The sequence below is a fragment of the Magnolia sinica genome, chromosome 4, assembly GCF_029962835.1.
Source record: "Magnolia sinica isolate HGM2019 chromosome 4, MsV1, whole genome shotgun sequence".
NCBI lineage: Eukaryota > Viridiplantae > Streptophyta > Magnoliopsida > Magnoliales > Magnoliaceae > Magnolia > Magnolia sinica.
The window spans coordinates 20473316-20545404 of record NC_080576.1 but is presented as its reverse complement, the minus strand read 5'-3'; the positions used below and the strand labels follow the sequence as shown (position 1 = coordinate 20545404).

At 39.8% G+C, this 72089-nt stretch overlaps 2 protein-coding genes across 2 annotated transcripts; one reads left to right on the top strand and one right to left on the bottom strand.

Moving 5' to 3' along the window:
• The first annotated feature begins 14542 nt into the window (after positions 1 to 14542).
• Positions 14543 to 26465, top strand: LOC131242710 (2-C-methyl-D-erythritol 4-phosphate cytidylyltransferase, chloroplastic). The gene is made up of 12 exons (XM_058241533.1): positions 14543 to 14880; positions 14958 to 15043; positions 15147 to 15218; positions 18690 to 18745; positions 18834 to 18913; positions 21312 to 21394; positions 22219 to 22296; positions 22950 to 23018; positions 23492 to 23560; positions 23669 to 23715; positions 25430 to 25520; positions 26106 to 26465. The coding sequence occupies exons 1-12, from the start codon at positions 14730 to 14732 to the stop codon at positions 26187 to 26189; spliced, it is 966 nt and encodes a 321-aa protein (XP_058097516.1). The 5' UTR covers positions 14543 to 14729; the 3' UTR covers positions 26190 to 26465.
• A 1296-nt stretch (positions 26466 to 27761) lies between these two features.
• LOC131242709 (protein STICHEL) lies at positions 27762 to 64652 on the bottom strand. Its single transcript, XM_058241532.1, has 7 exons — positions 64447 to 64652; positions 47252 to 49408; positions 45937 to 46156; positions 30586 to 31089; positions 28802 to 29621; positions 28211 to 28280; positions 27762 to 28109 (listed from the first exon to the last, which is right to left on the bottom strand). Exons 2-7 carry the CDS (start codon positions 49232 to 49234, stop codon positions 28008 to 28010), a joined length of 3699 nt encoding a protein of 1232 aa, XP_058097515.1. The 5' UTR covers positions 49235 to 49408; positions 64447 to 64652; the 3' UTR covers positions 27762 to 28007.
• Between the last annotated feature and the right edge of the window lie 7437 nt (positions 64653 to 72089).

The following is a 72089-nucleotide window of genomic DNA, read 5'->3' as shown; positions in this document are numbered from 1 at the left end:
CGGATCGAACCCATTTGGGCGGGGCCGTAGATCGACCCAACCTAATGCCAGGTTAACCCTCAATGCTACTAGAACTGCACAAGTTCCATCCCTAAATGGGGCTGGAATTACATGGCTGCAAAGGCTCACACCCGAATTTTGAACTTGTTATTTGCACTACCGGCAAATGGTTGTTTGAAAAAGAATTGGCATAGGCTGTGGGAGAATTTGCTTGTTTTGGATGGCTTGGATGCAATCCCACCAATTTTTTGCTGGACAATTTGCTTTCAACTTAACTTTTTGAGCCATCCATTTTCCTAAAAGTGATTCAATAAATAACATAACCTGTACAGTAAGTCATCAGCAAAAGACAAGACGTGCACTTGGTCATGGATCACATGGTTCATGCACGGCTTGTATCGATCTGCACGTGTGCTACATTGGACATCAGAGACAAGAAAGAGATGCAGTTAAGGTTAAGCAGCATCTTTGACTCTTACTGGAAACTTAATACCACGGTTCCGTCCGTGGGGTTCACGCAGGCCACGAAAATCTAGTACGTACCTAACGAGTAGGGCTCACCAAGATTTCAAATTCAAAGACTGTCTACCTCACACGTGTATTATCATTCCATGAACCTTATATAATTTTTCTCAACAAATATATATTTTTAGTTTGTCCATTATCATTATTTTAACAAAAATTATTATTCCAATAAATCAAAATATCATTTTGATAACAAAGCTTGTTTTAATTTATATACCATAAAATGGTTATTTTTTATAGACAAGCATGACACGCATTTTACCCGTGTGAATGTGACACGAGTAAGACCGTCTATCTTCAACAATCCCTTACGTGATACATTCAACTTTCTAGTGGCCCACACATATCACTTGTGCTAATGCTCAAAATAAATGTCACATCTATCACATGTACAATATGCTAGTTAAAGTGACAACTTAGTAAAGGGAACACCATTTATGTTTGGTGTTGGCGAGGACTCAAGATTATTTAGTGTAGCCCACACCACTGACCTTAGTGATGTATTGACATGGTAAAGTTTTATGAGCCCCACCATGATATCTATGATGTTAGAGTTGTACATGAATTAAACTGAGCCGAGCTTAGCACAGCCAGGCTCAACTCAACCCTAAGCCAACCCTAGCTTGAACTTAGCTCGGCTAGTCAACAGCTCGAGCCAACTTGAGCTAAGTTTGAGCCCGTGCAACATTTTGTAGCACATAGATTACATCTTCAATATTTCCACAAGTCGAATGCAAATCAACAAGAACACTTTGAACAGATAAATTATCAAAAAATTGACTCTTTTCAATACACCCTTGAATATGTTTCTCACTTTTAATAACAGTAAACCTGTACTTGCTCGTAAAAGACTCCCATAACTAAATTGCTTAGTCTTAAAACCTTACCAGCGCATCACCAAGAAGAGTTCTAAAGCTTCTCTTGAATAACTATTTCGATAATGCTCCAATATGAAGGCAGTCCAAGAAACAACACTTCATTGAAGCATTTCATTAAACACTCAATGAGCAGCCTCAAGATCAAAATAACCAAGTCAACAAGCCAATTCGAACTGAGTCGATTCAAGTCAGGGTTCGAGACGAGTCGAGTCGAGCTCAGGTAAGCTCAAATTTGGCTTGAAATTTGTTCGATTTCTAAAATCCAACTTGACTCAGCTCGAACTCAATTTTAGGCCGAAGCAAGTCAAGTCAAGTGAGCTAACCAAGCTAACTCGACTTGTGTACAACTCTGTGTTGTATCCACATCATCCATCCATTTTGATAGGTCATTTTAGGGAATTAGCCTAAAAATGCAGTAGATCCAAGGCTCAAATGGAGGACACCAAATAAAGTAGTGGGAACAATGATGTCCATTGTTGAAACTTCCTAAAGTCAGTCGTGATGTTTAATCCCCACTTTTATTTCTGGTGTGGTCCATTTGAGCTTTGGATCTACCTCTATCTTGAGTTCATGCCCTGAAATGATTGACAAAATGGTTGAATGGCATAAATATAACACACATCACAATGGGGCCCATGGTACTTTGCCACATTGACACCACACCATCCAAGTCATGTTGGTAAATGGGGGCTAAGTGTAGGACTGCAACTTGGGTTCTGTTTGGGTTAGATTATAGTCAGAAAACTCCAACCGGATCTAAAATTGGGTTGGATTTGGGCTGACCAAATTCAGCTCAAGGCCGTAATAATAACATGTATTTGGACCAAGTTAGGTTGGGTTAGGTTAGGATTGAGTATAGAGGAATTAGGATCAGGTAGGGGTGTACATCGAGTCAAACCGACTCGGCTTGGCCACTAGCTGACCTCAACTAGACTCGGCTCGGCCACTAGCTGACCTCAGCTCAACTCGGCTCGGCCACTAGCTGACCTCAGTTCGAACTCGACTCGGCTTGGTCCTCGAGCTTGACTGGCTAGCTCGGCTCAGTTCAGTTAATAGCTCGGGCAAGCTCGAGCTGAGTTCGAGCCAAGATCAAGCCGAGTTCGCCATTAAGGCATTTTCATAAACACCTGGACCGCACCTTCAAAATTTCACTGTATTTGAGATAGCAGCAATGGTTTTACAAGTATTTTATTAAACACCTTCTAAGTAACATAAAAATCGAGAAAAAAAAAAAAGGGTGTTGGTTTCATATACATACCTTCCTTGCCACTGGCTACACTTCTTTGAGTCATTTCATCAAACACTTGGTGAGCAACATCAATATCAAAGCGACCAAGTCATCGAACTAGTTCAATTCGAGCTGGGTTCAATCTGAGTCGAGTCGAGCTGGGGCCAACTCGAACTCATTTTCGAGCTAAAAAAATCAGCTTGACTCAGCTTGAACTCAACTTCAAACTGAGTTGAATCGAGCTTTTTCAAGTTGAGTCGAGTGAGCTAACTAAGCTAGCTTAGTTCGTGTACACCCCTAGGATTAGGTTCGGCTTAGGAACCCCATATGATGTAGAGCGGGTCACGGACATTTTCATGTCCAAGATGGACCAGTTCATGTCCAAGATGGACCAGAGAAGGCCCGATTAGAGGCAGAAGTCATCAAGACTGTTAGAACCTTAAAACAAGCATATCTCGCAAACTGGAATGAGTTACTCGACGTACCATATATGATTTTGGGGTAATACAAGCTACTTTAGCCAACCAACCTTACTGCCAAGCTATCCATGCCAAATTTGCGAGATTCCATCATATCGACGGCCGAATTCCATGTTTAGTTCCGTTTTTACTATAAATAGTAAATTTTAGATTAATTATACCTCTTCATTCGTTGGGCTTTAGGAGTTGTGTCCAACACGAAAAGTGCTTAGAATAATTAGGAGAATAACGTAGTTAAGCCACATAGGACACTTACTATAAAAGTAAATTTACTATTTACACTAAGTTACGAATTTTATGGAGTTTTAGTTATAGTTTGCTTCTGATTTCTCTCTCATTGCTTGGTATCCCTATTTAAAGGGTTGTGAACTCGTTTATTTCATCTATCAATTAAATTTCGAATTTATTAGAATTTATTTTTATTTTCTTACTTTTTTCCTTGTGGATTTGGGAAGTCTATGTGAGGAGTCCAAAGAAGCTCTGTGGATTCGGAGTAGTTATCCTTGAAGAAGACGGTGATCTACATCATTACGTTCATTCCTGCATCAATTGATATCAAAGCGAGGATTCCCCTCGGGCCAATGGCAAACAATGAAGGTATAAATCAAAATCCTACGGACAGTAAACTAGGGATTCTTTATCTTTCGGAAAAAATGAAATCTTTCTGCTGGGAGAGTCAGTTGACCTTGAAAGGGCTGCAGGCAACCCTCAACGTCTTGCGAATGTGCTGATTCTACCCCGAACCCAAGGCAATGCTCAACTACCCGTAGTCGTTGTACGGCACAACCATGATTTCTGTAGAGTACCACCAGTGATGAATCGTAAGGCCACACCAGATAATTCGAGTTCTAGTAATGATGACCTTAATTAAGGCTTTCCCCGACGATCATTCTATGGGAGCGATCGTCTAAATCGTGCTGAAAGAGACTATCGTGGTAAGGCTGAACTTCCTAGTTTTAACGGTTTATTATGTATAGAAGATTTCATTGATCGGCTAGTCGAAATAGAAAGATATTTTGATTAGATAGACGTGTCAGATCATAAAAGGGTGAAATTAGTACCGTTTAAATTAAAATCCGGTGCTTCTGCATGGTAGGAGCAATTACAAATCTCACGTGCCGACAAAACAAGGTATCCATCTCATCACGACTACAAATGAGACGCCTTCTTCAATCACGATTCCTTCCTAGTGATTACGAGCAAGTATTGTTCCAAAAATATCAAAATTATCGACAGAAGAATCGAACCGTCACAGGTTACACCGAATAATTCTAACAGTTGACAACACAAAACAATCTGTCAAAAACATAATCGTTGAAGGCAACACGATTTATAGGTGGGCTAAGATTGAATATTCAGGATCGAGTTCAAATGCACTCAGTCGGGACTGCAGATGAAGTAGTTCAATTGGCAGGTAGGGCAGAAACACAGCTTGCAAGAGTTAATATTTAGCCTTATCCTTCAACTCGACCCCCCATGATGGGTCCCACTCAGGATTCAGAACTAACACGATGAAAAGAACCAGTAGGAGGACATCCTCAACCTTCTACAGCTAATGGGAGCGGTCCATCTAGGCTTCAACGCCCCGCAACCCACTTGACTATTAACAAAGGGGACAATGAAGTTAAGGCCGAAGAAGAAGACTTTGGCGTTGATGAACATGAGCAAGCCACTGAGGAAGGAGCATATAGCGATGAGTTGACAGTTCAGGATTGTGGCGAATCTCTAGTTGTGAGACGATTACTGTATACCCCACGGAAGAAATTATATCCATAGCAACACAATATATTTCGTACGCGGTGCAATGTCAACGGAAAGGTTTGTGATGTGATCATGGATATGGTAGTAGCGAGAACATCATCTTAAGAGTGATGTTGGACAAGTTGCAACTACCAACGACAAAACATCCTTCCACATACTCAATTAGCTGGATAAAAAGGGTAAACGAGACCAATGTAACTAAACAATGCAATGTCTCATTTTCAATTGGTAAAACTTATAAAGATCAGATACTTTGTGACGTGGTAGACATGGAAGTATGTCATATGTTACTCGATCGAACTTGACAATCAGACCGTGAAACAACCCATTGAGGACGAGACAATGTTTACATCTTTGTTAAGAATAATCAAAAGATAATCATTGCTCCTATGGCACCAAAGAAACGCCCTGAAGCTTCTAAAGTGGAGGGTAGCTCTCTCTTGACCATTCAAGGTTTCTTGGAGGAATCAAAGGAAGCCAGCGAGATATATGCCGTAGTGGTGAAGGGTGAGGAATCGAAACTCTTATACATTCCTCTAAGTTTAAGGCATTTCCCGAACGAATTTAAAGAAATTTGGCCCAAAGATTTACTCGATGGATTGCCTCCCATGAGAGACATCCAACATCACACAGGCCTTGTCCCTTGGGCTAGTTTGCCCAACCGCCTTCATTGTCAGGTGAGTTAAAAAGAATATCAGATCTTAAAGGTAGGAGTGAAGGATCTGATCAATACTAATCAAATCAAGGAAAACATGAGTATATGTATTGTTACAGCTTAAGAGCCTAATGCTAAGAACAAGAAAAATGGCTCACAAACATCGATATCAAAAGTTATATCAGAATCATGAACCAAGTCCCTTGAGTAACTTGAGGACAAGTTTTTTCCAAGCGGAGGGGTCCGATGTAGAATGGTCACAGATACATTCCTAGCATGGTTGGACCAAAAGAAGGTAGACCGTAAATTGATCATAACTTTTGATTCGAGTATCGTTACGGCGCACCAAACGGAGTATCATGAACCGAAGCAGCACGAGAACTCGAGGACGAGTTCTTTTGAAGTGGAGGGGACTGATGTAAAGCGGGTCGCGCACACTTTCATGTCTATGATGGACCAAAGAAGGCCCGATCAGAGGCAGAAGTCATCAAGACCGTCAGAACCTTAAAATAGGCATATCTCGCAAACCGGAATGAGTTACTCAACGTACCATATATGATTTTGGGGTAGTACGAGCTACTTTAGCCAACCAACCCAGCTGCCGGGTTGCCCATGCCGAATTTGCGAGTTTCCATCATATTGACAGCCGAATTCCATGTTTAATTCCGTTTTTACTATAAATAGTAAGTTTTGATTTGATTATAACTCTTCATCCGTTGGGCTTTAGAAGTTGTGTCCAACATGAAAAGTGCTTAGAATAATTAGGAGAATAACATAATTAGGCAACATATAACACTTAAAAGTAATTTACTATTTATAGTAAGTTACAAATTTTATGGAGTTTTAGTTATAGTTTGCTTCTGATTTCTCTCACATTGATTGTTATCCCTATTTAAAGGGTTGTGAAGTCGTTTATTTCATCAATCAATTAAATTTAGAATTTATTAGAATTTATTTTTATTTTCTTACTTTCTTTTCTCATGGATTCGAGAAGTCTCTATAAGAAGTCCAGGGAAGTTCCGTGGATTCGGAATAGTTATCCTTGAGAAAGACGGTGATTGACCTCATCATGTTCATCCCTGCATCACTATGTTAGACCAGTGGGATTGCCAGTCCTCTTGAAATTGGGGTTGTTTGTGAAACATAGCCCACCTCAAGTTACATCCGTAAAAGGGGCTGCTATCATACCTAACAACTCTATTAATTAGGTGGGCCTACATGATCATCATCCCTCTAGATCATTTCCTTTGCTGAAAAGGCCCACACTCAAAATTTGAATTTATGCATCCGGCCTATCCCGAACTTGTTATCTGCACTACTTGCAAAATGGATGTTTGAAAAGGCACTGAAAGTTCCATGTCATGTGAGAATTTGCATGCATTGGATGGCTTGGATTCAATCCCATCATTTTTGTGCCAGAACATTTGCTTTTGAGCCATCTATTTTCCTATAAGTGATTCAATAATTAATATAACCTGTACTGTAAGTCGTCGGCAAGAGACAAGACATCTACTTGGTCCCAATAGATCTGCACGTGCTGCATGGACATTAGAGGTTAGAAAGATATACAGTATAGGTTAGGCTGCATCTTTGACTCTTCGTGGAAACTCAATACCTAGATTTCCTCGTGGTGCACGCAGTCCACGGATATCTAACGCATACTTCACGAGTAGACGCACCAAGACGCAAGTCTAGGACAGTCCACATCACACGTTAGATATCATTTAATGAATTGCAATCTTGTCTCAGTAGATATATCTCTATGGTTTGTCAATAACCATTATTCTAACAAAAATAACAATTTTAATGATTTGCACGAGCTCAAATGGTAGACTTGAGTGAAAGATTCCTCCTTTCAACACTGAGATCTTGATATCGATCCCTAGTAGCGGTTGCTAACAGTGAAGTGTGAACTAATAGTGGGTCACAAGTGCATCGATCCAATCAGTAACGAATGAGTTATAATCATTTTTATGAGATTGCATGATGCTAAAAAACCTATGATCATGATTTATATACAAAAGCAATCGTTGTCTGTATACATGAGTAATGATGATCTGTACACAAGCGATAGTGGTTTGTAACTGTGGTCACGTATACAGACCGTGGTCATGTATGTGTAAAGACCATGATAGCTTACATTTACAAGCCACTATTACTTACATGCATAGTCTGTGATCTCTTACTTGTACAAACCACTATCGCTTATGTGCACAAACCACTGTCGATTACATGTATAAACTGCAATACTTACATATACAAACTGCTATCCTCTATGAGTACAAAACACAATCACTTATGTGTACAAACTCCTATCGCAGTTTTTCCAACATGGCACAATCTCGTGAAAAATGTCATAACTCTCTTATTACTAGTCAAATTAAGGCAATCTTAGGCTCTTTAGAAAGATAATTCAAAAACCTTTCAGATACAATTAGAATCATTTCATTTAGATACCATTAATCTTTTAAAAGTATATGCAAAGTTTAGCTCTTAACAAAAGACCCATCTAAACCTAATCTTTTGAAGAAATAAGAATAATCCATCTTCCAAAAGTAGAGTTTTTTTAATCTCTCATATCCTTTTATCAGTTTCTTCCTACACAACCATCTAAGCAGAAATTTTGTAAAAAAAAAAAAAAAGAAAAACTTATTTCCTAAAAGTAGAGTTTTTGCTTCTTTTTATTTCCTTTCCTTCTATTTATTTATTGACAAAATGATTCATTTATGTAAAATCTTTTTTAAAAAAAAGAAAAAAAAAATGAAGAAGAAGAACTCATCTTCTAAAAGTGAAAATTTTTCATCTAATTTTTTTAAAACAAGCCTATTTCAACATAACAAGTACAATGAAAATGAAGAACTTATTTTTCTGAGGTGAGAACTTTTGCCAAAAAAAGTAGCCAGAGAGCATGAAAATTTGTTGTAAAATAATTGAAAAGCATGAAGGATTGTCAAGAGTATAGTAATAAATGAAAAGTTAGACAGAAAGTAACAATAAGAGAAGAAGGATGTAAAGATGAAAGAGAGAAAGAAATATTTGATTGAATTGTTGAATATTTCGTATTGAGCTTTACAAATAAATAGATGTTCAATGAGCTATGTATGGAAAAATATATTTGATTGAGTTCTAAAAATAATCTAATTGCAGATTTTGTGCAAGTCTTGATTTTGTGCATGTATGGTAAGAAATCTGTCAATACTCCCCCTCAAGTTGGCGCTTAGAGGTCCGTAATGCCCAACTTGCGCGAAAAATGATGAAAAAGTTCATGTCCCAAAGCTTTGGTGAAGATATTAGTAACTTGCTCACTGGAAGAAGTGTGGACAGCTTTGAGGAGGCCCGAGCGAATTTTGTCGTGAATAATATGACAATCAATCTCAATGTATTTGGTACGCTCATGAAACACAGGATTGTGTGCAATATGTAGTGCAGATTGATTGTCACAATGTAGAGTGAATGGCTCAGGATGAGAGACACCAAGATCAGTGAGAAGTTGTTTCAACCAAGTGAGTTCACAGGTTGTGACGGCCATGGCTCGATATTCAGCTTCAGTGGAAGAGCGAGCAACTGTATTCTGCTTCTTGGTGCGCCATGAGATCGGACTGGTGCCTAACTGAATAAAGTAGCCGATGGTGGAGCGGCGGGTGGTGGGATAGCTGGCCCAATTAGAATCTGTATAAGCTGTAACATGTGTACTGTTGGATGAAGGAAAGAAGATGCCTTAGTCGAGGCAGCCTTTGATGTAGCGGAGAACTCTGGTAGCTGCAGTCATGTGGGGGACCCAAGGAGCATGCTTGAATTGACTAAGTGTGTTAACTGCATAAACAATGTCTGGTCTGGTGATGGTCAGATAGATGAGACGGCCAACAAGGCGACGATAAAGGCCAGGAGCAGGGAGAAGGTCATCATCTTGAGTATTAAGCTTCAAATGTTGCTTCATAGGAAAAAGAGTAGTCCGTGCACCAAGTTGTCCACTGTCAGAGAGAATGTCGAGAGCATATTTGCGCTGATTAAGAAAGAAGCCTTCGAAAGAGCGAGCAACTTCGAATCCAAGAAAGTACTTCAAGGAACCAAGGTCCTTTGTCTTAAAGTGAGTGGAGAGAATTTCTTAAAAAACTTGATTTAAGAGATGTCGTTACCAGCAACTAGGATGTCATCAACGTAAACAAGAACAAGAGTGATGCTGATGGAAGTGATGAGAGTGAACAAAGAATGATCCGCCTGAGACTGATGAAAACCAGCATCAAGAAGCACAGAGGTTAGTTTAAAAAACCAGTTTCGGGAGGCTTATTTGAGGCCATAGAGGGATTTTCTGAGGTGACAGACACGAGTCTCCCCTGGAGAACAATATCCAAGTGGTGGTGTCATGTAAACTTATTCATCAAGATTACCGTGCAAGAAGGCATTGTTGACGTCAAGCTGATGAATAATCCAATTTTTGGTAGCTGCAACTGCCAGTAAGCAACGGACCGTGGTCATTTTGGCGACCGGAGCAAAAGTCTCATAGTAATCAAGTCCTTCAACCTGAATGTATCCTTTGGCAACGAGCCGAGCTTTGTACCTCTCGATGGATCCGTCAGCTTTGAGTTTGGTTTTGAAAATCCATTTGCACCCAATGGGTTTCTTACCAAGAGGAAGAGGCTCAAGAGTCCAGGTGAAATTATCTTCTAAAGCATGAAGCTCAACAGACATAGCCTCGCGCCAGTGAGAGTGGTGGATAACATCAGAATAGCATAGGGGGTCAGTACAGGAGGTAAGAGCAGTCAAATAAGTAATATGTGAGGGAAAAAAATGAGAATATGAAAGAAAAGCAGACAAAGGGTAAGCAGTACCTGAAGCCGGTGAAGCAGGTGTAGATGTCGTGGGCTTCGCATGTAAGGTGGGACAGATATAATCATGAAGGTAGGCAGGTCGAATAATGGTGCGGCGAGGGCGATGAGTTGGTGGAGATGTGTTTGATAAGGTCGTGGGGGTCGAGAAATCAGGAGAGTCAAGGGAGTTAGGAGAATGAGACATAATAGATTCAGTGACAGGAAGAGGAATGATAGGAGCGGGAAGGGAAGGAGTGTCAGGAAGATCTTGGAAAGGGAATGTTTGCTCGTGAAAGGTGACATCTCGAGAGTAGAAGACGGATTGAGTATTGAAGTTGTAGAGCTTGTAAGCTTTATGTGTGCTTGGGTAGCCAAGAAAGACACATTTAGTGGCACGGGGAGAAATTTTGTCGCGGTGAGCGCTAAGGGTTTGTGCATAACAAAGACATCCGAATACCCGAAGATGATCATAGTTTAGAGGTTTATTGAGCAGAATTTTAAAAGGTGATTTATTTTGGAGAGTGCGACTAGGGGTGCGATTGATGAGGTAGGCTGCGGTGAGGACACAATCACCCCAAAAAGGTAGAGGTAAGTATGCTTGAAAACGAAGGCTGCGGGCAACATTTAGAAGGTGCTGGTGTTTACGCTCCGCAACGCCATTTTGTTGAGGAGTTTCGACACAGGTACGTTCATGAATGATGTCGTGATTGTGTAGATATGTTTGAAATTGATGGGAAAGAAATTCTTGTCCATTATCAGTTCTAATAATTTTGACTATGGTGTTAAACTGATTATAGACAAGAACGAAGAAGTGCATTAAATGGATGTAAGCCTCAGATTTAAAATGCATAAGATATACCCATGTGGTGCGAGAAAAATCATCAACAATTGTGAGAAAATAATGAGCACCACATAAAGATGCGGTGTAATAACCACCCCAAATATCACAAAAGATACGATTAAACAAGAATCATTTTTATTGGCATAATTAGAAAAAGGTAATCTTGTATGCTTAGAACGAGCATAAATATCACATTCAGAAAGAGTATAAGGAGAATTAAAAATACTAGGAATAGTAAAACTAGAGGGATATCCTAGACGTTGATGCCATAAGGTCTTGTTAGCAGTAAATTGAGCAGCAAAAATGACAGGAGGGTCGGGGCGATACACGTAGAGCTCGTTGCATAGATCACCCGCTCCAATCGGCTTCATCGATTGAGGGTCCTGAAATAAACAAGTGTTAGATGAAAAAGAGATAACACAAGAATTATAAAGGGCAATTTGGAAAACTAAGAGTAAATTGAAGGACAGAAGTGGAACATAGAAAACGTGTTTTAATTTGAGAGAATGGGAGAGAATGCAAGAACCCAGCCCTTCGGCTGGGATATCTTGTTCTGTTGGAAGCCGAATGTGGTGAGGGGAGGCAAGAGGCTTCAAATCGGCAAAAGCATCGCGTTGGTGACAGATGTAGTGGCTCGCACCACTGTCCACCACCCAATGGAGGCACCGATTGAAGGAGAAATCAGATGGGGAGAAGAGGTTACTAGCGAAATTTGTATGGGATGGATCATTTGGAGGTTGTGACGGTGCGAGGAGGCTGAGCAACTTTTGATACAGCTCCGGTGACAATCCAAGGACCGGACTTGAAGTGGATGGAGTGAGAGAGACCAGATTTGCAGTCGACGGAGGTTGCCTTAAGATGGATGACCACGATTTGTTGGTGCGTGGGGCTCGGCCTGAAGGGTACCCGATGATGGTCCAGCAACGTTTACGAGTGTGGCTATCTTTGCCACATGATGTGCACTTCAGAGGGGGTCGTGGGCGAGCAATGGTGCGAGTAGCCATTGCCATCATTTCAGAAGATGATGGTTGAAGGTTGAGGAGTATCTGTTGTTCTTCTTGAAACAAGATTGAGAAGACTTTGCTTATGAAGGGAAGTGGATCCATGGCCAGGACTTGGGTACGAAGAGGAACAAATGAATCATTGAGCCCAAGAAGAAATTGGAAAACACATTCATCATCAACCTATTTTTGCAAGTCTTTGATGTTAGTTGTGGTTTGGAGATGGCCAAGTTCATCCCAAATCTTTTTGATTTGGTTGTAATAATCATGGACAGAATTTGTGGTTTGTTGTAGGGAGGAGAGGGCTCGCTTTAGGTGATAGATGCGGGCATTGTTTCCATGACAGAAACGGGAAGAGAGGTCGAGCCAGACATCGCGGGGATCTGTATGATATTCGAGGGAATTGGCGAGAGAATGACTGATGGAGTTGAGGATCCAGGTAAGGACCATATCCTTCGTTTGGTTCCACTAAGTGTATTCTGGTTTGGTCAGTTCAGGGGGTGTGAGGGTGTCATCGACAAAACCAAGTTTGTTCTTGGCATTAAGGGCTCTTGTCATGGCTTTTTGCCATTTGGGGTAGTTATCGCCTGTGAGAAGGCTATTGACGAAAATTAAACTAGGAGTATCTGGAGGGTGAAGAAGATAAGAGGAGGAGATGGATAGGGTGTTATTGTCGGTCATGGCAGAATGGGTTGATCTTTTTAGGCTCTGATATCATGTAAGATGAAAGAGAGAAAGAAATATTTGATTAAATTGTCGTATATTTCATATTGAGTTTTACAAATAAATAGATGTACAATGAGTTATGTATGGAAAAATATATTTGATTGAGTTCTAAAAATAATCTAATTACAGATTTTGTACAAGTCTTGATTTTGTGCATGTATGGTAAGAAATCTGTCAATAAAGGTTAAGGGGTAAAATAACATTTTATTTTACCAAAACAATCAATGCATATAAATTTATTATTAAAACTACTAATATGCAATTAAACCTTACCCAAACCTTACTAAACACGATTACAGAGTCTAAAAGATGACACACAAGCTAAACCCGATTTCTTAATGGATCAAAAAATGAGATTCTGACCATTAAAAATTGGGTTGAGTTCATCAAGTACCCATTGAAAGCTCTAGTCAACCTCATTTTTTGTGTGGAAAGTCAGGAAAATAAAGATTGTTAAGCTGAAATATATGACCAGTATTAGCATAGGTTGCTTGTGTTTATGAAAGATGGAATTACTTGTCTTCAGTATGGTGCAAATGAGGATCACCTTCTTCCATATACCTGCGTTGTGTCGACCAAATGTGTCAAATGTGTAACTTGGTCAAGTGCCCAATATATGTATTGTGCTGCTATTAATTTTCAAGCACCCAACATGTAGCACATGTGTCTAACATGTAAATGCATCTTAAATATTGCATATACCATTATTTACATCAAATATACCCATTCTTATTCTTTACACTTAACAAATAACCGATAGAATAACCAGTCCCGATAGCATGACTTGAATAACTTAGGCTAACATAACTAGCTTAAGTAGCATGTTCTAATGCAATTTTACTTGAATCCAAATGGCTTCTAAAGGTTTGTTTGGATGAGTGGATAAGTTTATGCAAGGGGAATTGCAAGTCCATGGATATTTAAATCATAGACATGGATTTAAAATTGTGTTTGAATGGGTGGATTGAGAAATTCATGGATGTTGAGGTTTCACTTGTAGATGCTAGATTTCCATGTTAGTTTTACACTGTTTAGAGATTGGCCGAAACTCTTCTATTATACACAGTGTAGTTGTACAACAACCCAAATGATGTGAATCGCTAATCCAATTTGATGGAGCATGAACAAAAATTGCATTGAGAAGATACCTCTGAATTTTCTCTTCCAATTTGGACCATTAACTAAGTTACTTTTCGCCACACATTTGGTAGCCATTAATTGAACGGTCAGATTGTTTGATCACTCTAATTTTAGAGATATACTTTATTCGCAAGGCGGCACATAATTTGGACGGTATGGATAATACCACATCATGGCCACATGCATGAAGATGAGCTAACACCATCTTTTAAGCCGTTGAAAACCAGGAGCCGCCTATCCATACATCGAGAAATGGTTTCCCTGAAAAGTGAAAAGGCACTGAATACATGAACCGTACGGTGGCCCATCCGACCAAGTGCCACAAGTCCTTTCGGACAGCCCTGTCCATGGGACCCCTCTATCTCGAAATCGAAGCTGTATCCAAACGATGGATGACTCCCATGGATACGGACATCCAAGTTTCAGCAGTAGCTTTCAAGGAGCTGGAAACCTCGCAAGGACACGGACATCGCACCTTAAAGAAGAGCTTTACACGCATACGAACAACGCCTCCTTTGTTTGATTTGCATCGACTCTCCCAAGTATCGTCCTATAAATATTCCTCCCTCCCATGGCATCTCCCTATCCGTTCTTTCTAATCGGCTGGCGGATTCCAACCTAAGCGTTTCCATTTCCCCCTCTTTCCTAGGGTTTGAATTTTCAAGGGCTTTTCGAGATTTCTACTAAATGGCGCTCCGATTCCATTTTCCCTTCTCTTCTTCGTCTCCTGCAATCAATCATCCCCATATTCCCGCTAAATCCCATCGATTTCTTCCGTTCATTGCGAATTCAAGCCCTTCTCCTTCGTCATGCCTCCAATTCCACCATCAATTTCCAGGTAAGAGAGCAAAATCCCGCTTTGAGAAATTCAATGGCCTTCTGATGATTCTCCTTTTGTGTTTTCTTCCATTTTAGGTCGTAAGGTCGAGTTTGCGAGAAATACGAGATATGCTTTGGCAAGGATCGTTTGCTCTGTGGCGACAACCGGAGAAATAATCGAGGTTAGGAGACCAGTAACGAGGTTAAAGAAAGAAAATGGAGATTTGAATTTAAAAAAATAAAAATAAAAACACTGATGTTTTCTCTGTCGTTGATGTTTTGCAGACTTCGGAGACAGTGAAAGAGAGGAGTGTCTCGGTCGTTCTATTGGCAGGAGGGAAGGGAAAACGGATGGGGGTAAGTTTCTTAGAACATGTGACAGAAGGGTGGGTTTTTGCATTTATGTTCAGGGGCCCCTCCCAAGGGCATGGCGGGTTGAAATGGCAGTATAGTTCTCGAATATGGTGAGGTCATGTCTGGAAGCTGTTTCCATGACAGAGGTATGGCACTCTAATGAGAAAATTAAGTAAGTTTGTTTGCGATGACAGAGGTAGGTTAGTGTAGAGTTGTATCGAGAGTTGATAGTATATTAAGAAGGGAGATCTCTTTCATTCCTGGGAATGGCACCTGGATCCTTTTTTTTTGCTGGTTAGATGGTATTGGGGTAGGCCACTAGGCCCCTTAGTATTGTCTTTACCAGGCTATTTGATATGGTGGTACAGGAATGAGCCCTTGTCTGCCAATTTGCCTCTCAGGTGGAAGATAATGAGATGTGGTCTTCTCACTTAGAAATCTTACAGACAAGGAAATTGATGATTTTGCTAGTCTATTGGGTCTCTTATCCAAGGCTTCAGAGTGGTAGTCGCAGATCGGGATAGATGGGTGTGGAATCCTGAGAGAGCGGTCAGTCTTTCCATCAAATCCTTCTGCACAGTTATTCATCTCCGGCTATTCCAAGGGCTCTGGATCCTATCCATCTTGTTTGAAGTACAAGGTCCCTTGTTCTTGTGTTTGCGTGGTTAGTGGGTAAAAGCAAGGTGCTTAAATTGATCACTTGAGGAATAGAAGAATGATTATCCCAAATGGCTGCATTATGTGAATGTGGAAATGTGGTTTATTTATTTATGCATTGCTCACTCATGGAATTGATTTGGTGGAAATTCTTTAGTATCTTTAAAGTGGACTAGGTCATACCCCTCGATTGGTTAGTTCTTTAGAGCATGGCACATGGGAAGGAAGCGGTGTAAATGGAAGTCCTCTCCCTGGAGGATGCCCTTGCTTGCTTTCTTATGGGCGATTTGACATGAATGCAGCAACAGGACTTCTCAGGGCAAGTGATGTTTGTCGGATGTGGTCTTTATCAGAGCAAATTGGATGGCTATTGAGTAGGCTAAAGACCAAGGACTTTGCTGACAGGCTTGCGGACTTTTTTAGGGTTTCTTGGGGAGACTCCTCTCCTTCTATTTTTTTATGATGCCTCATCATACTTTTTGTTAGATTTTTTTTTTTTTTTGGAAAGGTGAAGAATTTATTAGGCCAAGCCAGAAAAGCACAAAGCAGCAGAAACAAAAATGAAAGAAAGAAAACCAACAAAAAAACAGAAAGAGAAGAAAAAAGGAGAAAACTAAAATACAACAACAACAGTCCCAAGATTGAGAAGACCTAGAGAACACATAGATTCAGGGAGCCCAATCCCTGAAAAACATCATGACTCTATTAAAAAACCCTGTGGTTGAGACGTTCAAATCCTGAAGGATGTGATTGTTCATCTCTGCTCACACAGCCCAGAGAATGGCAAGAAGGAGAAGCCGCCACTTCTTTCTCCCTAACCGACCACCTGGATAGGAGTTTTTATAGGAGTGTTCTCCAGTTCTAATATAAAAAAATTGTTACCCCACAAAAAAAAAAAAGAGTTGATCTCCTCTTCTTTATCATGAATTTGCTGCAATGTCTTGCAGAAAGGTTCTCGCCCTTTTTATATGAAGTGCGTTATGCTGGGGCAATTGGTGGTGTTGTTCTAAGCATGGAATCAAGGGACTAAGGGTAAATGGAATATATTTCTTGGCGTCTTTCCCACTTGGTTGTGTTCTGTTCATTATGAGATGTAGTAATTCAAACCTTTACCAACAGAGGCTCAAGTCCATTGATGTGATGTTTCAAAGGGTCAAGGAGTAGGGTCATTTCTTGGACACTGGGCTTGCTCATTTTGCGGGTTGTAGAAGGGATGATTTTAAGGGTGATTTGGGAGGTTACGTGTAACTTCGAGCATTTGGGGGTGTGTTGGGATGTTCCCTCCCTCACCATCCCTTATCAGCCTATTTGTTTTCTCTTCTGATAAATAAAGTGACCATCTTCATCCAAAAAAAGAAAAAGAAAAAGAAGAGAGAGAGAGAGAGAGAGAGAGAGAGAGAGAGAGAAGAAGAAGAAGAGTAGATTGGCCTCATCTCTATATTAATCCGTCTCATCCATTATCTTGACGGATATTGGACATTTCAATGACTTCAATTTTGAATAAAGTTTTCATTGTTGATCCCAAAAAAGGGAAGAAGATTATGGAATAAATTGGTGCAGCCCGGGCTCGGCCGATCTTCTTCTCTTTGCTTGGCACGGTGTCAGTCTGGGCAAGCTTAAGAATCGGCTTTGGAGAATGTCTATTTTAGCTGTCTGGTGGACTGTTTGGAAAGAGAGAAACAACAGATGCTTTGATAACATCTCAAATCCAATAGAGTTTATAGTCTCAAATGCTAAGCGTATGCTGTTATAATGGGCGGTTAACGATGTTCGTGTAAAGGAGTCTGATTTTCTCTTTCTAGGAGTGCTGTAATGTCCGCCTCCTCAGCGGACTGTGTTCCTTCTGTTTGGTTTCTTTCTCTTTTAATGAAATTTAAGTGACCTTTCAAAAAAAAAAAGGGAAGAAGATTATGGATATGCTGATCTTTCTGACAATGTAACTATTTTCTCCAACTTGTAAGTATGTAGCCCTACTTAACAAAGGTAACTTTTTATTATTTATTTATCTATCTTTGAAACCAGCTAGATAAGTAAGATGGGTTTGATCCTTCAAGGAACCGGGGGATGTTGATGTGCCACATATGTTACATTTTTCTGCTGCTGATTTTGTTCTTCAATAAAGTGGCACAAATCTTCTAGTCAGTGTGCCATTGGCTTCTGAATTTTGTGATTCATTGCTTCAGGCCCTGAAACAGAATATTTTGTACTTTATGTTGACACTTGCAGTTTCGCTCCTGCTGCGAGCCAGTCTTGTAATTAGTTTATTGGAGACCCAATATGCTTATTTGTTTCTTAAGTTGGTTTATCTAGATTTACATACTAGTATCACCAGCTTCACTTGAGGGCTTGAGATACAGCAGAGGAAGGTTGTTGGATGTATCAGGCTGATCTAATAGCATGAATCTTTCTTTCAGTGTGCTACTTCCATTTCCAGAACTTGCAAATTGTAGACAATTCAGGACAACTTATTTTCTATATTTTAAAGCCTCTCCTACTCCATTTGCTCCCGCTTCTTGTGACTTCTGGTAACTAAGCTGCTGATCTACCCCAACCATTATTCAGTTAGCCAAATCAGTGCCATCCTAGATGCTCATTTTCATGAACTTATCTACTCGGTCCTTTTTGGTTTCTATCAAAACTGCTTAACTAAATAAAAGAGGTTTGGTGACCCTGGCTTGAGTGACCTGGGGGGGTGGGGGTTATTAACGATGTTTTCCTGTTGGTTGTGATGGTTATGCATATGTATTGACATGTATATTCTAATCGTGCTTCATTTTGTGCCTGCTAGTTGATGATGTTTGTCTATTTATGCAATAGGGAAGTATGCCAAAGCAGTATCTTCCACTTCTAGGCCAGCCAATTGCTTTATATAGGTAAATAGTTGTTATAATATGGGTCCAGTCAACTTTATGAGCGTATATCTGTTTTTCATTTGCATGAATATGCACTACTTCTTTGCAGTTTCTACACTTTCTGTCGCATGGTTCAAGTGAAAGAAATCATTGTAGTATGCGATCCATCATACAGGGAAATATTTAAAGGTTTGCAAATCTTTGCTCTCCATGTCATAAGATCATTAATAGCTATTCTCTTTTGCCACTTAAGCTTGTCATTATACACAAGTCCTTTATGCTGGTTTCATTGTTTCACTACCCATTAGCCTTTCATTTTTTGTGTTGTAAACTGAAGATGAAACTAGCAGGCAGCTTCTGACAATTGTATTCCTTTTTATATATTTAAAAAAAAGGTGGATAAAGAAATATTTTGTGTTGTCCAACAAGCATGTAGACACGCTTGTCAGATGAAGCTACTGGGTAAAAAGTTGTTTATATTTTCCTTGTTTGTCCTATTTAAAAACTTAGGAGCTGTTTGGATTGAGAGAAATTGTAGGAAAGGAAAGAGGGTATCTCAGTAAACCCTCTTTTCAAGCTGTTTGGATGTCAAAACGACAGGAGATGGTGGGAAATTGTATTTCCAATGTAGCAAATTTTCTGACAAAATCTCCAAAATATTTTACCAACCCTCCTCCCTCGGAAACTGTATTTCCTTTTCCACATTTTTCCAACTCGTCGCTAGTTATACCGAGTGTTTAAATTATCAGCGATATTATCAAATTATTGCCGATAATTTCGGTATCAGTGGAGTTGCAACACTGAAACTCCCTTTTTTCGTTTCTCTTCCTAATATTGCCGATTTTATCATTTTTTTGCAAAAAGTTCAGTTATCAGTGAGAAGTCGCTATATCTACCTACCCTGTGACGGGATAACTGTAGCCAACAACTCCTTTTCAACGATAAAAGGGCCGATAACATCGGGGCGCTGTGCAAATACACAAAATATCCACAAAAAAAAAAAAAAGGAAAAACGGGGAAACTTGTGGATTTCCATACCTGTAGAAGAGGATTGCTAATAGGAAATGGCAGCGGGCCAATCATAGAAGAGGATCGGTGATCGGAAATTGCAGTGGGCCAATCAATCGATTGGTGGGCCGTAAGTGCCATCCAATCTTACTTTCCACTTTTTTTTTTCTTTGAATACATCAAAATTTTCAAAACAAAAAATGATTTCAGTGAGGAATCTACTAAAGATTAGGGATTTGGAGAGATTTTCTTTCAGAAATTTAGGATTTTAAGGGTTCCAATCTTCCATTTCGAAAGTGGCCTCTCGAAGGGTTTTTTACAGGAGCAGATTTGTGTGGTGTGCGGGTGGCAACCTCAGTGGTGTGTGGACGCCACCAAGTTTCGTGGACCCCACCATGATGTATGTGTTATATTCACATGGTTCATCCATTTGGCGAGATCATTTTAGGTCATGACCCAAAAATGAGGCAGATCCAAAGCTTGAGTGGAACACACTATAGAAAGCAGTGGGGATAATGATTCCTACCGTTGAAACCTTCCTAGGGCCCATAGTGATGTTTATTTGTCATCCAAGCCGTTCATAAGATCACACGGAGATGAATGAAGGTAAAATACAAAAACGACATGGATCCAAAACTTATGGCCTTTAATGATTTTTCAACGGTAGGCGTTCAATTCACACTGTTTCTTGTGGTGTACACCATGGCCCATTGCTCAATTCTGTACATTCATATGCTGCAAATTGCATCAATCGGACATAGCCCACACACGTGTATAAAGCAAATCCTTTGCACCTTATATTCCTTGGTACGTGAATGCAAGATCAAAGCCATCCATTGTGTGGATTCAGTGTGAAAGATGCCCTTATGAAAAACAGGCATGTTTGCTTATCATGTAGCCGATGATCTAAAAAGATAAATGGACAGCATGGAAAAACAAAGCCTTTTTTCTTCTACTTGTTTTATGGACTTTGGTCCAACTAATTAGTGGCCGTGCCTAAGTTTTGAGCCAAGGGACATACACGCCAGTATCCACTTGATGAACAGCTTGGATCACACCCTGTGAGGCACTATGGAGTGGACACTATTTTAGATTAATTGTGAAACATGGACTCCTCACACATCCATGGATGTGTGAATAGTCAACTATCCATGTTTTCTTACACCCATAAGTGCAAAGCATTCCACATATGCCATCATTTATCTTCACTTCTCGGTATGTGTCATATGCGCTTCTGTGCCAATGTGCACGTGTTGTCATCTAGCTTCAAGGGCCGCGTGCTGAAGAAATTTTGCTCATTAAAATTTTGTTTTGCCAAACAACGCATTTTGAAAGGCCTAATTTTTTTGGGGAAATGTGTTAAAAAAAACAAGCAGGGGAATAATATTTCCTTTTCCATAATTTCTTGGAAATTAAGTTTCCCAAGAAATATTATTTCCATTCTCATACTTTCCATGAATCCAAACAGGCCCTTAGTTATTCACACTCATTTTGCAATTGTTATCTTTTATTAATGAATCTTCATATCCTAGTGTAAATATATCTTTCATTGTCACCAACACATATTTTATGTTCCCAGATGCTAGTGAGAAGATCCATGTAAATCTCAAATTTGCCCTGCCTGGGAAGGAAAGGCAAGACTCTGTTTTCAATGGTTTTCAGGTGCGTTATGGAAAATCTTTATTTGAACTGTCTTTTCACTGAGTTCTTTCAATTGCGTGATGTTGACTTACCTGTATTATTCTTGCTCTCCAAGCCCTCCATATTTTATCTGTGAGCTGTTTTAAGGGCTTGAAATAGGCCCTGTAGCTCTCTTTTGCCCCTTAGGTTTAGAAGAAGAAGAAAATCATAAATTTTCCACGTTACTGAAAGGCCCATATAGTGATACTTTCTGATTAAATTATTTTATGATGTATTGCAGGTTGATATAATAAAATTATACCACACTATATTATTATTCATTTTGAGTTGGAACTTTCGGCCATCATACTCACAAACCCCTCCCTGTGACCAGTTGTTTATCTGGACATAAATGATTTTGAGTATTTTGCCATAGGTTGGATGTGTGCTAGATTTTTATTTTTTTTATGCCGCAAACCAAATTTCACTATTTACTGACTGAATCAAAAGATTTTGGAATTGTTTTCTATGCTTAAGATAGTTGCATAACATCTGATGTGTGACTTCTTGACCCTCGTGCATGGTCTTTAGATGCTGTTATAGGTAATTACATGAATACATGAATACATTTTCTTCCATTGTAAAGCTCAATGGTTGTCATTTGTCTTTTTTGGGTTTTAGTTGATCCGCCTTCTCTGCGGATTAGCTTTCCCCTTCTTCTTTCTGTAATGTTCCTCCTTTTTTAATGTAGTTTCTGTTACCTTTCAAAAAATAAAAAATAAAAATTTACATGAATACATTCAACATGCAGCTGTCCTTGTTTTTTGATATTAATGTTATTGAAACTACCTTCTATAAATTGACAGGAAATAGATGGAAGCTCAGAACTCGTTTGCATTCATGATTCAGCAAGGCCTCTGGTGTTGCCTGGACATGTCGAAAAGGTTCGATCTGCAGCCATATAACACTTATTTATACTTTCTCAGTATCTTTCTATTTTGGCTGGTTCATGGTCCCTGTGGAACCAGCAACCAAATTTTCAATAATCAAGTCCTATTCCAGTGAGACGGTCTTTGTAAGGCTAATGGCGACGTTGTGTCTTGGGCAATAGGTCTTAATATTTGCAAGAGGGATGATCTATCGAGTGTATGGGAGTTAATGATGTAGGCAGGGCCTTTACTTCTGATTTTTGCATTGGGCTTGGTGGTTTTGGAAGATTTTTCATTATCCTTCCCTCTGTTTTAATGCTTTGTAGCTTTTGGTTTTAGCTTTTAAACTTTTTTGCATTACCATTAAAAATAATAATAATAATAATAATAATAATAAATCCCAGAATCTTCAGTTTTGTAATAAGTGCACAATGATCTTCCATACAGTGTTGATCATTCATTAGGATTTTTAATAAATCTTTCAGTTAGCAGTTCAGTGTGTTGGATTTTGTGTAGAATGCTAATAATTTTACCTTTGGTATTATGTTCATTAGATTCTCCATATTTCCGGTTGTCTTATACTTCATTTGTTTTGTAGGTTATCTTCAATATATTTTAGACATCCTTACCAGTTGAAAAAAGTCTTAATCATGCTTGTCCATTGCTAGGTTCTTAAAGATGCTTGGCTGAATGGGGCAGCTGTGCTTGGTGTTCCTGTTAAAGCGACAATCAAAGAGGTGTATATTACACTCTTTCACATACAGACCCTTGATGGACTCAGATTTTTTGTGTTCTGTATATTCTGACCAATCTATCTGAATGCCTAAATGCTCAACATTATAATCAAAGAATGGGTTATCTACCTTACGTGCCTGCTTGGTAATGAGTTAGGTGTGCGAGCCCCTTTTCTGTTGCCTTGCTTATTTTCTAGCCCAACAGTTTTTTTTTTTTTTTGAAGGATTTGCTTGTTTAGAAATTTATTATCAAGACACTAATATAAAAGAAGAAATATCAAGATTATCCAACTTAATGTAAGCTTCAGTTGCTATAATTAAATATTTGATGTAGTTCTTAGCCATCGTGTAGATTTTCTTGTGAATGTTGAATATACTTTTTCTCTTAAAAATTAGTGAAGACTCAATTTACATTATCTCTGGATTTTGTCCTATGAAGCATACAACCCTTTCTCATAGTGTTTGATGTTATGCAGGCAAATACTGAATCTTATGTAGTAAAAACACTAAACCGGAAATCGCTTTGGGAAATGCAAACTCCTCAGGTTACTGATGCAAAAATATCTTTTCATTTGATTTGAGGGGTGTCTTTATGTTGGATATATTTCATCAGAGATTTATTAAGCTGCAATATATCCATAATGTGCATGCAGGTTATCAAGCCTGAGTTGCTTAGAAATGGTTTTGAGCTTGTCTACAGGTATGCAATGCTCCCTATCCTACCATCAATCACATTGGGCGACGCTTATTTAATTTTTATACTAGGAAACGTTGGGTGACTCTTAGATCTTGAAGCTTATCAGTTGTCACTTGTCGGGTAAATCGGGCTAGAACAATCCTTGGTGTTTATGTTAATGAGCAATGCTCAAGTATTACTGAAGTTGTAGTTGCACTTGTTCCACCTTAAAATTACGTAGTAAAGTAATTGGAAACCTCCAGACAGTAGGCAAAAATAGACAGGGTTAAAGGTCCACACTCAATAAGGAGACGTCTAGAATCCAAGGATAGAATCACCCAGTTAGTGTGGTTTTTGTACCACAGGGACACTTACCAGATAGAAAGTCCAGCTTCGCTGACTGCACTGCCCCACATGAAAGTGACAATGGAGCAAAGACATGTTCTTTGAGATGAACGAAAAGCATTTCTCAATATATTTATATTTATCTAAATTTATCGCTAAATATTAAGTTCCAATCAGTTGGGATATGGCTTAGATGATGGTGATATTCTCTCTATTATCACTAATTTTATGTAATAAGGTACACTTCAATACCATCGTATCTGTATGGAAATGTCAAGCTGCTGGGTTTCATATGATTGCTGTGTGACACACTGAAACAAGCCTATATTCATGCTGATAACAGTGTATAGTACACTTCATTGATTGTTCATAGCTAATTATTGGTTAATTTTATTGTCTTAAAAAAAGGTTAATTTCATTCCAATTGACACATCCGAGAATGGTATTTTTTTGTGCTTTATTCAAGCAAGCAATCTTTTTCTGTTAACCTGAGCTTCATTTGTGTTTAATATAAAGAAAGGCTGTTCTGCAACTGGGAATTTTGCTCTCCCATTGCCGGTCCCAAGCCTTGATAAAGGAGGGTTTGGGTCAGTTTGGCAGCTGGTTTCAAACTTTGGCCACATCCTTTTCTCATGAATCCTTTCAATCTAACATTTCAAGCTCTCCCTTTGATAGAGTGAAATGGCGGAATGGGATTCATGTAGCTGAATCCATTTAGTTGGGAGCTTGGGATAAAAAGAAGCTGTTCTTATTCCTCCTGTTGAAGAAAATAAAACACCTATACAACCACCCATTATATTTATGCAACTAATGCTTCTTGTGCCTTCTACTAGTTAATTCCAAGTGAAGCATAACATGAACTCAGAAAAGGGACAGTCCAAATCTGCGGGATAACGGATCATTTGCCACCTTGGGAGCTCAGTCCATACTATCTAAGAAATGCACAGAGTTTCCAAACGTTGGACTTGTCATCAATGTGTAAATGAGCAATATGAGGAATCTCCTCATCCCGGCAGATCCAAATCTTTTTCTTGAACATGTGGAGTAGCAAAAAAATGTGTGACTTTCATCCTTGCACCCCTGAGTCCATGGGGCTCTCGCACACATACCTGTTTAGACAGGTTTCTACTTTGCCTCTTTGTATTTGATGCATTCAAATCCATCACTGAGAACTTCAAAATTCCCATTGAATCAAATCTCAAATTCTTAATCACAATGTCCAAGTTCAGGTACTCTTCGAAAAAAAAAAAAAAGTCCCCAAGTTTAGGTTTGTGCCATAGAAAGAAAATCTTTAGCATGAAAAGGGCGTAGTTTTCAGTTTTGGATCTTCTACATTTCTTGTTTCAGTTTTAGTAAAACTTGAACACTCACCAGCAGCTGATCTTGTCTACAGTCTAGGACTTGAAGTCACCGACGATGTATCCATTGTGGAGCACCTCAAGCATCCTGTTTTCATCACCGAAGGATCTTACACAAACATCAAGGTACTAAAAATCGCTGCTTTCTGTGGGGTATTATGATATAAGCCAAGCACCATAGCCTAATGGTGTAAAACTGTATTTTCAAACCGTGTCTTGCATTAGCATTTGCAATTTACTAGAAATTGCCTGAATTGTTCTACTCAGACATTGTCTGCAGGTTGTGAAGGTGAATATTTGTTTTCTGAGGAGTTTGATGATGTGCTGGCAGAGGCTGACTATCCATACACAGGCACATGGCCCTGCATACATGGCATACTTATTCTAAGCTGGCAAAATCAGGGGCCCACTCTACACATGGCATACATGCATGTGTTTGTTGAATTTGGACCATCTACTTTTTCCATTTCAAGTGTCCATTATTTGGAGTTAGTAATCAGACAGGTGGGATCATCCTTACAGTATTATCCTTGGGTTACGAACCATCAGCGGTGGGTTTAATGATTTGCGAAACATGTATGCCACATGTACAGTGACTGTGCATGTGTATTGATGGTCATACTCTGCCAGATTATCTATGTTTCTCTCACGCTCCCTACCCCTTTCAAGGAATCAGTAATGTGCTGGTAATTCTCCTTGTGTTTCTTGCAGGTTACAACCCCCGATGATTTGATACTTGCAGAGAGGATACTGAACATTGATGCAAACTGCAGAATAGCGGTCTGCGCACAGTAATTCTTGTAAATTCATTGTTAGTTTGGTAAGGAAAAGCAAAGGGAGACCTCTATAAGTCGGATAGCATTAAAGCTCTCCGAGATGGCCGTTCCTATATATGGTGTAGAAATGTTGGATTGGATGAAAGATGCCCGAGATGGCCATTGCCATATTTGAGAAAGAAAAGTTAAATTTCTTTTTTTCCGCTGGCTAGGTGACCGGGAAAACACTGAACAGTGTTGTAGCTTATCTCCATCAACAGTTTAATTCCTGTCCAATTTAATCAATTTAACTATACTTGGAAACTGTAGAATTTATTTTCTTTTATGATAGTTAGTTAATGTATCAGAACTAACAAGGTAACAGATCAGAGCAACCCCAAATGAAAATCACATCATGGACGAAAAAGCATCATCAGAGACCTAAGATCAAAATCTAGCTCTCCTCATTTCATTAATCTTAGATTGCCTTTGAAGTCATCAATCTGAAGTTTGCTTGGGCATGTCTTAATTTTCCGTTAAAAGTTCTAAATTCAGATGTTGGACTCTGACCCCAACTAAACAACTTGCTAATCATATTCATTTCCCAGTAATTAACAATAACAGCCTGCTAAAATGAACCCCAGTGCCTCCACATCCCATTTTATTATTTTAGGAAGGCAAACAAGAAATTTATTACCATCCAAGAAGAGCCAAAAACCCAATTACAAGCTACATCAAAATACGAAGATACAGTTGAACTATAAAATTACAGAAACAAGCAATTGCACATCAAAACCAACCTAAAGCCCAATTACAAGGTACTGCAAAATACAACAGTGGTCAAGATTCTGGAGGGAGCAATTATAGGAGCCAAGTCTCAATAAGATTGGCTTCGGCAACTTCGGCAAGGAGATGAAATACCCAGGTGCATGGAGGTAGGATTTCAGAGATCAGTTTCCAATACTCTAAGCTACTAGGCAAGAGTACCTGCTGTCAGATGATCATCATTATGATTACTCCCTTCCACTGCAAGTCTTCCCAAAGAGAGAACGTACAACCAGCTGTACACTCCAGCTCATTTTTCCATTCCTTATTTATTTATTAATATTATTTATTTTATTTTATTGCCTTTTACCCTTGAATATATTTTCAAGCCCAAGATGCCTATAAAATGTTTTAGAGGTTAAAGTCAGGTAAATTAGCAGCAAATTATGAAGACAAAATGGGCAACTATACTGGAAAAAGTGGGTTGCAAGAATCTCATTGATACTGAATTTAATCAGCAGTCCTCTAAACTAATAATTTTAAACAATCCAAGGGCCTGTTTAGTAGACGCCTAAAAATGAGTTCTCATCATCTCACTCGAGTTAATCGTAATTTATGTATTAGAGATCATATTTTATTGTCAGGGATTAAAAATATTCATAACCCAACAACCACAATCTCTGATACATTACTACGATTAATTAAAATGAGCTGAACTCATGATAGGCATCTATCAGAAAGGCCCAAGGCAACAATCACTGATTCTGTTCAAATGTAACCAAAAAAAAAAAACAAACAAACAAACAAACAAACAAATCTAGCTCTGCAAAATTAAAGCCTTGAACTAGCAAATGTAAAGCACTTAAAACTATTCTTTTGAATTAGATTTTCCATCTCCTTTATTTCAATCCCACAAAAATTGGCCAAATTTAGCAAAAGCAGCAGATGAGAGACCCATCAAAGTTCTCTCTTGATGAATTGCTCAATTTAAATAAAAAAGAAAAAGAAAGAAAAGAAAACATATACAGAAAAAATGTATATGAACAATGATTGTCAAATTGAGGCTCCAAATCTCTGAATTCTACTGCATGTTTTATCCTTCAATTCTGTTCTTTGGTGTCTTCGATTTCCCACATTGCCCAAACCATAAATAGCACCTGGGCTTATGTGATCGAGTGTGGGTCACTTGCTTAACCTGTTTATATACATCAACAAAGTTATTATGTCTGTTCAATTTCTGAAAAATCAAAATAAAATGAAATTGCAAGAATGAAAGTATACACTCCAATTGCCTACATTAACTTTCGAAGGTTTGGTGGTTTTCCAACAAAGAAGTCCATTACAACCAGGTCCTGATTCATATCCCCTACAGAGAAACATAATGAATAAGCGAGAGTACAATGCACAAAACAGAAAGCAAATGAAAAACCGATTTCAGTATGAGATTTACAAAGACCCATGAAGATAAAAAAGAGAGGCAATCATGCGTTGTAATCAATCAAAGTACAAAAATGTGACTAGTTCATGTTAGGTGAGATTGAAGAAGAAATGTCGCACATCTTGAGATCCAAGCCATTCATCATGCAGGACACAGCTCACCATACCCTGACTCAAAAATTGGGTTGGTCCACTCATTGGGCAGGCTATGCAGTGTGAATGTATATTGAATATAGAGCATTGGTCACATTTTCTGGCCATTCATTTTTTTTTCAGACAAGCCCAAATGATGAGCGGACCACAATGATTTTTTACCAGGGAGTCCCTAGAGGGTGCCATCTGACAAATGGCCTGGATCATTGCACATATGCACAAGGTTGACACATGTTCACAATTGTGTCTCCAATCTATCATCTGCTTTAACATTTCCTATAAAGATAAGCAACTCACAGATTCTCTTTGTCAAAATTCGTCTTCAAGCTGTTACTATGCAACAAGCTTGGAGACATGGGATAATGACCGACCCTTCTGCCGCTTGGGTCCTTTTGGTCACATCGGTTGTCATAGACTTCCAAGGATTTAATTTCATGATCCACTTCATCCTCCCAATGCTTGGAGGATACATCAAGCTCCATCACAGAAGCCATTTCATACTCATGGAAGATGCCATCTTGGGGCAGTACTTGATTCCGCTCTGGTTTCAACCGGCGCACCGATCCGGGAGTCCCTTTTTCTGCTGTGTGTAACCATGCACTCTCTAACCTTAGCTCCTGTGTCGATGCATGCATCCTTTGCATAGGATTTTCTTGCCTTCTCCCTTTTGTGCTGCTGACTCCAATATTTCCTTCTCTTGAGAAGATTGGTAAGCTCGACATTGGGAAGGTTTCATCTCGCACTAGAGAGCCATCACACGAATCTGGGGTTCTTCGCAGCATACACTCATAACCGTTAAAGCTATTTCTGGTCAGATTGACTTGTTCTTTACATGGGCCCTGATATGATGAAGTACTTAATCTGCTGTTATCTGCATTTCGGTGCCTGCCCATCATCCCAATCATTTCCATCTGCTTCTGTGCCACTGCCATAGAATCTGATGACTTGACTGCTTTTATCCTGTTTATAGAATTTTCCCCATCTGCAATAAGTCCCATTCTGACTTCCACATTGCACCTCAGAACTGTCTCAATTGAATTTGTGATACTGCTCAAAAATCTCTCAGCTCTGGATTTAATATCTTTATTCCCAAATGCTATATATGCAGTCATGACACCTGCATGCAGTAGAATACCAATCTCATTTGAACATATACCATTATATGTGTGTCTATGTATGATATAGAGAAATATGGAGAGAGAGAGAGAGAGAGAGAGAGAGAGAGAGAGAGAGCTGAATTCATGGGTTGAATTCATGGGTCCAGCCATTCTTTTGTAAAGTTCATTAGTTTTCCATAAACTTGGCCAATTCAAACTTGAAAATGAAATATATACAAATCTTTGTCTTAGCTTTCAAAAATCATATTTAACAGAAATTTAAAAAAAAAAAAACATAGTCAATTCTCAAAGCAAAAAAATGCAGACAGAAAAAATACATTTTTCTTCATGGTGATTCCACCCCAACACAACAGCCCCATCATGTCTTATATAAAGAAGAAAGAAAATGATTGAGGCAATTTGCTAGAGGAAAGATTTTTAAAAAAGAAAAAGAAAAAAAAGATGAGTCATTGCACATACGACATCCAGTGTCGCACACATGCTGATCTGGGCCAATCATCAGGTGTAGTCCACCATAAACACGCACTTCCCAAAAATCAGTCGGACCCACCTATCAGGCAACACTTGTACAAGAAAAATGGACAGTTAGAAACTGAATGACCAACAGTTCACATTGAACGTGCATGCGCAACCCACATAATGAGAGCCTGATTTTTGGACCAGGGCATGCTCAGTGGGCACCAGTTGATGAATGGCCCAGATCTAGCATATGGTTTCCATGCTGGCAAGTTTCGTAATCAGCTCTTCAGTCTCTTGTCATGCTAGTTGCCTTATTTAACATTTCTCACAGAAAAATGCATTCAAGCGGTATTGCGTTTGAGCAGTACCAAACATCCCAATCAACCATTTAGTGATATACTGGTATTATAATTTATAATGAGGGAAGCAAAAGGCATGTTCCTTGCAAGTCTTCGATAAATAATTCAAGTTATCAGTGACCATGCAAGCTGAGGTAAGGCATACCTTCACCATCTGAAATCGATACCAGCTTCCCATGAGCACGCAACAACTGCTTCAATGTCTTTGAGTGGCACCTTTCGATACACCTTCTCCAGATCTCATCCAGCTTGTCTGTACTCAAATATCCAGACACCCTCTTGCCAGCTGTGATATCTTTACGTGCGGCAGAAAATGCACTGCCCTCTGTCATCGGCATGCTAGACAACGAATCACCAAGACAACTAACATCTACATCTGTTCTGAGCATCGAGTCTGAACTAGATTTCCACACCATGTGTAAACCATCTGGCCGCTTCCCATGGGCAGATGCTTCATTTGCAGTGTCTGATAAATTTTCTTTCATTTTCTTATGGCTTGAATGTGACGGAACTGGAGAATGCCCAGAACCAAGCTGTAGAAGAGCTGCAGTAAACCATGTCGACCGCTCACTAGAAACCCTTAGCTGCTTCTCAGCTTCAGAAAGAATCTTTAGAGCTTGTTTCAGTCTCTCCACCTCTGATTCGGTCACTGGAAAAAATTCCCAGAAAATGAATGTAAATGATGTAAGTACCCCACCATGTACTACGAAAATCAATACGCATCACGAGTACTAGAAAAGAGATCCAGAAAAGGCCAGGATATATCGTTATAAGTGCAACTGATAATAGTATAAGCACGAGAATTTTAGCTGAAGTTACTGTCTATATGTTGATGATAATTAGTAGCTGAAACAATACACAATAAGCAACTCTTGGGGGTGTTTGGATCGTAAGTTACTTAAGCTACTTATGCATCAAGTAGCTTATCTTGGTTTCTATTTATTAAGCTGAAGTGATTAAATAAAGTTACTTATAATTGATCTTAAACCAGACTTACTTATCTCAAATAAGTTACTTTTCTACTGCTGTAAGTAGAAAAAGTAACTTATTTGGTGGTATCATTACAATACACAAATATTCATCCAATACAATATATAACACTATCAGTCTAGACTCACTTCTGAATTTCTGCTATACATTTTTTTTTTCAAATACAAATAGAGATAACTACAACTAAGCAGATGGTTAGATCTTCGCTCTGCTTCGCCCCAATTAAACTCCAAACCCTGAAACATTGTTATTGTGGGTGTGAGCATACAGCTCGTGGGATCTTATCTAACCCAAATCTGAAATTTCTAGAATTAAATCATATATATAAACAATGAAAATACTTTGCTTAAAGTTCATATCAAAATATGAATCAAATGCAAATCTTAAGAATACCATGTATGCAATGTTGGAATCATAAAGATAACTCCAAATAATATCATACTTTCCATGAATTCCATAAATAATGAAATTAAATAATCATCATTTCTTACAACACCGTACCCAAGTAGATGACCACGTTGCATTAACGCCCATGCACTGGTACCTCATGGTGAGAGACCCATTTATACGTTAACTACTCAAAGTACTGTTCCGGTTGTACTTCTGACGTATGTCCGCGCACACAATTGTAGTCGTACGCTGTACACAAAGAAGACTCCGAAGGATCCAAGGGGTACTAGAGTCTTTCACCCAAGGGACACAATTGCCCTACTTGCTAGCTTTAGGGTCTTTCAACAAAGGGACACGATCGCCATACTTGCTTTTACCATTCTCTTTTTCTTTATTTTCTTTTTCCACAATTTCATAATAAATAAAGATACACGTATGTCATAAATGAATCCAAAATCAGTAATGAAATGATTTAATATATCAAATTTCCCTACAATGATGCAAGTTCTATACAAATTTTGTAAAAAATCAATGCTGTTAAAATTCAACCCCTAAAATTGTCTGAAAAATAGTTTTACTATAACAGATTGTAAATTTGAACTTTTTTAAGGTACATGCTGTATTCGGTAACAATATGAAAATTTATGACAAAGCCCCCTGAATTACTGAAAATTATAATTGAGTCTCAGTTTATATATATATATATATATATATATATATATATATATATATATATATATATATATATATATATATATATATCGAAATAACTAATTCATTGAAAATATTTATCTAGGTTTAATTATTAAATTTATTTAAATTTTAATTTAAACAAAAAAATTTGAACTACAAGAAGAAGATTTCTACATTTTAAATTTAATATTATACTTTATTAAAAATTTCAATCCAATAAAGTATTGAATATATATATTAATCACTAAAATTCTGAATTATGGAAATCTAATCAATTTTGTTTCAATTTCAAAATTTTAAAATTTTTCTTAAACTTATGTTCATTTAAATTTTAAATTAATTAATTCTTTAAAATTTTAGAATTAAAATTTAGATTTTAATCTTTACAGAAAAATTCCATAAATTCATAAAATTAACAATGTAATTAAATTATTATTTAATAATTTCAGTTAAACTATCTTAAATTAAATAAAAAATTTAATCTAATTATTTTAAATCAAATATTCTAAATTCAGAATTTTATCTAGTTTTTATATCTAAATTTAATAAGTTAAAGGAAGTTATTAATTTGGACTTTGGATATTATTATTTTTACACATTCGAATTTTATTCTTTTTTATAATTATAATTAATTCTAAGTATTATAAATTATTGGAATTTAAACTTTGGATTACTTTTTAACTTGAATTTTTTTTAATAATTTAGATTAATTACACAATTAAATTTAATAATTAACATAATCATTAATTAAGAGCATCTTGTCATTAATTCAAAATTACTAATTTAAATAAATTCATTGCTTCGCAAACTTATATATTAAAATATATAATCCAAAATTTTCATTTATTCCAAATAGATTGATATGATCATTATATTTTCATATGCTCATCAATAAAATATATTTAGCAAATAAATATGAATTTCTTAAAAAATTCAAAGGGAAAATAAAAAGATTTTAAAAATATGTATATAAAAAGTTCACATCTGGAATTGGATTACCCATCTGGTTCGCCGGATTGATCTGAACACAACCCATAATTGACTCAAATTCAATCCAAAAAATAGCCCAATCAACGGTTTCCTTGCACCATCTCTCTCTCTCTCTCTCTCTCTCTCTCTCTCTCTCTCTCTCTCTCTCTCTCTCGTTTTCTACGACAGTTTTTGTACGTTATTTTTATTTTTTTTGAGTTGTCGTATTCACTCTACCATTACTGTTGTGAAGATGTGAAGGAGTAGAAGGAGAGTCTTGGTAGTAATGTGCAGACGGAAAACATGTATGTTATAAAAAAAATTATATAAGGGGTGGTTGATTTGGTAGGGCAGTCCAATGGATGGTCCAGATCATTGGTTTGGGCCCCACCTTAATAGGATAAAGATGCGGTGGATCCAGGAATCCACCCCGAATAGCGCATGGTGAGAAAAAGACAGAAGTGATAGAGAAACGAGAGAGAAGCTCTCCTCATCACGCGCAAACGTGCAATGCTTGCTGTGAATGTTTTATTTATTATTATTTTTAACAATTAAAATCAACGACCTACTATGATGTCTGCATAAAAGTCTAGCCTATCACCTTGATTTGTTAGATTAAGATAGGGCGTGGGTCCAAATATGAGGAAGGTCTAAGACTTAAGTGGGCCACACACCGGGATATGGACTCCCACATCCATTCTCTTAGTTTGACAAGTGTGCACATGCGTATGTTGTACATGAACACATGCACTCATGTGGTACTTAATTGGTGTACCTGTGTGTAACACATTCATAAATGCATGCATGAATGAATGAGGTGAATGAGTGGTTTAGAATGAAGACTTGGTTTGGATAGATTATTGAGATATATGAATAGTTTAGATGGGCGGATGAATAAATGGATTGCATTGAAGGGTGGTTGGAAAAATAAATTACGTTGAATTGTCTTTGATGATGAATGGTTCGAATAGTTAATGGGATCGAAGGATGGATGGCTAGATATGAATGAAATGGGTGCATGAGCAACACTCACCTATACTTCTCCATTTCTTTTTTTTTTTCATTATTACTTTTACACCACCTTATTGTACAAGTTTTGAATGCTTCATGTCTTCTTCCTTTTCATCTTTCAATGTTTAATTGGGTGTATTTTATACTCAGACCGTTAGATTGGGGTAGAACTTAACTATGGCTCACTACTTGTCGACCTATGATCCTTGATGCTGGACCGAAAATAGAATTTCGATGGCTCCCTCTCTTCCAATCTTACGTGACATGCACAAGGGTTCCATTTGGATACTAACTAGTGGATTTAGATTATACTTTATAAGCTATGAAATGGACAATTTATTTTGATAGTTGGGTGACTCAATTGGAGGATACGGTTAGATGGTGAGATACGGCTAGGATAATTAGATGTTTAGGAGTGTAATCACGTAACTAGGTTAACGTACGATCACTTTCACTGACAAATAAGTACAAAATGGGGTTTTTTTTTTTTTTTTGTATGGATCTGCCAGATGGTTCGTCGAATGAAAAGTTTAGATTGATGGTTAGAGAAGTATACCATGACCATGCACATGGATAGACACGTGGAAGGCTGGCTGAGTTGAATGCACGTTCAACAGTTAAGATTGGATGAATTTATGAATGGACGATTGGTTTTGTAGGCATCAGTGATGAGAGTGCAAGTATATATGTACATACACACACGCAGAAATCACATAAGTCAATGTTCACCCTAATTAGATAGATAATGCATATCAATAGTCACAAGTTTCATAGAATGATGGATGCATGAATGTATGCATGGACCTATGCATGTGTGCTTCACTGAATGCAAGTGTACATGCATGCACATGTACACTTATGCACCAAAATCCTAGGTCATTACAGGGTTAACATGGCATCAGCGGAAGGGCACTACAAAAACTATAACTATTTACCAAAACTGATTTTTGGTCTCACTCAGCTTTATTCTGAAGATGTGTTTTTTTTTCTTCTTCTTTTAGTCCCTTTTAATCAAGTGAAAATAAAATTTGGTAATAAAGAAGAGATGCATTAATTTGTTTAGCCACCCATAGATTTAGGTTTGAACAAACACAGGAAATCATCCACTTGACAAAGAGTTGCATTGTTTCACCTATCCATCCATGTGTCGGGCAAAATAGTGCCAAAGATGTAGATATTTTTGTATTTTCAGATCTTAAGTGAATGATATCTTAAAGATAATTAGGACAATAAGGGCCTGTTTGGTAAAACTTATTTTCTGCGCTTATCACTAAAATGGGCCATTTTCAGTGATTTCCCCTGATTCAGGATGTTTGGTAAATCCAAAACATTAAGCGCTTAATTAAGATTTTCGCTGAAAAAATCAAGGTTTTTTAAAGCTTCCTTCCTTTCACTTAACATGGAAAGCAGTAAGTGATTTTAAGATAAACTTTTTTAAAATGACAACTTTAACCTTCCTCTAATAACTTCAATTGTAAGTCTCGACAGGGCTAATTGCATAGGGTGGGTAGAAGCGGGGTTGACGTGCCAAAGTGATTTGCCCCCATCATGATGTATGTGTTACATCCACACCGTCCATCCATTTTGCCAAATCATTTTAGGGCATGAGTCAAAAACCGAGGCAGACCCAAAGCTCAAGTGGACCACAGCACAAAGTGTTGTGGGGATAATGATAGCCACCGTTGAAACCTTCCTAGGGCCCACCATGATGTTTATTTGCCATCAAATCAATTCATGAGGTCACACATACCTGGATGAAGGGAAAACACAAATATCAACTTGAACCAAAACTTCTATCGCCCCCAAGAATTTTTCAATGGTAGACATTCAATCTCCACTGTTTTCTGTGGTGTGGCCCACTTGAGCTTCAAATCTGCCTTGTTTTTGGGTTCATGACCTAAAATGATCTAAGACAATGGATGGACAGTGTGGATCTAATGCATACATTATGGTGGGCCCACAGAATTTTGCCACATCAACACATAGTGAGGTGACTACTATGCAGACGAACGCAAATTTCCAGCAATAGCCTGTCGCACCTGCGATGCTTGTTAGAAAGTTAGGTGGGGGCCACCATGATGTTTGTGAGAAATCCATCCCGACCATCCTTTTTCAAGCTCATTTTAAGGCAGAAGGCCAAAAATGACGAGGATCCAGAACTCAAGTGGGCCACACAAGTAAAAAATGGGGAAAGAAATTCCTAACATTGAAATCTTCTTGGAGTTTTAAAAAAAAACACCAACTTATCTCGATATGAAACTCATGTGGCCCTATGAATGTCTCAACAATATTCGTTCAATAATCATTGTTTCCTCTCGCATGGCCCACTTGAGTTCTACATCCCCCTCATTTTTCATCTTATGTCCTAGAATGAGCTCGAAAAATTGATGGACAAGGTGGATTTCTCACAACATCACAATGGGCCCCACCTAGCTTCCAAGCATTGTCGCATGAAGTTCAGGACGCAGATTGTGGACAGAAGCGAATTGTGTGTGCGTAACTTTAGTGGATCCACATATCCAACAACGTGGGTGGGATCCCTAATTGTGGGGCCCACCGTGATGTATTTTCCTTACATCCACATTGTCCATTCGTATTAAAAGCTCATTTTAGGCTATGATCCAAAAAATGAAGTAGATCCAAATCTCAGGTGGACCACACCATAGGAAACAATCTTGACTGAATCCCCACCATTAGAAACTTCATGGGGTCCACCGAAATGTTTATTTTCCATCCAACCCGTTGATAAGGTCACAAAGACTTGGATGAAGAGACCACAAACATCAGTTTGATCCAAAACTTTTGCGGCCCACAAGAAATTTTTAATGGTCAATTATTATTTTTACTATGGTCCACCAAAGATTTGGATCTACTTCATTTTTTAGGTCATGCCCTAAAATGAGTTTTCAATACAGATGGACAATGTGGATGAAAGGAAATTACATCATGGTGATCCCACTAACCTCGAATCCACCGAAACTGCGCCCGATTGCATGGTGTGCAGACATAGATTTCCTACTAAAGGTGCTAATAGCAAGGTGGCTAGTAGATGGTTCTCCGTGGGCCCCACCATGATGTATGCAATTTTTCCATGATATCCATCCATTTTGGATAATTATTCTAGGGCATGAGCCCAAAAATGAGGCAAATCCAAGTCTCAAGTGGACCACACCATAGGAAAACAATGGTGATGGAACACCAACCAATGTTTTCTAAAGAGACCGCATAATTGTATAATGCCACCCATATGGCATATGCGATGGTCGCATAGGCCATATGGATGGTATGCAATCGCATACCCTCCAACGGTAAAAAATCTGACTGTTGGAGCATTAAATTTTTTTTCCCGAAAGTTTTGCCTATAAAAAGGCACTCTTCCTCATCCTCCACTTGCAATATATACATCCTAAAATACTCTCTTGCTCTCACACATCATTCTAAAGCTCTCATTCTCACTCTTAGTCTTAATCTCTTTCATATAATCATACTATTCACTTTATCAAGAAGCAAGAATCAAGATCTAGTCAAGAAGCAAGAAGAAGAATCAAGGATTCAATCACTCTATACTATTCACTCTCATTTCTTCCATAATTCTATTCTCTTATTATTATAATTTTCAATCTCCACTCTAATCTCTTATTCTAAGTTTCGAACTTTTTTAATTTCTAATCTCTAGTCTAAGTTTCTAACTAGTGTTTGTGTGATCTATTGTTCTTGATTTCTTTTTAGAATTATCATTTATCAAGATACAAGACTCAAGTCGCTCAACTCAAGAGTCAAGAGAAGTTCCAAGTTCCAAGGACTCAAGACTCTCTCTCTCTCTCTCTGAATTTTAAACTATTTACCTCTCTCTCTCTCTCTCTCTCTCTCTCTGAATTTTAAACTATTTACTCCATTTATTACTCAATAGTATTTACTTACTACTTAGTAGTTAGCACTTGCTCATTATACTAAATAATACTTATTTAGTAGTACGCACTACTTACTACTTATTTAGTTTAGTACTTACTACTTAGATTAATATACTCCAAATTCTAAAACACACTCATAGTCACATACACACACCACGGTCAACTACTCTACCCTACTAGGTTATTACATAGTGTCATCATGTCCTCTTTCCAATCTTCTATTTTAAAGACAAAGTCAAATGACCCAGGTTGGAAATATGGGCACTATCAAAGTGCCAATGAAAAGTCCCAAGTAGTGCATGACCTATGCGAATTTATATGTTCTGGTGGTATTCGCTTGGCATAAACAACACATTGTGCACACATCGGGAGCATATGCAGGAGCATGTCTCAATATTATTCCGGAGATCCGTAGGGAAATCATGGAATACATGGATAAGCATGCTCGAAAAACCACGATTCAGTACTGATGTAGGACAACTAACCACTTACTCTAAAAGCTCAAACTGATAAATAATGGCAAATCAATCCCTTTATCTCACAGCCCAAGCCCCACTTCACATGGATCATGCGTCACACGAGCCACCCGTCTCACACGGGCCACCCACCCAGAGTGTGCTCCTGCTTCACACAGGCCACCTCACTCGAGTCCGGTGTAAAAATACCCTTGCTTGAGGCAGGTGGCCATGAAGGGTTTTTAAGTTATGGTTGAATTTAGAGGTCAATTTCGACATGAGTTTAAACCCCCTTATATCATGAAGTAAGGGAGAGATCTGACACTAGAAAAGTTGGCCATGAGAATTCTTAACCTTACGTGTTCTTTGAGCAGTGGCAAGCGCACATGGAGTACACTTGAATAGGTAAGGTTTATAAATTACAACTTAAATTTCTACAATTTACTTTTATTTTCAAATTTTAATGCTAAAATTGATAATATTGGTATGCAGATTCACACGGAAAAAAAAAATTGTATCGAACAAGAAAAAAACTCAACGACCAAGTCTTCATCTAATATAACCAGAAGCTGCGAGAAAGATTTTGGACGAGGCGAGAAAGGTCTGGATTCTATGATCCTATCAGCCTAGGTGATTTAGAGGTAGATAGTGAGTGGCTTGTGGAGACAAAGGATCCAGTCTTTGCCGGCAAGTTCCTTACATAGGCCCAATTAGAAGACGCCGCTTATGGATCGGCACCTGGTGACTGTTCTCAATCACAACGACAGAGAAGAGGAACTGGAGGGGCGAGCAATAACATGAGGCATGCGTGAAGCAATTAAAGAGAAGACGATGATGATATTGAGATTGAAGAAGTACAAGAAAAAGATGCTCGACCATTAGATGTGAATGAGCAACTTGTGCGGACAAACAATGAAGAAACATAAGAAGATGACTTGTATGTTGAAGGATAAGGTGACTTTGACAATGATGATGACGATGACGATGGTGGTGATGTGCCACAATGGTAGAGGGAACAATGTATATAGTATTATAGTTAGTAGATTAGTAGTTTGTACTTTCTAAATTTTATTTATCAAAAAAAGTATTAAGTTTTTTCTTTTTATTAATAAGTTATTGTTAATATTTAATTACTAATAGGTTAGATAGTATAGGTAATATACTTACTAATATTCACAAATTAGTTCAAAAATTGTTGGGAGTAGTGAAGCCTTTATGGGGAAAAAACAGATTTTTCCCCAAAAAAAATTATTATTTTTCTTTTTTTTTAATGATTTAAAAAAATCAAATAAAAAAAAATTTATTGTGCGATCACACAGTGGTGGTTAAATACAATCACTTAGGTGATTTGACAACATTGACACCTACCATTAGAAACTTCCTAGGACCCACCGTAATGTTATTTGCCATCCAACCTGTTGATTAGGTCACACAGACCTGGATGATGGGAAAACATAAATATCAACTTCATCCAAAACTTTTGTGGCACCCAAGAAGTTTTTAATGGTCGGCTTTTAATTACCACAGTTTCCTATGGTGTGGCCCACTCGAGAATTGGACCTACCTCATTTTTTGGCTCATACCCTAAAATAAGCTAGAAAAATTGGTGGGACTGCATGGATTTCTCAAAGACATCAAGGTGGGCCATCTCATTTTTTTATGGCCTAGGGCACATATACAGTCCTCAGGCAAATTGCATACTGAGAGGGTGGCATGCATAGGTTAAATGGATTAAACATATCGGTGCTCCATTGACCCCACCATGATGTATGTGTTTATCCACACCATCCATCCATTTTTTTACTTCTTTTAGGGCATGAGACAAAAATAGATAAATAAATAAATAAATAAAAATAAGCCAATCCAAATCACAAGTGGACCACAACAAAGGAAAACTGGTGATTGAACGCCCACCATTAAAAACTTCCTATGGCCCACTATGAAGTTTATTTCCCATCCAACCTATTGAGTAAGTTACACAAACATGGATGAAGGGAAAACACAAACATCGGCTTGATCCAAAAACTTTTGTGTCCTAGGAAGTTTTTTAATGGTGTGCGTTTAATTACCATTGTTTCCTATGGTGTGGTCCACCTAAGATTTGGATCTGTCGCATTTTTTAGCTCGTGCCCTAAAATAATCTAGTGAAATGGTGGAAGGCATGGATTACACATAGACATCAAGGTGGGCCATTGCATTTTTTTAGGATCACCTAGGGGATGGCATACACGGGTAGGTTACATGGATTGTACATGATAGTGTTCCGTGGGCCCCACCACCATATGTATCTTAGCCACACGGTTCATCCATTTTGCCAACTTATTTTAAGGCATGAGATCAAAAAAGAGACCAATCCCAATCTTAGGTGGACCACAACACGAGAAAAGTGGTGATTGAATGCCATTGATGGGAATGGGATGGTTGTAATTGTTTTAACCTAGAAATTGTTGACTGGTGGATGATAAAAATTTGGTGGCATGACACACCTATCAAATAAAAATTAGTATATGTGTGGCCCATTTATTCGATGCAATAAGAATATTTTTTTAACCAAGGTTTCAAGGTCATCGAACCAAAAGCATGATGTAGGTGGGACCCTAGAGATGAATAACCTAATTTCTGCTAGTGTGCCACATCATCATGCATTGTGAGTCATTTATCGATAATGGGAGTTATATGATGCTCCACCTGAGTACGAGTCATATCTCGAGTTTTGTTTGTATATGTGGGTCCATTGGTTTCATGATCAACAATATTGTCAACATGGGGCCCACTATGGATGGACCATGCAAAAATAATGATGATGATGATGATGATGATGATGATAAATATTAGATGATACTAACCTTTAAATCGACCTTTATCAGTTAAATATGAGATGTTGTGCTTCTCTTATTAGTTGTCCAATTCAAGGGTTATGATTATTCTAATAAGAAGAATATAGCAATGTTCGAAATATCGGTATTGCACAATGCATCGCACCCTTGGGATACAAATACATATTGGTTATCGCACGGGATATATCGTTTGCACCGCATAATTTATTGCGCTTTTTGAGAAACATGAGAAAACATTGGGAAAATAGTTGAATTTTTCAATGAAACTTCAGGTATTGTTAAAAAAGACCTTAATGCACACTTTTAAATCATAACATCTAAAAAACAGTGCACACAATAGGTTTCCTTTGTATAGGATCCTAAGTTATGCGCTGTCTAATTGAACTAAGGCAACTATATTCAAATATAATGCATAACATTTATAAATGTATTAAGATATGTACATCCACACCGTCCATCTGCTTTGCCACCTTAATTTCAGCACCATCCCAAAAAAATGAAGCATATCCAATTATCAAGTGGATCATGCCATAGGAAACAATATTGATCGAAGGCCCTACCATTAAAACCTTCTTAGGGCTCACCTTAATGTTTCTGTAGTGTTTATTTACCATCCAATTTGTTGATGAGTTCACATAAGCCTGGATGAAAGGAAAAAACAAATATCATATAGATCCAGAACTTTAGTGGCCCATTAATAGTCAATCACCACTTTTTCCTTTGGAATGGTCCACCTGATAATTGGATGTGCTTTCATTTTTTGGATAATACACAAATGATTTGGAAAAACGGATGAACGACATGGATACATAATACATAAAATAAGGTGGGACCCACATCAAGGGTCGCATTGTCTTTGGTGAGTTTGGGGTCTCACCTAATCCACTCTTCAATTCCTAACGTTGGCATCTTTACTTTTTTATTGGTCTTGGCTCAAAAAACGATGCAAATTGCGTGGGCCCCATGCATTGTATCCATGCCATTTTTTTCAGAACATTTTAAAGCCTGAGCCAAAAAAATGGGGCTGATCCAGAGATCAAGTGGACCACATCATGGGAAACGGTGGGAATAATGACACCACCATTGAAACCACTATTATCTTTGGTGTGGTCCACTTGTGCTTTGGCTCTACCCCATTTTTAGGTTCATAGGCTAAAATGATCTAAAGAAATGAACAGTCGGAGTGGATATATATAGCACATACATCATTGCGAAGCCCGCAGAGTTCCCATTATTTTATTATGTTGAGATGTGCTGGTGTAAGTAACGGCCCGTAACGGCGCAAAATTGTTTTTTTGCCAAAAAAATATGAAAAAATATGGATTAAATCCGGAATATTCTAGGCATTTCAAATATGCATTCATTTATAAATTGGAACATGTTTATGGTGGTGTAACGGTCCACTCTTTGGTGAGAAGTTGTATTGGACTACAAAATTCATATATTTAATTTTTTAACTATCTACTATCAATGATAGATATATTAGAATGAATGTAATATGAAAATATCTTACATTAGGTGTTTGTGTAAATATATTAGAATGAATAGAATTTTAAAAAAAAGGGGCAAAATTCATGCGTAAATAGAAAAAAATATTTAAAAAATATAAAATGGGACCCCAAATATGTAAAATGCACATTAACATGTTCTACTATGATTAACACATCATATGACATCATTAAAACAGAAAAATAATCATTTCAAAAAAAGGGGCGAAATAAATGCGTAAATAGAAAAAAATATAAAATGGGACCCCAAATCTGTTCACCATATGACATCATTAAAACAGGAATCATTAAAAATGATTTTTCGAATTTTCAAAAAAGGGCCGAAATAAATGCAAAAATGAGGCAAATCCAATATTCAACAACCATTAAAAATGATTTTTCGAATTTTCAAAAAAAGGGCCAAAATAAATGCGTAAATAGAAAAAATATTAAAAAAATATAAAATGGCACCCCAAATCTGTAAAATGTATATTAACATGTTCTACTACAATTAAAACATCATCCGTTACGGGCCCGTAACGGCCCGTTACGGCCGTTACACCCCGTAACGGGCCCGTATCGGCCAATACGGGTACAAAAAATCGTATCGGCCGATACGGCCCCGAAACGGGTAACGGTTCGCACTGTTACCATTACGTATCGGCCGATACATAACCGATTTGGCACACCCTAGTCAGACCTTATGAACAGGTTGGATGGCAAATAAACATCACGATGGGCCCTAGGAAAGCTTCAACAGTGGATCATGGTGTGCCATAAAGGCCGTTACGTAAAGGTAACGGTGGCAACCGTTACACGTTACGGGGTCGTAACGCCCATAACAACCGTTATGAAAAAAATGACTTTGATTGCCATTAACAGCACGTTACATCCCCTATAAAGGTCATAATAGTCCCGTAATGGTCTATTACGGGACATATACAGGTTTTTCATACTTTTTAATCAACATTACAAGGCAGATATAGGTTTTTCGGGAGTTTTTTCAATAAATAAAAAAATAAAAAAGAGAGACCGTAACAGCCGTTACAGGGCCGTAACAGCCGTTATGCCCCGTATCATAAAGGAAACAATGGTGGCCGTTACGGCCACCGTTACCGTTACGGAACACCTTGCGGTGGATATCATTATTACCATGACTTCCTGTCATGTGGTCCACTTGAGCCTTATATCTACCTACACTTTGGGCTTATACCCTAAAATGACATATCAAAATGGATGGAAGGTGTGGATAAAACACATAACATGGTGGGCCCAATAGAGCCCCTGATAGGACCGTTCGTCTCCAAGGCTCCCAATCCATGCAAGATGTGGATTTCCTGCTAAAGCCTTTAACAAGAAGTTCCTACGTTGGTATACAAGGTGGGGCCCACTGTGATGCTTGTGAGAAATCCACCCCGTCCATCCATTTTGCAAGCTCATTTTGAGGACATGTGACCAAAAATGAGGCCGATCCAAAACTTAAGTGGGCCATATGAGAGGGAAAACTGGGGAAAGAGTTTCCTACCATTGAAACTTTCCTAGGCTCCACTTTGATGTTTATATGCCATCCAAACCGTTTATGAGGTCATTCCCACTGGGATGAAGTGAAAACATGAGAAACATATCTTAATACGAAACTTCTGTGGCCATAAAAACATTTCAACGATGGTCACTAAATCCCTATTGTTTCCTCTCGTGTGGCCCACCCGAGTTTTGGATCCACCTCATCTTCGGTTGCATGTTTTAAAATGAGCTCACAAAACAAATGGACATGGCAGATTTCTCACAAACATCACGGTGGGCCCCACCTAGCATCCCAACGCAGGAACTTCATGCACAAAAGGCTTTTACATGAAATCTGCGTCCAACCGCACACGATAAAAAAAGGGCTTGAAAGCCATTTTTTTAAGCAGAGAGGGTTCCAACCTTCCAGAACCCCAAAACCCTAAATTCTCACCCAAATCTCGTGATTTCTCCATATTTTTTCATTGTATCTTCCGAAATCACTTCCGTTTTCAAGCAATAATTTATTCGAAGAAAGAAAAAAAGGGAATTGGAGATTTTCTTTGCACTAATCTACGAATGGCACACTTCAATTCGAATCGCCCACCAAATGCAACTTCCGATCAAGGCAATCTCTTCTACAAGTACAGAAATCCACCTTGTTGAAAGTTTCCCTCATTTTTTTTTTTCCCCAATTTTTTTGAATATTTACGCACAATAAAAAAATTCTTAGTCTCTTCTGGCGGGTTTCGTATCGCTGGACTGCGGTACCAATAATATCAGCCGATAGTATCAATATTGCAAACACTGGAATATAGTACATGGTCCATCAATCGAAAGATTTTGTTTGAGAGATGTATATGAATTGGACATAGGTGTGTTAAATTCGGTGGCATGACAATAGCAGCTACGAAAGATAGAAATTAAGACAATAAGGGCAAATATGAAAAATTGCCAATTTTCAGACATTTATGGTTTGTGTTTACCAAACATGTTTTTGTGAAAAAAGTGCTTAATTTCAGATATCATTACTTTTTTCAGACGAATTACCAAATAGATTTTTCAGTACTTAATAAGTACTAAAATTAAGCATTTTAAGTTTCCAGCACTTAAATTACTTTTCAGTACTTATTTTTCAGTTCACCAAATGGCACCGAAGTAGAAAACATTTAAAAAATGCCACACATTTTCCATTCCGTGCAATCTGAAAGCTTGCTCCATTAAGAGACTGCAGGATAGTAGGTACTTACAACTTCGCCCAGCAAAAAATGCACCACTACTTTTGGCATTGCCCAACCGTTGAGTTCCAGTAATAATATCCATGATAAGGTCTGCTAATTGAGACATCAAGGCCATGGGATCGATTCCAGAATCCATCAGTTCACGAGCTCTTTTCACTGTTTCTGCAGTATCTGATGACATGGCTAACTCCAAGAGATCCAGTAGTTTCTCATCTGGAACAACACCAACCTATAGTAGTAACAGACATGAGACTGTTTGATTCAAATCGCAATATATAAAAAAGTGTAGACAAGTTTCCTAACATCTTTCAAGTTCCCAAGCAGATAAGATGCATCAGCCTAGAGTCTTCCAAGAAGTCTCTGACTGATATGGAACTCATCTGAGTCAAATCAGCTTAACTAGGGACTGGGTATCAAGGGGGTGCACTCCAGTGGCACCAGTACCACCATAAGCTTATGGTGGTCCCGGGACGATGTGGGGTCCAAAACTGATGCATTCACAGTCCAACCCATCCATAAGATGGGTCACCTCAAAAAACCACCAGTGCCGAAAAATCAAACCGATCCAAAACTCTTGAGGGGCCACAGCACAGGGAATATATTGAGAGGGAATGTCATCCGTTGATTAACGTGGAGGAGCAGACTGTGCTTCATCCAGTCGAGATGAAGGTCATGCCAGATTCAGGCTGCTTTGCGACTCAGGTGGGCTCTGTGGAATTCAAAGGTGGACATGCCCTCACAAATAGCGCCATTTGCTGTGGCCCACATTTTCTGGATCAGGCCAAATTTTGGGCATAGGGTTTTTTGGAGGTGACACATCTAATAAACAGGCTGAATGGGGAAGTACATCACATGAGCTCCACATTCGCTTAGTACCACCCTAAGCTTATGATGGTACCAATACCACTGGATTGTGCGCTCAGCATCGATCTAGCACTACAATTAATCAATAACCATCAATTTCAAATTCAAGGCATTCAATAACAATGGCTATACGTTACAATATAAGCCCTTACAGATTTTTGTCCCGTAACGGACCATCACAGGCCATTTTTCCATAACGGCCTTTACAGACCCATAATGCATAACAGTGGCCAATGGTATGTAAACCATTTTTGGAGAACTGGGTCAAATTGCATCTTCAAAAAAAATATATCTGCAAGTTTCTAATTGATTTGGCCAAATTGAACTCAGCCACTAAAAGACCAATTTGTAGGTTGAATCCAAGTTTTCACACAATGGCCTAAACCATGTCAAAAGAAATTTGAGAGAGATTTGTGAGACTGAAAAAGAAAATCATGTGGAAAGCAGGAAACAAACTTACAAGATCGTTTACTAGAGATGCTGTGATCCGTTTGCCCAGTAAACTCAACTGGTCCAACATCATTTCTGCATCTCGAAGTGAACCGTCAGAATTCAAAGCAATCAGGTCTAGAGCATCCAACTCAAAATCCATATTCTCTTCGGCAGAAAGCTTCTTCAACCTGGTTACTATATCGGCATCTTTGATCTTGGGGAAAAGGTATTTCTGACACCGCGATACAACAGCTCGGGGCAGACTGTCTGGATCAGTAGTTACAAACAAGAAAACAACAAGTGATGGTGGTTCTTCAAGGAACTTTAGAAACGCTGACCATGCCTTGGATGGTAACATGTGGCATCCTTTGATAATGAAGACTCTGTACCGCGAAAAAGACTGGGACCCAGACAATTTCTTCAAAACATGCCTAACTCTATCTATTCCCTTTTTATGGGCAGCATCCACTTCCATGATGTCCATGCTCTTTCCAGAGGCAACATCAGTACACTCGCTGCAGAACCCACATGGCTTGGCTTCTCCAGTTGATTGGCAGTTCAAAGCCGCTGCAAACACCCTTGCTGTTGATGTCTTTCCTGTCCCATGAGGACCTTGAAAAAGATAAACGGGGGCTATCCTACCCCTTAAAATTGCGTTATTAAGTGACTGAACAACGATACTCTGCCCGACCAATTCATCAAAAGACCTGGGTCTATACTTCTGGTTCAGGCTTCTGCTGTCTGGAGCTTTCTCAGCTCTCACTGTTAGTGCAAGTTCCAGCCTTTCTTGGCTTTTGCAGCTCAACGATCTTCTTCCATCTAAACGGCTCAAAGCTTCCAAATCAAGCTCATCAAAATTAGTCAAAAGCTCGTCACTCACTGTATCTATCGATGACCCTCCACCTTCACAGCTGTTGGTCAGCAAGGGCAGGCTATGGACAGATTTTGAAACAGTTCTCTGCTTGTTTGAAGTCGATGACCGTCTTTTACGATGCATCCTCTGGCTTCCACAGAGGATGCTACTTCCCGTTTTCCTCAGGGTATCAGAAAGTGAAGGAGAACAACTTCCGCGGCCTCCACGCTTTGTCCTTTTTGACCAATAGCAAGGAATACCACATCCTTTCTGTCTCAGTAAATCCAACTGATCCACTTCATCCCCATCAAATGAAGTTGTAGTACAATCCCAAGATCCGGTGGTGCTGGGGTATTGACCTCTGTATCTGTTATAAGAACTAGTCGATGCAGGGGTGTAAGAACAAGACAAGTCCCCCTTTCGGGTACTTTTTAGTATTTTCGATGAGTGGGACCAATTTTCATAGTGTGACAGAAATGGTGATGACAAGCAGGAAGTGTACCCTGCTCGTCGTGCAAATTTGTGGTCTGAAATCTGCAAATCCTCGGAATTGCAGTAATCTGTATCATCAGACTGCCCAATGGAAAGTGCTTTTAAAGAGCTGGATGGAAGATCCAGCTGCTCCGAAATCGGAGAGTTCCTGACAATATACTGTTTTGATGAGATGGTACTTTTCTTAAACTTCCTAGCCACTCTTCTTGTAGGAGTCTCTGAAGTCATCCCTCGGACTCTGAAGGCAGTTATAGGGCCATTAAGATTTGTGTCCCCATCTCCCTTTTGAACATCACTAAAGCTGTCTTCAGGGCTTTGTGGAACAAATCTTTGCATGTTGTCACCATCTGGAGTCACACCAGTATCGATTGATTTGCTAGACTGATGCTTCCAGTTGTAGAGGAACACCTTTTTCTGATTGTTTTCGCTTCTTGAAGGTAGAGTTGAGTCAAGTTCAAACAATCCCGAGGAGGTACCAGCTCCATTGGAGTCTCCTCTAGCCCCAGTTCCGCAGTTCCAACTATAAGTAGCAGCTACTGATCTAGAACTCAAAGGGGACCTCCAAGACGAACTAGTTTCGGGGTCACGTAAGAATCGCGCCTTTCTAAGGGCAGTAAGTTCCTTCTTCAAGTGAAGACCACTTGGATCAACACAAGCATCTGACATTTTCTCTTACTCTTCAATAACCGAAGGGCCCCAATTGCTTGTTTCAATATCCATTCAAGTGTCTAAAAGAAATCCTCACAATCTTTCTGTATAACCTCAAAATCCAACATTGAATTCAATAATACCAAATAAATCTCAAAGTGGTGAACAAATAATAGAGACCATACCTTCATTCTGCAATGCCACCCAACAAAAAAGGAAAAAAGCAAAAAAGAAAAAAAATAACAAATCTATTAATGAGCAATTTGGTCAACATTTAAATGCTGCATAAACAAAGCAATCACAGGGAGCAAGAAGTTAGCCGAGAACGGAAGTCTCCACTGTCTGATAAGATGGCCGTAGAAAACTCACATGATGATGATGTTTGTTTAAGCTTGAAAATTATGTAATAAAATGAAAAGTCAATACCACAAACAATTACATCTAACCCAGCATTCTCATGTGAAATACACTCAAGAAATGTCTGCAATATCCTCCAAAGCATTTCAAAAATGCAAAAATTCTACCCACCAGTCCTTTTCAAATTCAAGCCAATAAAAGTCCACAGAGCTACCAGTAACACCAGCATTAAAATCCAAACCAAAAAACAGAAAGCCACATTTGCATGCTTGGTTACCAATTAGGCAATTATGAAAAATAATAAATAATAATAATAGTAAACCAAACATAACACAAGAAATCTCAAAGAAAAATGAGATATGGGCTTTCCAATTATGATATTAAAGAAGTTGAATGGAATTCATTCAATTTTATGCAGGAATGGAAACAACACAAAATAAACAGGAATTTTTCAAGCATGAATTACCAAAATACCTTCTTGGCTTCAGATTCAGGCATCTAAAGACTCACCAAAACCCAATGACAGTAACCAATAACAACAGTAAATTGTACGAAGTGTCAGCTCTCTAGAAACTTCTGAAATGAAGTGCTAAATTAACTTGAAATGAAAAGTAAATTTGTCCCCAGCTCATCAGGTGAGCTGATAGAGATGCTTCCCCGCGAGGGACTGATAAGGGCTTCGAGCCCTGCTTGCCTTACCTTACCACACCTTAGGGTTTCCTACTTCCAAGGCTACCAAAAAAAAACGAAAAAACAAAACAAGAAAAAAAAAAAAGTTCTTATTTTTTTTGGGAGCATACATGACCAACAATGTGATCTGGTGGTTTATGTAATTAGACATCCCATGACATGACTCATCAGACCCACGAGAATACCATATAAAACCACAAACTAAATAATGACTATCTGAGCTTCTAGCTTAGGCAAATGCACCAATGAAATAGCTCAAAATGTAAAGAAGGCTTGGAGAAACTATCCCATACTCTACCGTGGTAGTGTATATGTGAAACAGAACAATTTTTAAGTATAGAAAATTTTGATTAGCCACTACCTAAATTCATCAGGTGACGTAGGTACCAAGGTTGGCTGGAATACCCAAGATATCAAATATCTCCTCAGTTTGATTTTGAAAATGACTCCAATTTATTTATTTTTTTGAAAGATACTGAATTTTATTAAAGGGCAAAAGAGCCAGAGAACAGAGAGCAGCAAAACACAAAAACGTGAGAAAAATACAGAAGGCCCAAAAGGGCTATAACCCCGAACTAGTTATAGAGCCATTCTCTCACTGAATTGAAGACCCTGTTAAGAACCCCTACAGTCGCACAGCTTTTGTTATCGAAACAGCAGTTGTTGTGCTCAGTCCAGATGCACCAAAGGATGGCCAAGAGAGAAATCCCAGGATTTCTTACGTTTCTTTCCCCCTCCCAGCCTCCCCCCTCAGCGAACCAAGAACAAAATAGATCTTCGATAGTCTCCGGTATGACCCAGAGGACGTTAAGCGAACGAAACACACCGCACCACACCTCCCTCGAGAACGCAAAGTGGATGAAAAGATGGTTGACTGATTTAGCCTCCTCATAGCACAGCAAGCAGATGTTAGGAAGCATCATAAATCTTTTGCGCAGACTATCTATATGGTAAGAATACAGCTTTTACCAACTAGCCAAGCAAATGCAGCCACCTTGGGGGGCGGGGGGCAGTGGCACCGGAGAACCAAGCAAGTAGGATGTGGCTGAAGGGAGGATGAGGAACTTGTGGGGTCAGTTTAGCATGGAGGGACTTGACAGAAAAAGTTTGGATGGATGAAACTTCCAGATAAGAGAGTACACTTCTCCTAAAATGGGGCTGAATGGTGGAGGCACGAAAGGAGGATGGTCGTCTGATCAGCCTCCTCATCTCCGAAATGACTCCAAAATGGCTAGAGGCCGAAATGACTCCAACTGATATGGCCTTCCCCTGAAAGAATTTTGGGCAAGGGACTCGGTGATGGTGAAGGAAAGTGTTGGGCCCCTTCCATGGTTATGTCAATGCACAGTCTCTACCAATTGAATCTGTCACGCTGAGCAATGTGAACTCCATCTTCACGAGATGATCTTGCAATTGAGGGTCTCGACAACCTTCAACTCTCTTCTTATCAAACTGGGAGGTTTGGGAGGGAAGGAACTAGGAAGATCATGTAAATCCTCTTATCCTTGAAGTTACTAGAAGCATTACTCAAAACCCCAACAGGTTGAGGCAATCTCCTTAGCCTGTGGTGGGGGATTACCAGGTTCTTGAAGCCCAGTCCTTTCTCCTCTTTTCTATTCTGATGGGGACATCACTCGCACATGCACACGCACGTCACCCCCCTACGTAAGTACACAAGGAGAAAGAGGGCCCCACCGTCGATCTGGCTCGATAACGACGTCCAAGGAAGGCCTCCTAGTTAGAAGACTGAGTTTTTGTTCGTTAGAGTGGGCCTGATAGTCAAGTAAAGCTCATCATGGGTCTCATGATCGTGGCCCACTAGTCCAATTAATCTCTTATTTTAAGTTTTGCTTATTATTGTTATTTAAAATATCATGAGCGGTTTAGATTATTTTGATTAGTTATTATTTTTTATTACTTCATCGCCAAGTAATAGATTGCGCACATGATGCGAGTTTTGAGGTATAGGGTTTTCTTATAAAGAGGCATCCCTTATAGTTCTTTTTCTCGTTGAAGATTAATAAAAATTCCTGCATTTTTCTACTCCTTTGACTTCTTGAGTTGTAAAAATCCAATTGAGTGCGAAGCCCACCCTTTATCGAAGGACTAACTACCGTAGTGCAAAGCTACATCTATCCTGATCCGCCCATCTCCTATCACACATTCTTCTCAACTTCTACAACCATCTTCGCTTCGAATCCATCACCTTTTGCAGCAATTCTTCTCCTTACAGCCGATTTCCAGAATCTGGCCCTACAAGAAAGTTGAAACTTTGGCGGACCACCATGCACATACCACGCATCCAATCAACACGAAACTTGGGGTTTTGAAGCCCTCACCTGGCCGAATAGAGCGAAGGAGGCATTTTTCGCATTCGGGGCCCCCTCACACGTGCGGCCAGGCCCCTGCCCACGTGCGTCAGGCCTGGCCCGCTGTCCGCGCGCGTGGACTATTGCCAGGTTTAGAATTTTTGCCTATTTTATCTCTCTCATACTTATTTTCCATAACCCTAACCCTAGATTACATTATTTTCAATTTGTTTGGCCCTTTTCTAATCCTAGGATTCTCTAAATTGAAATTAGTGAATCTCTTGGATTAAAGACTGATTATTGTGCATGTGTGGATGAGTTTTACCTCCCTTTGAGTATCGTTTGGCTTATAATTTCTATTGATCCAGCCTTAACATGTATAGGCCTGGACCCGCACAGATTCCCCTTGCTTGAATGGTTGAACTTTTGTGTAGGATGTGGAAATTTTATGTGAATGTTTCTGAATTATTTTGATCTAAAGCCTAAGATCTTGCATATCATAGTTAATTTTCATGTCCTGCATCACATTCACTCTTTTCTTCTTCTTCTTTCTCTATCTTTCATAGGATTTTCTGCTGGATTTCCAAGGAGAGACAATGGAAGTTAGCTGCAAGGATGGGAACTCAAAGCAAAGATCAAAGACATCTTTGTTTAGTATTGATGTACTTTAAAGTGTTTAAAACCATGGTTGAAAATCAGTTTCAATGATCTATTTCTATTAAAGTACTCCGCTCTTCTTCTAGGGGCAAATATATATATATATATATATAGAGAGAGAGAGAGAGAGGAATGCTCACCCAAGCACCTTCTTACATGAGCACCCGTGCACACCTTTGCACATGTGTCATAAGCACAAAATCTGAATGGTCCACATGATGCAGCACCCCTTGAAACTATAACAGCCCAATTTTCAGCCTGATACAAAACTCTAGTGGGCCATAGCAAAGAGAAATGCAAATCAAGGGAGGAAATTGTTTCCTTTTGCCATGGCCAAGCAGAGTTTTGTATCGGGCTAAAAGTTGGGCCCATGGAGTTTCAAGGGGTTCCACATCACGTGGACCGTTCAGATTTTGTGCCCATGACACATGTGCAAAGGTGCACACAGGTGCTCACATAAGAAGGTGCGCAGGTGTGTGTGTGTGTGTGTGTGTGTGTAATGAAAAACAAAAATGGGATTTGATATCAAAGATTATCAAACTGACTGCAATCTTTTTCTATCCGTGAAGATCCCACCAGAGCGCCTTCTACTTTTAATTCTAATAGGCCATGAACTAGATCAGAATCATTCTCAACAAATCCATAAGGGATCCAATTTTTTTCATCGGGTCCGGGTGGAGACCAAAAATCTTGAGCGACCGATCCGGCAGAACAACTCAAAAGATAAAGAAGTATCATCAATTTCTTCATGCTCGTTCCAAGTTCGAAGTACCATTTGTACAAATAAGAATCCCCTTCCTTACATGATTTCTTCTTCATGCTCATATACTCTAAAACGGGAGTATATGAGAGGAAAAAAAGCCTACATGCGTTAGCTCTATTAGATGATCTCTATTTTGTAGAGAAAATTGATGTTCTTAAGTAATAGATTAAGGAAAAAAGGATTTATGCAAGGACACATGGCACTACCTAAGGGGCTTTAGGGGGTTTAGAATAGTCCATTAGTTAATTAAAAAACATAGTGGAGATTAATAGGGGAAAGTTTATTAAAACGGGCCAATTTCCATGACTCTGATGTATAAAAAAATCAAGGTATCTGTCACATAAATTGGATTGCCTAGTCATAAAAACCTTGACAAAGAGATTTCTCTATGGTTCAAAAATTGGATTTACACACTGATTATCCTAAGAAAATAAAACGGGTGTGAGCCCTAGTCTTCAATAGGCTAGGTCCCTGATGGGGACATCAGAGGACTTACTCTGGTGAACCAAAGAGGAAGGCGATCACCCACATCAGCACAACTTTCCTTAAAGATGAGGCCCGTCGGGCCATTTTGAAGACCCCACATGCATTGGACGTGCATCAGGATGACCCCACTCTAGGATGATGGATGTGGGCTGCTTAGGAGACTATTCTAATCAGACGATTTTTATTTTATGTCGCTCCGACGATTGGATCTCGCAATCAGGCCATCAGACACCAAATCTGAGCCCCTTGGACTCTGATCTTGATTCCTTTTTATTTTTTGTTATTTTAGGATTTATTTGATGGATGAGATTGATAATAAGTGTTTTAGTTTTCTTTTTTTAAATGATGGGCTATTTCACTTAAGTGTGGCATAGTTGTAATTATTCCAAATTTTTAATTATAAAAGCACGGGAGGGTAGAGGTCCAACCCTTGTGGTGTTATTGAGAAGAAATAAAAAAGAGAGGCTCTCTTGTGCGAAAGAATTTTTCCCCTTATGTTTTAGGGTTTGTGAGAAACCCTCCCTTCCAAGTGAATTGTGAAAGGATAGATGCATGTGTGGTGGTGGATTCCTCAAGGTGCATTGTTCCTCTCTTCTCCCTCAAGGTATTCTTCTCTTCTCTCTTTCTTCCCCTTTACCTAGCCACGTGTGGACTCGCATGTGCGTCTGTACGAGCAGCCACGTGTGAGCCCCCCGTTTGGTGTGTTCCCTCTTTAATTTCCCTCCAAACCTCCATAATTCCTAGATCATTTAAATCCCTAGAAACCCCAATCCTAAATCCCCATCCATGAATCCAAAACCCTAATAAAAATCTGAATTTTTTGTGAAGCTTTCACCCAAACCATAATTTTACTTACATCATTATCTATCCATGTGCTCGTTGCACTACTCACACTAGATTGGAAATAACTACTTCCAAATAAGCCACTCTTGAATTATTTTATATTTTCATGCACTGCGTATGTGATAACCTATGACCTTCGTATTATAAATCTAAATTTTCGAATCTATCATGTGGCTATGTTTGATTTTACAAGTTGATTGCTGAAATTAATATGCAAATTGATCTTCATATTGCATCCTATGATAGTTTTGATTATCCTACATTAAATTTGGTATCAGAGCCTAGGTCTAGCATAGGGTAGGCGTTTGACAAAACTCATATACCCATAGTAGAGCATACAGGTTGCATGTAGCTTGCTGAATTTTTTAATTTAGCTTGCTGAATTTCCTGCTTGGGTATTTTCAAAGTCCTATATTGCTGGAATTTTCAGATTTAGTGACTTTAAGACACATATTTGCTAAATTTTCAGTTTTAGCCATATTAAAATCATTCTAGGGCTGTCCACAGGGTTTAAAGTACCAAGGGTCGTCATACATAAAATACATGAGCATCATATAGCATTACATTGAGCATCATCAAATCTGATTTTTGCACGACATTCATCATATAGTACACATTTAGTAAGTTCTCTCATTAGGGTCATTTAGTGTATGCAAACGCGAACAGGTTGTGGTTTTGGTCTACTCTCAACCACGAACACATATCAGATTGCCAAGGCTCTCGAAAAAATTAACTGTCGTTTGACAACCATTGAAACGCATAATAAGACCACTGCCGCGCAAATGACTAACAATAGCCAACGTATCACGCGGCTAGAAGTTACCTGTCACGGTACCCCCATCACCAAGGAAGACAACCAGTCCCGGACAGGAGAGCTAGCGGATGAAGACCCAATTGAGTAGGGTACAATTCCAGTAAAACCCTCATAATAGGAACTTTGGTCATGAAGTCATGTAGGACCGCGTGCTCACGCTCTACATGGAGAGTCACTAGATCGTTACGACCCTGAGGAGAGGGTTATGAAGAGCGTCAAAGTCGATGCTCCCGGTTTTGATGATCGCTTGAACCCGAAGCATTTCCTTGACTAGCTAGCTGACATGAACCACTTTTTCGAGTGGCATGATATGTCAAATCGATGTCGAATGAGGTTCGCTAAAATGAAGTTAACAGGTCAAGCCAAGTTGTTCTGGACCAATACAGAATGAAAGGCAGAGCGGCGTGGAGATGAACCCATTACATCATGGATTGAGATGAAAGAACTTAAAGAAAATACATCCCACTCTCTTATTGTGATCGCCTTTTGGACCAATGGCAGTCCTTAAGGCAAGGATCGATGTTTATATTGGATTACCTCAAGAGATTCAAGGAGTACATGATGCAATGTGATGTCGATAAGTCCCCTACTGTGACCCTGTCTCGTTTTAGGACGGGCCTGCGCCCTGCGATTAGGCGTGAGGTCATCCCTCATGATGTTGGTACACTAGAGGAGGCCTACCTTAGGGTAAAGGAGCTTAAGCAATACCTAATGCAACAGACTATGAAGCGATTTAGGTCTCGTGATGCCAGTGGCAGGGTTACTCCTCAAGGAGCCAAACCTAACCCTGAGAGCCAAACCAAAGCCACAAATGGTGCTCCCACATATAATAGAGATGTTAAAGGTAAGAGTCTAGTCGGCACTAGTTCGAAGGGAAGTGAGCACATGCAGTGTTTCCGTTGCAATGGTTATGGTCACATCGCAAATGCCCAAACAAATAAAGGGATCTCTTATGATAGATTAGGCAGATGAGGATGACGAGGACAATTGTGACGTAGAGGAAAATAAGCCTAATATCAATGCCAGTGATGAGGAGTTTGATGATCAAGAGACCCACACTCTCGCAGTAGTCAAATGCCTAGTGGTGAGATGTGGTTCCCATGGATGTCGGCCACATCATCTTGGGTAGGCCCTGGTTATTTGACTTTGATGTTACAATATCCAGTCGCTCGAATATTTGCACATTCATATTTAAGGGCAAGAAAATTAGATTGAGTCCTCTTCCACCCAAGAGCATAAAGGAAAAGAAGGAGGCCACAAAAAAGGGTGATCTTGGAACTTCGAGGAATTCCAAACCTAAATCTCTTCATATCATTAATGCAAAAGAATTTAAAAGAGAGACTAGGAAGAATTCAGTGGTGCATGCCCTCGTGACCAAAGTATTCAAAATTGGTTACGTAAAGGCCGTTACATAAAGATAACAATCATAATTGTTACACATTACAGGGTCAAAACAGCTAAAACAACCGTTACAAAAAAAAAAAGGTCGTAATAGCCCCGTAATGGTCCTATAACATTTTTTTTTCAAAAAATAAAAAATGGTCGTGACGGCCGATACAGGGGCCATCATGGCCCATATCATAACGGTAACGGTGGTGGCTATTACAGCCACCGTTACCGTTTTAGAACACCTTGCTTGTGACTAGAGAGGCTACCCTCCAAGTTTCTGTAGAGTTGCCTAGTTAGATGATTTCCATGATGGACGGGTTCGTAATGTCTTTCCTAACGAGCTCACCTATGAGGGACATCCAACATGCCATTGATCTAGTCCCTAAGTCGACTCTCCCAAACCTTCTTCATTATAGAATGAACCCTACAGAGCATGCAAAACTCAAAAAGCAAGTTGATGAGCTTCTTATGAAAAAGTTCATTCAGGAGAGCATAAACACATGTGTCATGCTCACCCTTCTAACACCCAAAAAGGATGGCATGTGACATATGTGTGTGGATAGCAAGGCCATCAACAAGATTGCCATTAAGTATTTGTTTCCTATACGGCGTCTTGTCGATATGTTGGACATGGTGGCCAATGCCAAAATTTTCTCCACAATAAACCTCAAGAGTGAGTAACACCGAATTCGTATTTGCTCAGGTGATGAGTGGAAAACGAACTTCAAGATGAATGATGGGTTGTACAAGTGCCTAGTCATGCCTTTTGGGCTGACTAATACCCCAAGTACCTTTATGCAGGTGATGACCCAGGTGTTGAGACCCTTCATGGGGAAGTTCCTACTCGTGTACTTTGACGACATCCTTATTTATAGCATAACTAAGGAACAACACCTCCACCATCTGAGGCAAGTATGTGGGATCCTTAGAGCAAAGAAATTATATGCTAATCTCAAAAAGTATTCATTTTTGTCTAGTAGTGTCATCTTCTTAGGTTTTATTGTGTCATCTAAGGGCATGCCTACAGATCCTGAGAAAGTCAAGGCCATAGTTAGTTGGCCTAAGCCGCGTAATATTCATGAAGTGTGTAACTTTCATACCTTAGCCACCTTTTATAGACGATTCATTAGAGGATTTGGTTCCATCATAGCTCCCATTACTAATTGCATTAAAAATGAGGAGTTCCAATGGAATAAAGCATCCTCTAGGGCGTTCAAAGAGATTAAGGTCAAGATGACTGAAGCTCCTGTTATGCATCTTTCAAATTTTTCTAAGGCTTTTGAGGTCACTTGTGATGCGTCCAGTATAGGTATAGGTGGAGTGCTTAGTCAAAAAGGGCACCATGTCGCTTTCTTTAACGAATAACTAAATAAGGCAAAACAAAAGTATTCTACCTATGACAAGGAATTCTGTGCAGTAGTGCAGTCCTTGCACCATTGACAACATTATCCATTACCACGGGAGTTCGTCTTATTCTCTGACCATGAGGCTTTACAATATCTCAACTCGTAAAAGAAGTTGAACCCGAGGTATGCCAAGTGGATCCAATTTCTCCAAGAGTACACTTTTGTGTTGAAGCACAAGGCCGGGGTTGAGGATAAACATGCCGATGCGTTGAATCATAGGGTTGCATTACTCCACTCCATGAGCGTTGAAGTCACTGGGTTTGAGCATTTAAAGGAAAATTATCATAGTTGTCCAAATTTTGGAGAGGTGTACATATCGTTGTTAGATGGTCAGTCTAGGGGTAGTAGTGAGTTCGTCCTAGTCAATGAGTTTTTGTTTAGATATGATACATTGTGTATACCCCATACATCCCTCCGTGACTTTCTTGTCTGGGAGCTTCATGCTACAGGGATAGCTGGTCATTTTAGGCATGACATGACTATTGCCCTTGTAGAGGAGCGCTTTTATTGGCCAAGTCTCAAGCGAGATATGGCTAACATTGTAGGGCAATGTAGGACTTGTTAGCTGGCAAAGCAAAGAAAGCATAACACTGATTTATATACACCTTTGCTAGTCCCTCACACCTCATGGGTTGATATTAGTATAGATTTCATGCTTGGGCTCCCTAAGACGATTAAAAATCACAATTCCATTTTAGTAGTTGTGAACCGTTTTTCTGAATATAGCTCACTTTCTCCCATGTTCTAAAACATCTGATGCTACTAACATGGCTAAAATATTCTTTGGGGAGATAATTCGTCTGCATGGTTTGCCAAAGACCATTGTGCAAGATCGAGATGTGCAGTTTATGAGTTATTTTTAAAAAACTCTATGGCACATGATTGGAACTAAGTTACAATTCTCTTCGACATACAATCGTCAGACTAATGATCAGACAGAAGTTGTCAATTAAAGCTTAGGGAAACTGCTAAAATGTCTGGTAGGAGACCATATTAGGACCTCAGATGCGATTTTGCCCAAAGCCAAATTTGCATACAACAATTCCATCAATAAGTCCACAGGAATGAGTCCATTTAAGATAGTATTTCAGTACAAGCTTAGAACATCTATAGATCTCATACCCATGTCCATTTCACATATGCCATCTGAATCCGCATAAGCATTTGCACGACATATTCATCATTTGCATGGTGAAATCAATAAGCGCATTAATGCTAGTAATCAACATTATAAAATCTTTGCAGATTCACATCATAGGTTTAAAGAGTTTCAGGGGGTGATTACGTCATGGTCCACATTAGGCTCGAACGATTCACACAGAGAACCATGAGGGAATTGCATGCCCACAGTGCACGTCCATATAAAATTTTTGACAAGAGCGAGCCTAATGCATACATGATGGATCTTCCATCTGACATGGGCATTAGTGCAACATTCAACATAGAGGACCTTGTGCCATGTGACGGACCCACACATCCATCTTATAACCCTCCTACAAACCTTTCTCATATTTTAGATGATGGTGTTCCTAACCCCAGCCCCTACCCATTGCCTTTACCTAACTTTACTTCTCACCCATTATCTTCTCTTCCATCACTACCTGGTTGGAAAGAAGAGATCGAAGATGTTCTGAACCACCAAGCGGTCCTTACCCGCCATTGAGGATATCAGAAATACCTCGTGAAGTGAAAGAACAAGCCAAAGTCAAACAACACTTAGATTACAGAGGCAGAGTACTAAAATTCCTTGAATCCCTAATGAAAATATGAATTTCTTGTGAAGCTTTCCTCTAAACCAAAATTTTGCTTACATCATTATCTATCCACGTGGTTGTTGCACCACCTACACCGAATTGGAAGTCCATACTTCAAAGTAGGTCACTCTTGAATTATTTTATATTTTTGTGCACCGCGCATGTGATAACCTAGGACATTCATATAATAAATCTAATTTTTTAAATTTATTATGTGGCTATGTTTGATTTTACAAGTTGATTGTTGAAATTAATGTGTAAATTGATCTCTCGTCTTGCATCCTAGGGTAGTTTCCATTATCCTACATCAATCCCACACCTCTACTTCTTCATTAGGTAGGCTTCAAAGGGTCCTAGGATAGATTTTGGCTTGAAATTGGGTGTTGGTTGAGGGGTTCAGGCCATGAATTCAATGTTAAGAAAGAGGATGCCTAATTCAAAGCTAATCCTTGCAAATTGGAGTAACAAGAAAAGACCCTCTTTGCATATGTGATTAGATTAGATGATTAGGACAACCTGTTGTCATGGACTTATTGATTCCTTAGCACCCTCACCCGTGCAGCACTAGCCCAATGCCACAATGCTACTCAAGTCAACCAAACTCCCACTTGCACTACCAAGCTCAACACCCACGGACTTGGTGAGAATGCAAGAAAACACCAAGAGAGGGGGTGCGAATAATTGTTTTGCACTATAGGAGAAAAGATTGGAACTTCAAGGACCTAAGTCCCAAATGAGGGGGTGCAAATAATTGTTTTGACCTACTCCCATGTAAAAAGCCAAGAACTCTCTAAATTACTTATATCAATGGTTGGTATTGTGCCATGTGGCATTCATTCAATGGTTAGGAATCCTCTAGAGTCTTTTTAGAATCTTTCACACTATTCTAACTACCAAAATTCACTAAAGAACTTCAAAACCATCCAGAGATCTCTACACAACTCTACCATAGTGTAGAATAATTCTCTACACTACACAACAAGACTCTTGATCCTTCCAAATGTCTCCACCCATATTGACAAATCTCGTATATACAAAATGCAAAAAATGGCTACATCCATAAATGAGCCTCCACACTCGTGTCGGTGAGTGCTCGTAGCATCATACACAAACATCATAGGTGGGTGTGCCATTATATGTATGTCTGTGTCGAGAGATGGGAGATAGGGGTGTGTGTGTGTGTGTGTGCGTGTAGAGAGAGAGAGAGAGAGAGAGAGATGTGTGTGTGTGTATGTGTCTCTGTGTGTGTGTGTGTATCAATTCACACCGTTCGAATCATTGACCTGGCCACATCATGCACTTGAAGTGTAGATGGTGCACTTTTGGAGCGCAACTTGCAAAAAATATGCACTGACAAGATAGCTTGAAGTTCAAAGGAGATTAAGCAGCATTGTACCATACACACACAAGGTATAGTAGATAATATACAGGCAAATGTCATCCATATACAGGTGGCATAACCATATATGATAAATGTTAATGCAGACCACTGTTTGACCACCAAATGTATAGGGGAAGGTAAATAATCAACAGTTTAACAGAGAATGACAAACAGTTGGGTTGTTCTATTGGTGTGATTTTTGGCCATGCTCCATCCATGATGGACCACGTGATTTGAACAGTCTGGATCAACATGCATGCTGCATGTGAGCTAGATGTGTGCGTGTCTGTGATATGCAATCCTACACCAGAATATGGTATAATTTCCTAGATATGGATCAACATGATCTGAAATTTCTGATTAGCCGTCAAAAGATTCAAAGAAACCCACAAAATTACCAATAAGGATGGCTAAAATAAAAAGAGCTTACATTGCAAAGGATATTAAGAAAAGTACTGAGAAGAATGCATGAAACAAAAAGCTGCATGCGAGCTAGATGTGTGCACGTCTGTGATATGCAATCCTATGCCAGAATATGGTACGATTTCCTAAATATGGATAAACATGATCTAGAATTTCTGATTAGGGTCAAAAGATTCAGAGAAACCCATGAAATTGCCAATAAGGATGGCTAAAATTTTATATATATATATATATATATAAAGAGCTTACATTGCAAAGGATATTAAGAAAAGTACTGATAAGAAGGCATGAAACGAAATGGAGACTAATGATGCATACATTATCCAAAACAGAACAAGGGTTGCCTTCTCTTCTTTTTTTTTTTGAGAGAGAGAGAGAGATGCAGGTGCCTGATTAGGCACCAAACATTCACAAAACCCATGCAAATATCAAAAAAGCAATAATAACAATTGATCAAATAAAATGAAGAATAACAAAACTCCCGCAAGATCTATTTTAATTGAACATATAGAATAAGCTCAAAATGTAGAGGAGCCTTTCCTCCTTTGCTCTTTTTTTATCCCTTTAATAACTGAAATATAATAAGAAGAGCTTAGCTTTCAAAAGATTTTGGGAGGATTGATAAGATTGCATGAATTTAAAAGGAGACTAATGCTTCATACACTATCAAAAGCACATGGTTTTGCTGGTGTCCCCACCTTCATGGGGACATTAGCAACATCCCCAAACCTTTTAAACAGCACACTGGGTACCTATCGTCAATCTGAACCATTCATTCATTCATACAAGTAGGAACAAACCATGGTGCAAGAATCGCTCTGATAAGATGATCCTAAAACCATTTGAATGAGCCATTTTGTTACAATAGCCCATTGTTTATGAGCCATTAATCACATGGTTAGAATCATCAAATCAAAGTGTTACTTATAATCATAAGAAATACATAGTGGGATTCTACCTACTAGGTGTTTCAAGATGATGATTGGAACTATTTGTTTCTCAGGTCAATCTTGACTGTCTGTTTTCATGCTATTGATCGGAAGCTTAGATCACACCATGGACTGTTTAAAGGGTTTGGGGATGTTAAAAACAATATGTAGACATTGAACCCATCCAATAGGTTGGCACCACCATGAGGATCACCTTGTGCAAAAATCTGCCATATCCACTCGTCGAGTGGTAGATTTTGCTATTTATCAATGGCTACATATTGTTTTTATGGTGTGGCCCACTTACACTAGATGATCCTCATGGTTGGGCCTACCTATTGAAAGCATTGGGTTTCACATGCACTTAACGGGTTGGAATTTACACGCGCACACACAAGAGAGAGATTGAGAGAGAGAGAGAGACTTAGAAATATCAGATAAAATGAAGCATATCAAAGCACCCACAAGAAATTTGGAAATCGGGCATAAAAAATAGCTGGAAATGCAAATGATTTTTCCATTTTTTCTCTTTTTTCAATCAACATAAATGATATATAAGTAGCATAATTACTAAAAACATGCTCCAGATTTTGTAATTAATTATAAAAGGATCCGAGAACCCATGGAATCACCAGCAATCACAACAAAAAGAAAGAAGACGGTCTCTTTCACACGAACTCACGTAATGGACGGATAAGATTGCCTGAGACGAAATCGAGATTAATGCAGCATAATTACAAAAACCATGATCTGGGTTTTCTATTCATGCATCAAACAGACTTAAAAAACCCATTTAATTACAGACATTTTTCAAACCTTACACAAGAACTCAAGCAATGAACAGATAAAACAACTTGAGAATTACAAGAAGAGGAGATTTTCAGAGCACAGATTTCAAAAAACCAAGAAATGGGTATTGTAAATAGGCATCAAAAGATTCAGAAAAACCCATGAAATCAACCAATGCAAGGCAAAAGATCTGAGCTTTGATTGAAGAGAAGAGGGAGGTTTTGGCAAAAATAAATTCACCTGTTAATTCTACTGCATGGAGTGATGGGAGGGTGAGAAATGTAGAGAAGGAAGTGGATGAATTTCAACAGAGAGTAGATTTTTCGGATCAGACAGATTATATTTGCACAAGAGATGAAATTTCTAGGGTTTTTAGTTGCCGCCTCCGACAAAATGAAATCAAAACTCCCTCCAAACGCGCCGGAGTTCTCTTTTTACATTCTTAATTGAATATCTTTTGGATTCTTTATTACAGGATTGTATTAGGTAGTTACACTAATGGCAACGGTGCCTCTCGCGCGTCTGGAATCGCGAAAGTAGATTGCCTGCAGCCCTTAGATGTGGGACCCACCGTGATATATTTGTTAAATCCTATCCGTCCATGCATTTATACAGATCATTTTAAATAAATAAACCAAACATTAGTTATATAAAATACTGAATTAGACCACACAACAGGAAAAAGTAGGGACTGAATTATAACTATTAAAAATTGGGTGACATAAGTTTTTGATCAAGATGATATTCATTTTTTAACTTCATCCATCTAGGATTCGACTTATTAACGGTCTGGATGGAAAATAAAAATCACAGTAGGCCGTAAGAAGGTTTCAACGGTACCCATCGTTATCCCCGCCGTTTCATACGGTGAGGTCCACTCCAGCTTTGGATCTGCCTCGTGTTTGGGCTAATGCCCTCAAGTGAGTTGGCGAAACGGATGGATAGCATGGATATAATAAATAAATCACGGTGGGCCCCACAGAGCCTAGGTTCGAGGAGTCTTATGCCCAGGGCTCTGCAGCCCATCCGCATCCTGACTCGCGGCGCACGTACCAACTTTGAATGCGCGCGGGTAATCTGAGACGTTCGTCTGGAAGCGCAGAGCTATTAGGTGCCATATCCTGGAAGTAGGGACGGTTCGCTGATTGGGTATGTCATAGTTTAAAGAAGAAAATGGACGGTCAGAAAAAAAAAAACTAGCCAGTGGGCCTTGTGCAATGTGCATGTGGGCTCGTTTATGGGAGGACCCGCCTGGATTTTGGGCCGCAGAATTGTTATAGTGGGGCCTACGGATGAACGGCCAGGATTTGGTACATTTGCTCCATGTAGAAACTTGTGGGGCCCGCTCGCTGGGGTTCTTGCGATCTCCACACTCGCCTCTACACGCGGACATAAATGTCAATCCGGCAACTACGTAGGACATCAGAACCGTGTATCAGGTGGGGCGCACTGTTTAGAGAGTCTAAGAAGAAGCTCAGGCCGGTCAAGTGTCAGGTGGGCTGTGTAAGAGATGGACGGTCAAAAGGATTTAAATTAAAATTTTTCTAGACCATCGAAGCTTTTGACCGTCTACGGTTTTCAGATGTTCATGGTCTGTCGGAGTGTCATTGGCTTGGATATTAGATGTTCCTTCACGGGGGGCAGCTATGATGTGTTTGTCTTATATCCACACCGCCCGTACGTTTTCCCGGCTGGTTCTAAGGCATAAGCACAAAAATGAAGTAAATCAAAATCTCAGGTGGACCACACCAAAGGAAGCAGTTGTGATTGAAAGCCCACCATTAATAACTTCTTTGTGGCCAAAAAAAGTTTTAGATCAAGCTGATATTCTTGTTTTCCTTCTTCCAGGTTTCCGGGAGCTAATCAATAGGTTGGATGGCAAATAAACACTACGGAGGGGCCGAGAAAGTTTTCAATGGTGGGCATTCAATCAACTTTCTCACGTGGTGTGGTCCAATCGAGACTTCGATTTACTTCATTTTGTGGCTAAGGTACTAAAATGATCTGTAAAAAAAGATGGATGGAGTGGATATATAAAAAATATATTAAAGTAGGCCCTACGGTCACAGATTCACCGACATCGGTCATTCCAGGATCCACCGAAATCCGCGTTCTGCGTGTCGTACACACGTCTGAAATGCACAGTTGCGCGTGAGGAATGCGTCTGACGACGCGAAACTACAGATGATACTCTGGAGCCGGAAGAACCCGAGTATGGTACGGCCATCTCTCTACAGCACACATGATAGAGTGATGTACAAATCGGGACCGTCCGTATGAATGGGCCTAGCGTGGATGGTTTCTCTTTCAAAAATCACACCTGTTTGAGAATTCTATCATTCTGTTCTCTGGCCATTAAAGAGACGGTGGAACGTAAAAACGTCAACGGTCAAATTATCAGCAGGGTGAACAGTAAAAATAGCGATAGATAGGATGGCCTCTCGAATTTTTTAAAAACGGGCTGGCTAATGACGCTTCGAGTAGCCAGGCTAGCTATAGATCCGTGTTATGTGGAGCCACCGTCACGTATGTGTTTTATCAGGCAGCCCATTCATTTTTCATATCAGTTGAGGCTTCATCCGAAAAATGAGGCAGATCTAAATATAAGTGCGCTAGCAATTCGATCAACACTGTTTCCGTGACGTAGCTGGTTCAAGATTTAAATCTACTTTTATTTTTTAGCGCACGCAGTCTTGTCCCATGATTTAATAAATAAATATCAATTTAGATTCAGGATCTTCAAGAGAAATTGAATATTGCATGTGCAGTGCATTAACAGGTGCCTTAGTAGAGATGCACATATACTCACATCTGCACATATACTCAAGTCAGGTGGGTCAAGCTGCTCATAATCTTTGTGGTACGATAAAATAGGCAACTCAAACAGTTTTTGGATCACCTGAACAGTGAAACGCCCTGATTTTCAGCCCAGCCTCACCTTGTTTTTTAATTCTTTTTTTTTTTAAGACGCGGGATTTCACCGCATATCGGTACCCAAAGCCGGTATTGAAACTCCTTAGAATCTACCGTCAGAGCAACAGTAAGGACCTCGGCCCAGCCTCACCTAAGATTATGCGGCCCTTACCATTGGGCCCACCTTGATACATGTATTATATATACACACTTCTTTTTCAAATAATTCAAGGCATGATCCCAAAATCCAAGCATGTGCCATTCTTAGATAAACAGTATATGATAAATGCCTACCATTAAATCTTTTTAGGGTCTATTATAATATTTTCATAATGTTTATTTTTCATTCAACTTGTTGATAAAGCTAGGTACAGTTAAATATGAACGATATAAATATAAATATAAATATATATATATATATATATATATATATATATATATATATATATATATATATATATATATATATATATATATATTCTGCTCAGTTAATGGCCAATCAATATTGCTTTTTTATAATAAGGCCCACTTGAAAAGATATGCTTCAATTTAAAATCATGTCCTGAGAGGATTCTCACTCTTGCTCCGGTGGTGGACTCTCGGGAGTTTCAACACAGGGTCTAAGGGTTCGAGTATCCCTAGGTGATGAAATTCCACTAGCGTGAATGTGGGGGGCGTGTGTGCGTGGTGAAATACCACTAGGATTGTGCAGTGAGTTGCTCACCATGCTTCTTTACAGAGTAAACTATGTGAGGTCCACTGTAATTTATGTATTCTATCTGTTGATGCAAATGTCTGGTTCGTCCTCCTAGACCCTTGTATGCCTGCACAGAAAGAGGACAAAGGAGACCCTGGCTCGAGCAGGGGACCCTCCGATGCCAAAGTCAGGCCTGGACTCGGGGTCTAAATGTATTGAAAGGTTTTTGGAAGGAATTTTTTCGTACCTCTCAAGGTGTCAGGGATCCTTCTTTTATAGCTGCTGGGGCCTTAGTCGCACAAGGATTTTCCTCCTGATATTGAGCGCGGGATCTTCTCCTGGTATCACGGAGATAGGATCGTGCCCATCTTGAGCCTTCATCCGATCCCGTGAGCTTCGGGGTCGGAGATCTTATCCCAAGATATCCGGGATGAGGCCCGACCTAGCGACGGTCGATCTGGCAAGGTGGTCCGCCCGACGCATGCCCGGAACGCTGATGAGTCGTCCGAACCGACTCAACCTTTGTCTCGGTTTAGCGAATCATGCCTCGGATTTGACACATCCTTCGGTGACCCGAGGCATTAAGTCCGAGTCTTCGGACTTGTATTTTTTGCCCCCAACAGTAAGCCCCCCTCTCCGTGTGTTTCATATGACACCTAGGAGTAGCGAGTTTTGAGTCGGTTCATAACACAGTCCGAGACAGCAGGTGATCATTTAATGCGTTCCATGCCGCCTCTGACGAGAGGCGGTTCGGTTCCTGACATCTCATGCGCCGTCAGCCGTCAAGTCGCTCATCCCGCCAATGAGGGTTGGACACGTAGCAAGGACATTATTACCGTCAGTCGACGAGCGCCACGTGTCGAGTGGGGGAATCGATGCAGGCGTCGAATCATTTCCTCATTAATTACTCCCGCCGTATGGCAACCTTATAAATTGGTGGGGGTCCCGCATTTTGAACTTCTATTGTCATTCCTACTTTTCATTCCCTTTGGAGCCTTTTCAGTCTTTCATCTTCTTCCTTTCCTCTCTCTTAACCGTCAGCGCTTCCTTCCGCCATTTCCGTTTTCCTTTCTCCCTCCGGTGAGTTTCTCCTTCCTCTTTATTAGATAATAATGGCGGATAGGGGTTCTCGAAGTCCCCAGGGGGGAGCAGGCGAAGCGCAACGTTTTTGGAATGTTGCGGAATCGCCTTCCTTGCTGACGGAGATAGCAGTGGATGCCAACGCTGCGTTTCTATCTGAGAGAGCCACAGAAGCTCCGGCGGAGCGCCCTGCTTCCGTCGTTCCTTCTCGGGGCGGGTCGTCTCTATTAACCCGCCCGGGAAGGCCTAACTTGCCAAGGGACATGGAGGAAGATGAGGAGGAAGAAGATGAAATTTTAATCGCCGAAGGAACCCCTGATCCTGCTCCTGTTGGTGAATCGGCGCAGGCCGAGTCTGAAGAAGAAGGATCGGGGGAAGATTTAAGTGGTCCGGTTCCCTCAGTCTTGACTGAGACGGACTTGGACAGAATCCGAGTCGGGTATCATATTCCCGAGTCGGTCATCACCTATCTCCCCCGTCCGAATGACTTGCCGGATCACCCTCCTGCTGCGGCGGTCGCGATTTACCAAGTGTCGATGCAATGCGGCTTGCGTCGGCCCCTTCAGACCATCGTCCGGGGATTTTTATCTCGCATACATTGCCGGGACGAGATAGTCCCGAATGGGTGGAGGAACTTACTCGGATGTGCGGTGTTGGGCTGAGATGGAACAGCCACCGCTTACAGTCGACGAATTTCTCCACCTGTACCAAGTGCGAGTAAATCCGAACTACCCTGGCTTCTACGTCTTCGCTGCTTGGCGAGGCGGAGGCGGTTCCCTTATAACCGACCCTCCCAAATCCAACAAAAAATGGAGAGAGCGTTGGTTTTGGGCATGTGGTCGCTGGGAAACGGATGAGTCCGGGTCCTACGAGGCTCGTGTCCCTCGGGCGTTCCAAAGAGCAGGTGACTTGGGTCTTCTCTCCCACTCGCCCCCCTCCTTTTTTTTCTTTTTTTTTTATTTTTGTTTTTGTAATATTCTGAGTCTGACGAGCTTGTGTTTGGCAGATATTCCGAAGAAGCGGCCGAAGCTCGGCACCAGTGCCTCGGCTCGGATCAAAGAGTTGAGGTCGTTGGATTCGAGGAACAGGTCTTGGAAGGTGCTTCTACAGCCGGAGCGCCTTCATCTTGCAGGTCTGGACTCGGAAGTTACAGGTAATTGGGAATGAATCTTCTGGATTTTCCGAATTTCCCCCGACTTACTTCGCCATAACTTATTCTCTGTTTTTTTTTTTTTTTTTTTTTTACAGATCTGCCCGAAGCTCGTCCCAACCTCAGGATTGTCCTCGAACCGGAGATGACTGGAGCTCGTCCTGCCCTTAGGCCAGTCACGAAGTTGAAGGCTCCTCCGCGGTCAGTTCTTCTTTCGGAGCCTCGGCCGCCGAAGAGGCAAAGGGTGCTGCGGAAGGAGAAAGAGCCAGCTCTGCCCCTTCCGTCGTCGTGATTCCCGACCGGACGAAAGGGCGGAAGAGACGGCGATTGCTGCTTCAGCGGCACCTGACTCGGCACGCGTTGAGGCGGATGTTCCGAGTCGGGAGGAAGAGACCGGGGCCGCGTCCTCCAGGGAGGGAGAGACGAGGACCGCGTCCTCCCGAGGAGAGGAGACGAACCAGGAGGCCGTCAATCCTACAGCAAGTGGTGTCGGGGATGGTTCCTTGGGCCTGGCCCACGGGTGTGAAAGAGAGTTCGTGAACCTCTACAACGCTGGGTGCTTCTTGAACTCGCTCCTTGCTTGATCAAGGCCACGGAGCTATCCTCAACTCATCGGTTGCAGGCTCTTCTGTCTGAGGCCGTAGGTCGACGCGAGGAGGCCGAGATCCGGGTCGGCGTCCTGACAGGCGAGGCGGCCCTTGCCCGGAAAGCTGCCGAAGACGCGAGGGCAGAGGCGGCTTCCTCCAGAAGAGCCCTAGACGAAGCAAAGGCAGAGGTCGCTCAGGCACTGGCTCTACTCTCCAAAGCTGAAGAAGAGAATCAGCGAGTTCTGGCAGTGCATGCTTCGTGCGCGGATGACTTAGCTCGGGCTAAGCTTGAGGCGGCGGAGCACATTCAGCAGGCCGTCGAGAAGACTCGGGAGGCCGAGAAGGCTAGGGACCAAGCCGTTCAAGCATTCCTCGAGTCGGCGGAGTTCGAGGATGAAAGGGACCGCTTGTTCCAAAGCGGATATCTGGAATGCGTCAAGGACATAAAGAAATCCTTCCCTGACCTTGACCTTTCAGAAATCGAGGGTGGAGCAGCCTCGGGATCCGAGAACCCGGACGCCACTGCTGAAGATACTGCTGGGGATGAGGCCGGTGCGTGAGGACAGTTACCGGGGCCCTTCGACATATATTTTTTTTTTTGCTTTGATGTATTCGCTTGCTTTGTACTTACATATGTTTTGATGAATGAAAGAGAAATGCCTATCTTTACTTATTTGACTTGGCTTTATCCTTTCTTTAATCGTTGAAGATAGAACTAGGGATAGTAGACTTTGAGGTGTTCAGCGTTCCAAGGGTGGGGCAACGGCTGTCCGTTTAGGTCTTCTAGCTGATACGTTCCCGGTCTAATGATGCCCGAGACGATGTAGGGTCCTTCCCAATTGGGTCCCAGTGTACCCGACCCAAATTCCTTGGTGTTAGAAAACACTTTCCGAAGAATCATATCCCCCATTCGAAATCTTCTAATCCTAACTCGGGTATTGTAGAACCGAGCCACTTGTCGCTGTCGCGCCTCCGTGCGCAGCCGTGCCACTTCTCTTTGTTCGTCCAGAAGGTCGAGTCCGAGTGCAAGGAGTTCTTCGTTTGCTTCTGCATTGAATGTGGTGATCCGAGCCGAAGGTAATCTGATTTCAACGGGAGTGACGGCTTCCGAGCCATAAGCTAGTGAAAATGGAGTCTCCCCTGTGGCTGTTCGAGCGGTGGTTCGGTAGGCCCAAAGAATTTTCGGGAGCTCTTCGGCCCATGCTCCTTTGGCTCGGCCAAGCTTGGTCCGAAGATGTTGCTTGATAATCTTATTAACCGCTTCAACTTGTCCGTTGGTTTGAGGATGATGAGGCGCAGAGTAAACGTTTCGATTCCGAGGTTATCGCACATCCCGCAAAGCTTCTATTATCAAATTGCCTTCCATTGTCTGTAACGATGGTACGGGGTACCGAATCGGCAGATAATGTTTTTCCATACAAATTCGGTGATCTTCCGCTCGGTTATTTTGGCTAAT

Excerpts from the sequence above, each read along its gene's own strand:
- LOC131242710 (XM_058241533.1), top strand. The coding sequence starts at position 14,730 with ATGGCGCTCCGATTCCATTTTCCCTTCTCTTCTTCGTCTCCTGCAATC. Across the intron at positions 14,881-14,957 it reads ATTCCACCATCAATTTCCAG|GTCGTAAGGTCGAGTTTGCG; the intron begins GTAAGAGAGCAA and ends CTTCCATTTTAG. Across the intron at positions 15,219-18,689 it reads GGAAGGGAAAACGGATGGGG|GGAAGTATGCCAAAGCAGTA; the intron begins GTAAGTTTCTTA and ends TTTATGCAATAG.
- LOC131242709 (XM_058241532.1), bottom strand. The coding sequence starts at position 49,234 with ATGTCAGATGCTTGTGTTGATCCAAGTGGTCTTCACTTGAAGAAGGAA. Across the intron at positions 31,090-45,936 it reads ATTTTTTGCTGGGCGAAGTT|TGACCGAATCAGAGGTGGAG; the intron begins GTAAGTACCTAC and ends AATTTTTTCCAG. Across the intron at positions 28,110-28,210 it reads CCAAACCTTCGAAAGTTAAT|GTTAAGCAAGTGACCCACAC; the intron begins GTAGGCAATTGG and ends GTATATAAACAG.